The 72,089-nt window shown below is 37.3% G+C and overlaps 1 protein-coding gene, 1 non-coding gene and 1 pseudogene across 2 annotated transcripts; 2 read left to right on the top strand and 1 right to left on the bottom strand.

Moving 5' to 3' along the window:
- The first annotated feature begins 661 nt into the window (after positions 1-661).
- On the top strand, positions 662-769 carry LOC112730949 (small nucleolar RNA R71). Its single transcript, XR_003166748.1, has one exon. It is a non-coding gene; the product is annotated as a small nucleolar RNA R71 (small nucleolar RNA).
- Positions 770-35,196: 34,427 nt separating this feature from the next.
- On the bottom strand, positions 35,197-45,735 carry LOC112727381 (uncharacterized). The gene is made up of 14 exons (XM_025777110.3): positions 44,932-45,735; positions 44,718-44,807; positions 44,125-44,187; positions 43,203-43,289; positions 42,933-43,064; positions 42,650-42,807; positions 42,117-42,351; positions 41,840-41,950; positions 40,518-41,576; positions 40,123-40,383; positions 39,614-39,799; positions 37,951-39,105; positions 37,224-37,571; positions 35,197-35,961 (listed from the first exon to the last, which is right to left on the bottom strand). The coding sequence occupies exons 1-14, from the start codon at positions 45,334-45,336 to the stop codon at positions 35,536-35,538; spliced, it is 4,716 nt and encodes a 1,571-aa protein (XP_025632895.1). The 5' UTR covers positions 45,337-45,735; the 3' UTR covers positions 35,197-35,535.
- Positions 45,736-45,962: 227 nt separating this feature from the next.
- On the top strand, positions 45,963-46,721 carry LOC112730028 (uncharacterized; annotated as a pseudogene).
- Positions 46,722-72,089: the final 25,368 nt, after the last annotated feature.

Here is a 72,089-nt window from a genome sequence, read left to right as displayed (position 1 = left end):
GGCCCACTTGTGCTACCAAATTTCTAATGGAAGACCTTGTCTCATTCATGAAACTCACAGTGGCCTTAGATAGATCAGAGACTAAGTTTGCTAAATTAGAAGTATTTTGTTCAGAGTTCTCTGTCTGTTGCTGAGTGGATGATGGAAAAGGTTTATTATTGTTAAACATGTTTCTTCCACCATTATTAAAGCCTTGTTGAGGCTTTTGATCCTTCCATGAGAAATTTGGATGATTTCTCCATGATGAGTTATAGGTGTTTCCATAAGGTTCACCTAAGTAATTCACCTCTGCTATTGCAGGGTTCTCAGGATCATAAGCTTCTTCTTCATAAGAAGCCTCTTGAGTACTGTTGGATGCAGCTTGCATTCCATTCAGACTCTGAGAGATCATATTGACTTGCTGAGTCAATATTTTGTTCTGAGCCAATATGGCATTCAGAGTATCAGCTTCAAGAACTCCCTTCTTCATAGGCGTCCCATTATTCACAGGATTCCTTTCAGAAGTGTTCATGAACTGGTTATTAGCAACCATGTCAATGAGTTCTTGAGCTTCAGCAGGCGTTTTCTTTAGGTGAATGGATCCACCTGCAGAGGTGTCCAGTGACATCTTTGATAACTCAGATAAACCATCATAGAATATATCCAGGATGGTCCATTCTGAAAGCATGTCAGAAGGACACTTTTTGGTCAACTGTTTGTATCTTTCCCAAGCTTCATAGAGGGATTCACCTTCTTTCTGTCTGAAGGTTTGAACATCAGCTCTAAGCTTGCTCAGCTTTTGAGGAGGAAAGTACTTGGCTAAGAAAGCCGTGACCAGCTTATCCCAAGAATTCAGGCTGTCTTTGGGTTGAGAATCCAACCATAATCTAGCTCTGTCTCTTACAACAAAAGGGAAAAGCATGAGCCTATAGACTTCAGGATCTACTCCATTAGTCTTAACAGTATCACATATCTGCAAGAATTCAGTTAAGAACTGAAAAGGATCTTCATATGGAAGTCCATGAAACTTGCAGTTCTGCTGCATCAGAGAAACTAATTAAGGTTTCAGCTCAAAGTTGTTTGCTCCAATGGCAGGAATGGAGATGCTTCTTCCATGTAAATTGGAATTAGGTGCAGTAAAGTCACCAAGCATCTTCCTTACATTATTATTATTTTCGGCTGCCATCTCCTTTTCCTGTTCGAAAATTTCTGAAAGGTTATTTCTAGATTGTTGTAATTTAGCTTCTCTTAATTTTCTTTTCAGAGTCCTTTCAGGTTCCGGATCTGCTTCAACAAGAATATTCTTATCCTTGCTCCTGCTCATTTGACAAAGAAGAGGGCACAGAAAAAATAATAATAATAGAGATCCTTTATACCACAGTATAGGGATCCCTTTGTGAGTGGAAGAAAAGAGGGGGAGACAAAGAATGTAATGTAATGGAAGAAACACAACTGTGAGGAGGGTTGAGATGTGGGATGAGATGTTAGTAAATGAATAAATAAATAGAATAAGATGGGAGAGGGAGAATTTTTGAAAAATATTTTTGAAAAAGAGTTAGTGATTTTCGAAAATGGTTTTTGAAAAATGTTAGTATTTTTCGAAAAAAAATTTAAAATCAAAAATAAAAATAAGAATAATTAGTTAATTAAAAAAAATTTTGAAAAAGAGGGAAGATATTTTCAAAAATTAGAGAGAGAGAGTTAGTTAGGTAGTTTTGAAAAAGTTAAGAAACAAACAAATAGTTAGTTAGTTAGTTGAAACAAATTTTGAAAAGATAAGAAGTTAGGAGGTTAGAAAAGATATTTTGAAATCATATTTTGAAAAAGATAAGATAAGAAGATATTTTTGAAAAGATATGATAGAAATTAGTTTTTGAAAAAAGATTTGATTTTTAAAATCACAGTTAATGACTTGATTCATAAGAAATCACAAGATATGATTCTAGAACTTAAAGTTTGAATCTTTCTTAACAAGCAAGTAACAAACTTCAAATTTTTGAATCAAAACATTAATTGTTAATATTATTTTCGAAAATTTTGATAAAGATAAGAAAAAGATTTTTGAAAAATATTTTGAAAAAGATTTTTGAATTTTTCAAAAATAATGAAAAAGGTATGATTTTTGAAAAAGATTTTGAAAAAGATAAGATTTTCAAATTGAAAATTTGATTTGACTCATAAGAAACAATTAAATTTTAAAAATTTTGAAAAAGTCAATTCAAATTTTTGAATTTGATGAGGAGAAAAAGGGAAAGATAATTTTTTGATTTTTGAATTTTTAATGATGAGAGAGAGAAACAAGAAAAATGATGCAATGCATGAGAATTTTAGATCAAAACTATGAATGTATGCAAGAATGCTATGAATGTCAAGATGAACACCAAGAACACCGTGAAGATCATGATGAACACCAAGAACATATTTTTTAAAATTTTTTTTTAATGCAAAGAAAACATGCAAGACACCAAACTTAGAATTCTTCAATGCTTAGACACTAAGAATTCAAGAATGCATATGAAAAATAAGAAAAGACACAAAACATGCAAATGCAAAGATCAAACAAGAAGACTTACCAAGAACAACTTGAAGATCATAAAGAACACTATGAATGCATGAGAATTTTTGAAAAATGCAAGATGCACATGCAATTGATACCAAACTTATAACATGACTCAAGACTCAAACAAGAAACACAAAAAATATTTTTGATTTTTATGATTTTCTAATTTTTTTTGGATTTTTCGAAAATTAATTGAAAAAGGAAAATAAGGATTTCAAAATTTTTTTTAATATGAATTCCAGGAATCTTGCCATGTTAGTCTAAAGCTTCAGTCCAGGAATTAGACATGGCTCACTAGCCAGCCAAGCTTTCAATGAAAGCTCCAGTCCAAAACACTAGACATGGCCAATGGCCAGCCAAGCTTCAGCAGATATGGATACTTTTCAAGTATAGAGCAACTAAGTGTGTGAGAATCTCTTCTTTTGTGATGGTAAGTTGAAACCCCAGACCAAAAGATTAGACATGGCTTACAACCAGCCAGGATTCAACAAATCATCATGAAACACTAGAATTCATTCTTAAAAATTCTGAAGAAAAATATATTTTTGAAAACATTTTTTTTTTTAGAAAATTTTTTTTTTCGAAAACAAAGGAGAAAATTTTGAAAACTTTTTGAAAAATTTTTGAAAATAGAACAAAAAAAATTACCTAATCTGAGCAACAAGATGAACCGTCAGTTGTCCAAACTCGAACAATCCCCGGCAACGGTGCCAAAAACTTGGTGTTGTTGCCGGATCAAACTTGGCACTGATGTTACCGGACCAAAAGCTTGCCGAAAACTCAAACAATCCCCGGCAACGGCGCCAAAAACTTGGTACGCAGAATCGTGATTACACTTTAATTATGTAGAATTCATTGCTCTTTCTTTCCCTGGAAATGGCGCCAAAAACATGATGCCAAGAACATGGTTCACAACTCCGTGTAACTGACCAGCAAATGCACTGGGTCGTCCAAGTAATACCTTACGTGAGTAAGGGTCGAATCCCACGGAGATTGTTGGTATGGAGCAAGCTATGGTCACCTTGCAAATCTCAGTCAGGCGGATATAAAACAGTTATGTGGTTTTCGAATATTAATTAATAGAATAGGGATAGAGGTACTTATGTAAATCATTGGTAGGGATTTCAGATAAGTGAATGGAGATGCTTTCGTTCCTCTGAACCTCTACTTTCCTGCTATCTTCATCCAATCAGTCTTACTCCTTTCCATGGCTGGCTTTATGCAAGGGCATCACCGTTGTCAGTGGCTACATCCCCTCCTCTCAGTGAAAAATATGCTCACATGCTCTGTCACAGTACGGCTAATCATCTGTCGGTTCTCGATCATGCTGGAATAGGATTCACCCTCCTTTTGCGTCTGTCACTAACGCCCAACAATCGCGAGTTTGAAGCTCGTCACAGTCATTCAATCATTGAATCCTACTCGAAGTACCACAGACAAGGTTTAGACTTTCCGGATTCTCTTGAATGCCGCCATCATTCTAGCTTACGCCACGAAGATTCCGATTAAGAGATCTAAGAGATATTCATTCTAGCTTATTTCATGTAGAACGGAAGTGTTTGTCAGGCACGTGTTCATAGGGGAGAATGGTGATGAGCGTCACACATAATCATCACCTTCATCACGTTCTTGGGTGCGAATGGATATCTTAGAAGCGAAATAAGATGAATTGAATAGAAAACAGAAGTACTTTGCATTAATCTTTGAGGAACAGCAGAGCTCCACACCTTAATCTATGGAGTGTAGAAACTCTACCGTGAAAATACATAAGTGAAAGGTCTAGGCATGGCCGAGAGGCCAGCCTTCAAACGTGATCTAAGATAGCATACAACTGATCAAAGATGTCTAATACAATAGTAAAAGGTCCTATTTATAATAAACTAGCTACTAGGGTTTACATGAGTAAGTAATTGATGCATAAATCCACTTCCGGGGCCCACTTGGTGTGTGCTTGGGCTGAGCTTTGAGTGTTGCACATGTAGAGGTCCTTTCTGGAGTTGAACGCCAGCTTTTGTGCCAGTTTGGGCGTTCAACTCTGGTTTTGGCTCCTTTTCTGGCGCTGGACGCCAGATTTGGGCAGAAGGCTGGCGTTGAACGCCGGTTTACGTCGTCTATTCTTGGCCAAAGTATGGACTATTATATATTGCTGGAAAGCCCTGGATGTCTACTATCCAACGCAATTGGAAGCGCGCCATTTCGAGTTCTGTAGCTCCAGAAAATCCACTTTGAGTGCAGGGAGGTCAGAATCCAACAGCATCAGCAGTCCTTCTTCAACCTCTGAATCTGATTTCTGCTCAAGTCCCTCAATTTCAGCCAGAAAATACCTGAAATCATAGAAAAACACACAAACTCATAGTAAAGTCCAGAAATGTGAATTTAACATAAAAACTAATGAAAACATCCCTAAAAGTAACTAGATCCTACTAAAAACATACTAAAAACAATGCCAAAAAGCTATAAATTATCCGCTCATCAGTGATGCACGGAAAACTTGTCTCTCACAAAAGAGTGAGGTCGAATCCCACAGAGATTAACGGATTAAGCAATCAATGGTTAATTGATTATCCTAGTTAGACGAATCAGATTGGAGTGATAAGCAACAAGGAAATGTAAATGGCATAAAAGTAAAGAAAGCAATAAAGTGCAGAAAAATAAAATGGCAAGAAAAGTAAATGTAAGAAATAAAAATAAATTGAACATTGGGATCAAGAGATATTGCAATCCTCTGGATCAAGTTCATTCTCATCTCTTCCTCAATCAATGCGTTCATTGATCTCCTTGGCAATCTTAAGTGATCGAATTACAATTTCTTGTAATTCAATCTCTCAAATCTTGATCAATAGCCAATTCCTTGGACAATTGCTCATGAGAAGAGATGAAGTATGGTCACTGATTATACCACATGCTTTCCCAAATCAAGTGTTGGTAGGGTTATAGTCACATACCCATCCAACCCCAATTTGGTCCAACATGAGAAAGCATTTCTAGCATGATCTCTTCATTCCTCTTCCAAGGTTCAGAAGAGATCCAAGTATGAATAGCTTCTTTTCCAAGATAACTACCCAATTGGATGAAGATTGAAAGCTTTCTAGTAAAATCAAGAGAAAAGATAGAACAAGAATAATGAAAACTAATATTGATCCATCAAATTACAACAGATCTTCCTAACCCAATGAAAAGAGTTAGTTGATCATTGCTCTCCCAAAATAGAAAAGAAAGAATGTGCAGAAAAGTAAAGATGAAGATTGAAACTAAAATTGAAACTTCAAAATTCATAAATGAAAAGTACAAAGAAAACTAAACTACTCCTAAGGAAGAAAAGAAGAGAAAAGGAAGAAGAGTGTGGGAGGGGAGGGGTCCGAAGACCTACTCCCCTTGGAGTGTGCTAATTCACAGAAGTTCGAATTGGTCTTCACTCTCTCCCCCTTCCTTCAATTCTCCGTTCCAGTCTATCTTCAAAGTAAAAGCTAAGGCCTTTATATAGGCTCTCCTAAATTACAAAATGAAATTAAAAGTAAATTACAATGAAATGAAAATTTCTATTCTAGATGCTTCTTGTGGCCTTGATTGGTTGACACTTGTGGGCTTGCTTGCTTGAGCTTTGAAGTGGACTTGAGAGAGAAGTGAATCAAATTGAGGTCCAAGATGACTTGGCGTTGTTGCTGCCATTAGCCATACTAACGCTACAAGTGTGGCGTTAGTGCTAAAGTTAGTGTGGCTAACATCACACTTGCTACCCAGTTGGTATTTTGGGGCTTAAAAGATGCCTCTAGTTTGTGCTTCAATTTCATGCCCACTATAGAGTATTATATATCGTTGGAAAGCTCTAAATGTCAGCTTTCTAACGCAACTGCAATCACCTCAATTGGACCTCTGTAACTCAAGTTATGCTCCTTTGAAGGAGACATGGTTGCTGGCATAGTGGCTGGCGTTTTTGGCAAACGTGAGTGCCAATAACGTCCGCGATCAGGGGCTGAAAATTGCCAGTTTCTGAAGCTCAACTTAATGTCCACCACATACTATTATATATTGTTGGAAAGCCCTGGATATCTACTTTCCAACGCTTTTGGAAGCGCATCATTTGGAGCTCTACAACTTGAGTTATACTTCTTGGAAGGTGAAGAGGTCAGCTGGCCATGTTCATCTTTGCACTTTCGGGGCAGGTTTTCTCCCTCAAATTTAGTGTCCATGATGCACGGAAAACTTGTCTCATAACAAATTTCCTTCGGCAAGTGTACCGAATTTTTCGTCAAGTAAAAACTCACAATAGAGTGAGGTCGAATCCCACATGGATTGATTGATCAAGCAACTTTAATTAGAGGAATGTTCTAGTTGAGCGAATCAGAATTTGAGTTGAGAATTGCAGAAAATTAAATGGCGGAAAAGTAAATAACAGAAAAGTAAATGCTAGAAATAAAGAGCTGAATGTAGATGACGGAAAGTAAATTGCAGAATCTTAAATGGGAATGGGGTAATTGCTCATAACAGTAAATGACAGAAATTAAAGAGAATGGGTAAGATCAGAAATGGGGAGTTCATTGGGCTCAGGAGATGTTGCATTCTCCAGATCAATTTCATTTTCATCTCTTCCTCAATCAATGCACTCATTGATCTCCTTGGCAATCTTAAGTGATCGAATTACAATTCCTTGTAATTCAATCTCTCAAATCTTGATCAATAGCCAATTCCTTGATCAATTGCTCATGAGAAGAGATGAAGTATGGTTACTGATTATACCACATGCATTTCCCAAATCAAGTGTTGAGAGGATTATAGTCACATATCTATCCAAACCTAATTTGGTCCAGCGTGAGAAAGCATTTCTAGCATGATCTCTTCATTCCTCTTTCAAGGTTCAGAAGAGATCCAAGTTTGAATAGCTTCTTTTCCAAGATAACTACCCAATTGGATAAAGATCGAAAGCTTTCGAGTAAAATCAAGAGAAAAGATAGAAGAAGAATAATGAAAACTAGTATTGATCCATCAAATTACAACAGAGCTCCCTAACCCAATGAAAGGGGTTTAGTTGTTCATAGCTCTGGAAAATGAAAGAAAAGATGGAGAATACATGATGAAACTAAAAGTGTAGAGAAAGTAAAATACAGAGAGTAATTCTATACCAAGAGGCTCCCTATATTTTCCAACTCCCATTTTAATTCAAAGCTACTCCTATATATACTACTCTTCTGATCTTCTAGTTGGCTCTTTAAGTCTTGGGTATGGGCCTTTGGATCTTGAGTTTGAAGCCGTTATCTTCTTCATTGGGCTTAGTTTTACTTGCAGAGAGAAAGTGTGAAGTGAGAAGGGACTTTTTCACTAACATTCCTCACCAAAGTAAGAGCCACGTTAACTTCAACGTTAGTGGCACAAACGTTGCCACTAACGTTGCCTCTATGCCCTTCGCACACGTTACTGGGACTTACCTTTCCCAGTAACGTTGAGAAGTCTCCCCCTTCCTTACGTTAGAGTCCACGTTAGCTTAGTTAACGTGGCTCTTTTAACGTAGGCTTGCCAACCTTCAAGAACGTTAGTGACACTTACCTTTGTCACCAACATTCCAATGTGCCCCTATTTCTCACGTTAGAGTCCATGTTAACTAGGTTAATGTGGCTTCTAACGTGGCCATGCTTGCCATCTCCAACGTTAGTGACAAAGTTGAGTGTCACTAACGTTGCCTCATCATTCCCTTATCCACGTTAGCTTCCACGTTAACTAAGTTAACGTGGGAGTTAACGTGGCTCATAGTGGCTTGTGTGGGCTCCTTCCAACATTAGTGACAATGTTAGGTGTCACTAACGTTGGCCATCACCTTCCTTCTTCACGTTAGCTTCCACGTTAACTAGGTTAACATGGGAGTTAACGCGGCTTATTGGGGCTTGTGTGGGTTAATCCCAACGTTAGTGACAATGTTTGGTGTCACTAACGTTGTCGATCACCTACTTTCTTCACGTTAGCTTCCACGTTAACTAGGTTAACGTGGGAGTTAACGTGGCTCTTTGTGACTTGGCCAACGTTAGTGACAAAGTTGAATGTCACTAACGTTGGCTTCCCCTTTACTTCTTAACGTTAGAGCCCACGTTAACTAAGTTAACGTGGCTCTTAACGTGGCCACTCATGAGCTTGGTCCAACGTTAGTGACAAAGGTAAGTGTCACTAACGTTGGCTCCATTTCCTTTCCTCCACGTTAGAGTTCACGTTAATTTAGTTAACGTGACTCTTAACGTGGGCAATGATGGCTTCGAGAGCGTTATTGGTGATTACTTTTCTCATTAACTTTGCAAGTTACTCCCATTCTACGTTAGGAGTTACGTTAATTAGATTAACGTAACTGCTAACGTGGTTCTTCCTTGCTTCCTTTGTCCTGAAATCAAACAATAGAGTGCATCAAAGTTCTAGTCCAAGTCATGGGAAATACAACATCCAATTTGTCATTAAACTCATGCAAAATCCTCATGAAATCATGTAAAGTGCACAATGTATGCTTGAATCAAGATGTAAGTGAATATCTACCCAAAACTAGCTTATTTTCTAAGGAAATGCATGAAACTATCCTAAAAACAGTAAAGAAAAGGTCAGTGAAACTGGCCAAAATGCCCTGGCATCAGTCCACCATGTAGTGCCATATATGCTTGGAAAGCTCTGGAATCCTACTTTCCAATGCCACTGGAATCACCTCATTTGGAGCTTTGTGGCTCAAGTTATTTTTGTTTGAAGAAGGCATGGTCAGGCTGCTGGGTGAGACTTTTGCCCATGTTAACTACCACGTTAATGTAGTTAACGTGGAAGATAACGTGGGTCTTTTTGCTTCGCAAACGTTAGTGGAGATCACCTTTTCCACTAACTTTGGCATCTCCCTTTCCTTCCATGTTAGTTCCCACGTTAATGTAACTAACGTGGAAGCTAACGTGAGTCTTCTAGCCTTCGCAAACGTTAGTGGCACTCACCTTTACCACTAACACTGGCGTTTCCCTTTCCTTCTTTAAAGTTAATGCCATTAACTTTCTCACTAACGTTGGGGCTTCTCTTTTCTTCCACGTTAGTGCCCATGTTAGTGAAGCTAACGGGGTCGCTAACGTGGGTCTTCTTGCCCTTTGCTAACGTTAGTGGCGTTAACATTCTCACTAGCTTTCCAAGCTTTCCTTCCTTCCACTTTAATGGCCACGTTAGTGGCGCTAACGTAGCCACTAACGTGGCTCTTCTCTGCTTCTTTTGGTCTGAAATCAAGCAAACAAAGTGTATCAAAGTAACATACAAGATAAACTTTACTATACTAAGTGTGCTACTAATGCTAAAAATCATACTTTCACTTAGTGTGATCTATTTCATCATATTTACCATGTATATTAACTAAAATTCACCTATGCTTGGGATTTTGCTTCATGCAAAGATTTATCATGCTTTTGCTCCTTTATCAGCAGAAATTGTATGAAAACTGAATTAAAATCTACTGAAAAAGCATAGAAAAACAGGCCATGATGCCCTGACATCAACGAGCCTGCGCCATCTGCTAGCACCCTCACCGACGCGCCAGCGCACCTTGCGCGTGCGCGCCGGTTGCGCGCATCAGTTTAATACCTTCGCGCCTGCCCTGTTTCTCTTTCTTTAAATTCTCTTTTCTCTTCTTTAGTTTCTTTTTCTTCTCCATCCATCATTTCCCTTATCTTCTTCTTCTTCCACAATCCACCATCATTGTCTCCGGCCACTCACCGGTGACAACCACTCTTTTCCGGTAGCACTACACTTCTCTTATTTTCCCTCTCATCCTCACAAAAGAAGGTTCAACCTTGTTCCTTCATACTCATCAAGGTTTTGCTCCTTCCTTTCCTTTACTTCCACTTTCCCTTGCCCTATTTCTTCTAGTTAGATGCCTCTTATTGCTTTATTTCGTCTCTCTTTTACTTGCATGATGATGTTTCTTGCTTTTATTTGCTTCTTTTTTTTCTTTTTCCTTATTTCTCTATGGATGTTGAATTTGAGCTTAATTTGCATTAATAGATCTTTTGTCATTCTTTCTCTAACCTTTGCCATTGTGTGATGTTTATGTGATGATTGATGTTCTATTTTGGGCTTTAAATTGGTTTAGTATCTCATAATTGCTCATTGCTTGATTATTGCACGCCAAGTGTTTGAGGAAATGCACATAGGGCTTGTTTGGGTGAGCTTTTAAGAAAAGATCTTTTTTCGAGTTATCTTTTTTTAAAAGATCTTATAGAGAAGTAAAAGTAATTTTATATTTGGATATCTCATGTAAAAAGATCTTTTTATCTATTAATTATGTTTGGGTATAACAATATAAAAGTACTTTTTTGTTTATTTATTACATGAAAAACATCTTTTTTGTAAGGAAAAAAGATCTTTTAAAAAAAGATGTAAATTATAGCTTCTCAAAAAAGATCTTTTTTTTATTTTACTAGTGTTTTTACTTTTACTACTAGAAATTTGCCAAACATGTTAAAAAATAAAAAAGGATCTTTTTTCAATGAAAAAATATCTTTTTTTAACAAAATAATGGCGCCCAAACATGCACATATACCATTTCGGCTCAATTTAGCCATGTATTTCCAAATTGGTGCTCTCTCCTCATTCACTTGCTTTCCCTTAAATGCATTGAGTCCAATATGTGTGCTTTAAGTTTATTCTTGCCAATTAGATATTAATTAAACATGACTTGCTTTTTTATTTTGGATGCTTGAGACTACTCTTCTCATGCCATTGCATGCTTTACTTCCTCTTGCATCCCATGCCAAGTGTTATGACCCTTGCTTTTACATCTACCACGGGCATTACAATTCACTTGCATGTCTTTTGTCAAATTGATTCTTGGGTTTAATATTTTCCTTCATTCTCTCCCTTTTTAGGATGGCCACCAAGAAAGGCAAGGAGATAGCTTCAAGGAAACCAGTCGCAAAAAGGGCACCCCAAAAATCAAACTCTAAGGCGCGTTCTTTATTAGGAGCCAAACCCCTATCTAAGAAAGGGAAGACACCCGCTCCTATTGATGAGAATGACAAGAGATTCTTCAAGGTTCCCCAACCGCTTCTGTGAACTTATGTTTCCCTCCATAGCGGTAAGGAACTATCACCCCGAGCATCTACTCGCTCCGCCGGACAAGGTTGCTCCTTATATTTTTTCCCACATTGAACAGCGTCGATGGGAGTTTATCTTGAGGAAACCAAGGGAAATCAACCTCTCTTGGGTGGAAGAATTCTACACCAACTACCAGCTTCCCTCTCTTCAATCGGTATACATGCGCCGGAAGCAAGTTTCAATTTCAGAAGAGGCTATTCAACAAGTGCTTAATATCTTACCAGTGCCAAGTGACATGGATGGCTACCAAGAAGTCCTACGTCAGCGAGGAAAGTATGGGTTTAATTGGGACTCGATTCTCCGAGTCATTGCTGAGCCAGAGGCATTTTGGACCCAAGGTCGACTCTGGATGATGCCTAAGTCCATTGACGCTCGCTTCCTCACTGTGGAAGCTAGAGCTTTGGCCCAGATCCTATCTCATTATGTGCTACCTAGCACCCACAAGTTGTCCCTCACGGCGGACCTCGCCTTACTTGTTTGGTGTGTTCTCACAGAGAAGCCGGTGAACATCCCGCCTCTTGTCAAGCAAACGATGAGTCAAGTTCACGATCGGGGTAATTTTCCATTTTCAACATTGGTGTCTGACTTAGTTGCTGCTGTGGGTGTTTCTTGGGAAGCTAAGGATAAGAAGATTATGGTTCCGGCTAAGGGCGATGTGGTCCCAAGCAGGAAATACCTACACCTTCCCATGAACAAACCAAGCCTCGACATGGCCCCGCCGCTTCTTTTTCCTTCTAGCTCATCATCACCACCACTGAGATCCACACATCAAAGGATAGAAGATCTTCACCGGAAGCTTGATAGATATGAGCGGCGCAACCACCGCCGATATACGTACATCAAGAAGCTTCTGCGTTGTGTTACCCCTAGTATGGAGGAACCTGAAATGTTCACATCCACCTCAAACCCAAGTGATGGGAACTCTGATGAAGGGGATAGTGAAAGTTCCGGTCCCGACCGTCCCTTGCGTATTATTCGTAGTACGGAGGACCGTGCTAATTTCTAAAGTGTGGGGGGTCGTTCGACCGATCTCCATGGGTAACATTCTCTTCCCCTCAATTTCCATGGATTTATTTTTATTTTTATATTGCATGTGTAGTTGGTCTTGCTTGTAAATACCCTTTGCATGATAGTTAGTTTCTATAGAGTTACTTGGTCAAAACAATAACTTTCTTTCCAAGAAACTGTGTTCTAGGTGGCCTACCAAAAATTCTAAAATTTTTTTTTTTGCAGTAAACTTGCTTTAAGAATGTATTTTGGAACATAGTGATTGAGTTAAGAACACAAGCATGAAAGTTTTGAGCCTATTGCATGGTTACATCTTTTAACCATTATTTCCATTCTTGTATGCGTATCTCTCTCTCTATGATTGTGATCCTTGCTTTGTCTGATTCTATATGTCCATTGCTTTGTGCATGAATGCATTTACATGATTGAGGCCATCATTTCAATAGTCACTTCTCCCAAATAGCCTTAACCCTTGTATCTACCATTGCTAACCAATTTTGAGCCTTTGATAAACCCTTTTATTCTTAAATAGAGCACATCAACAACCCTAAGTGAAAACCATGAATGTCCCTGAATTTGAATCCTTGATTGGCTTAGGTAAGTTAGGATGTGTATCATTCAAATAAGAGAGTATACTTGGGAAATTCGGGTAGATATATAGGTATGTAATTGTAGTGTAATTGAAAATTCTAGGATTTTGGGAACATACTCATGTGTTGAATGATTAAACCGTATGCATTGACACTTTAGTTTCTTTAAGAAAAGGGGATGTATAAAAAAAAAGAGAGAGAGAGAAAAGAGAAAGAAAGCAATGAAAGGGGACAAAGACGCCCCAAGATAAGGTAATAAAAATAATGTATATGGGGCGTGAATTGAAAAGAATGCATGAGTATGCAAAAAGGGTAAAATTCAAGGGTAACTAGGAATGTATTGTAGTTTTATAGGTTGTTCTATGTGCCTAGTGGATCCTAGGTTGATCAAGGACTCAAATTTTAAACCCACTTGGCCATATACACCCTTACCTTCACCCTAGCCTCGTTACAACCCATGAATAAGACCTCATGATACCTGTAAGCATGCATTAAGTAATTGTTGATTGTTAGATGAAAGATAAATCTTGGAAAGCATGATTAGGAGAAGATTGAGTGACGAACCCTATACAGTTGAGCGAATAGAGCGGATACACTTCCGGTGAGGGTTCGATGCTCAATGCTTGTTCCCGGCTTTCACAAGCGTTCGTTTAGCAAGTCATATGCACTCTTTAGTGGTATTCAATTTGGTAGGATTCATTAAGCACAAACTCTTTTCGCCCTATATGTTCACACGCATTCTTGGAGGATAGATTTACTCTTGACCAAGTAGATAGATGATATTACATTAGTTGCATGCATCCACTTAGGTAGTTTGCATTTCATAAACCCTTTTTCACCATGATCTTTGGTCTTTTTATTTTTAAGCATGAGGACATGCTCGGTTTAAGTGTGGGGAGATTTGATAAACCCCGATTTTGTGGTTTATCTTATGCTTATTTTGGAGGATTTTATCAACATTTCTCGCACTTATTCACAAGAAATGCATGGTTTTGTGTTCACTTCCCAATATTGCTCCATGATGGAAAACATGCTTATTTTGCCTTAAAATTACCATATTTTAATCCTCTTCTATTGCCATTCGATGACGTGATGTATTTGTTGAGTAATTTCAGGAATTATAGGATAGGAATAACTTAGAAGAGAGGGAGAAAGCATGTACAAAAAGGGAGGAACATGAGACATTGAGATCTTGGGAAAAGCAGCATCAGCGCGCTCGCGCACGCGTGGATGGGATTGGCTGGAAGCGGCGCGCAAGAATGGACACCTCCGCGCAGATCAGGAAATTTCTATCTACGCGCACGCGCACGCACGCATGGCGCGCACGCGTGGAAAGCTGCACGTGACCTCATTAAAGGAAATCGTGCCTGGAAATTTCTGAGGCTCATTAGGCCCAATTTCAAGCTGTTTCTGCATGGAAAAAGACCCAAGGATGCTAGGGGAAAGGGAGAGATCACTCATTTTACACTAGGACATAATTTTTAGCTAGTTTTTGGTTCTTTTGTTGTTCTAGAGGGAGAAACCCTTGTTCCTCTCTAGATCTAGTTTTAATTTGATTGTCCTTTGTTGATTTGTGACTTGGATCTTGTTAATTACTAGTTTTAATTGTTCAATTTGAATTCCTTGTTACAATTTTGCTTATATCTTGTGATAGTTTATGAATTCTTGTCAATTATCATTTTATACCCATTTCATGAATGTTATGAATCTTGACTTGTTAATGTTATATTGATGATTTCTATGTTTAGCTTTGTTGTTTGGATGATCATATGTTGATAATTGTTAGTGGATATTTGTGGATTTCAATTTAATTGCCATTTTGAACATGTCTTTTGTTAATGCTTACCAAGTGTTTGATGAATTGTTTACTTTGATTACGGAGTAGTCTTTTTCACTCTTGGCCTAGGTCAAGGGAATTGGGTAAACTTGAGTCATTGGGTCTAATGGATTTGATGATTTGGGAGCCCTAGGTGGTTAATTTGATACTCATTGACGCCAACCCACTACTAATCTAATTAATAGGTAGGTTGGGACTTATGGGTTGATGTGATCAGGGCCATTTGACGTACTTCAAGTCTAGGGGTAGATATCACGTACTTAAGACTTTGAGAGTAGACTTAATGAGCTTGGTTCCTTATAATTGTCAAGATATAGTTGTTAGACAAGGATGGTGACCCCCAATTCCCAAGCCTAGCCAAGAGTTGCTTTTATTATTCATATTTGAAAATCAACTTTCTCAACCAATTGCTTTAGTTGTAATTCCTTGTTTGGGTTATAATAGAATTAAGTGGAATGTTGTTTATTCATTGAAGTTGTTCATGTTTAGCTTAGTCAATTGAACTAGTTGATGCATTTTAAGATTATTTGCTTGTTAAGATTCCCACTTATTTTCATGCTCATAACTCACAACCCCGGATTTCTAACTAATGTCGAAGCACATGTTTGCCCATTCCTTGTGAGACGACCCGAGGTTTGAATACTTCGGTTATTTCTATTGGGGTTGAACTTGTGACAACCAACTCCCTCTTCTAAATTTGACCCCCGAGGATTGTTGTTGGTAGAGCTATACTTGCAACGCAGTTTTATTAAAGAGAATCTTTACTAATACACCCTTGGGACCGTGTCAAGTATCCGGAGATCCGACTTGAGATCCAAAGAAGAGGTTGGAAAGTTCTTACCAACCCCATTCAACAAGTCGGGATCCTAATGGTTCAAGAGTTCTATGCAAATGCATGGATCACTAGGAACCATGATCAAAGTGTGAACCCGAATCCAAAGCATTGGCTTACCATGGTTCGGGGGAAATACTTAGATTTCAGTCCGAAAAATGTAAGGCTGGCGTTCAACTTGCCAATGGTGGAAGAGAACGCACGCCCCTACACAAGAAGGGTCAACTTTGATCAAAGGTTGGACCAAGTCTTCATAGACATATGTGAGGAAGAAGCTCAATGGAAAATTGACTCAAGAGGCAAGCCGGTTCAACTAAGAAGGCATGACCTCAAACTAGTGGCTAAGGGATGGCTAGAGTTCATTCAACGCTCAATCATTTCTACTAGTAACCAATCTGAAGTTACTATAGACCAGGCCATCATGATCCATAGTATCATGATTGGAGAGAAGGTGGAAGTTCATGAGATTATACCTCAAGAACTTTACAAGGTGGCTGACAAGTCCTCCACTTGGGTAAGGTTAGCCTTTCCTCACCTCATATGCCACCTCTGCAATTTGGCTGGAATTGACATAGAGGGAGACATCCTCATTGAAGAGGACAAGCCCATCACTAAGAAAAGGATGGAGCAAATAAGAGATCATGGACCTCAACATGAGCATGAGGAAATTCCTCACCATAAAATCCCTGAGATGCCCAGGAGATGCACTTTCCTCCACAAAACTATTGGGAGCAAATCAACACTTCCCTAGGAGAATTAAGCTCCAACATGGGACAACTAAGGATGGACCACCAAGAGCACTCCATCATCCTCCATGAAATTAGAGAAGATCAAAGACCTATGAGGGAGGAGCAACAAAGGCAAGGAAGAGACATAGAGGAGCTCAAAAGCACCATTGATTCTTGAAGAAGAGGAAGACGCCACCCTCACTAAGGTGGACTCATTCCTTAATCTCCTTGTCTATTTATTTTACTGTTTTTCAATTTTTTGAGCTTTATGTTTTATTTATGTTTGTGTCTTTACTATATCATCACTAGTGTCTAAGTATCTATGCCTTAAAGTTATGAATGTCCTATGAATCCATCACCTTTCTTAAATGAAAAATGCTTTAATTACAAAAGAACAAGAAGTACATGGTTTCGAATTCATCCTTGAAACTAGTTTAGTTATTTTGATGTGGTGACAATACTTTTTGTTTTCTGAATGAATGCTTGAACAGTGCATATGTCTTTTGAAATTGTTGTTTATGAATGTTAAATATGTTGGCTCTTGAAAGAATGAGGAAAAAGGAGAAATGTTATTTGATGATCTGAAAAATCATAAAAATGATTCTTGAAGCAAGAAAAAGCAGTGAATATACAAAAGCTTGCGAAAAAAAAAAGAGAAAAGAAAAATGGCAAAAAAAAGAAAAAAAAAGCAAGCAGAAAAAGTCAAAAGCTCTTAAAACCAAAAGGCAAGAGCAAAAAGCCAATAGCCCTTAAAACCAAAAGGCAAGGGTAAAAAAAAGGATCCAAGGCTTTGAGCATCAGTGGATAGGAGGGCTTAAAAGAATAAAATCCTGGCCTAAGCGGCTAAACCAAGCTGTCCCTAACCATGTGCTTGTGGCGTGAAGGTGTCAAGTGAAAACTTGAGACTGAGTGGTTAAAGTCAAGGTCCTAAGCAAAAAAAGAGTGTGCTTAAGAACCCTGGACACCTCTAATTGGGGACTTTAGCAAAGCTGAGTCACAATCTGAAAAGGTTCACCCAGTTATGTGTCTGTGGCATTTATGTATCCGGTGGTAATACTGGAAAACAAAGTGCTTAGGGCCACGGCCAAGACTCATAAAGTAGTTGTGTTCAAGAATCAACATACTGAACTAGGAGAATCAATAACACTATCTGAACTCTGAGTTCCTATAGATGCCAATCATTCTAAACGTCAATGGATAAAGTGAGATGCCAAAACTATTCAAGAGGCAAAAAGCTACAAGTCCCGCTCATATGATTGGAGCTAAGTTTCATTGATATTTTGGAATTCATAGTATATTCTCTTCTTTTTATCCTATTTGATTTTCAGTTGCTTGGAGACAAGCAACAATTTAAGTTTGGTGTTGTGATGAGCGGATAATTTATACGCTTTTTGGCATTGTTTTTACATAGTTTTTAGTATGATTTAGTTAGTTTTTAGTATATTTTTATTAGTTTTTCAATAAAAATCACATTTCTGGACTGTACTATGAGTTTGTGTGTTTTCTATGATTTCAGGTAATTTCTGGCTGAAATTGAGGGATTTAAGCAAAAATCAGATTCAGAGGTTGAAGAAGGACTGCAGATGCTGTTGGATTCTGACCTCCCTGCACTCAAAGTGGATTTTCTGGAGCTACAGAACTCCAAATGGCACGCTCTCAATTGCGTTGGAAAGTAGACATCCAGGGCTTTCCAGAAATATATAATATTCCATACTTTTCTCGAAATTAGATGACTCAAACTGGCGTTCAACGTCAGTTCCAAGCTGCATTTTGGAGTTAAATGCCAGAAACAGGTTGCAAAGTGGAGTTAAACGCCAGAAACAGGTTACAAACTGGCGTTCAACTCTAAGAGAAGCCTCTACATGTGTAAAGCTCAATGCTCAGCCCAAACACACACCAAGTGGGCCCCGGAAGTAGATTTCTGCATCAATTACTCATTTCTGTAAACCCTAGTAACTAGTTTAGTATAAATAGGACTTTTTACTATTGTATTTACATCTTTGGATATCTTTGGATTGTCTTTTGATCCTTTGATCATGTTCAGGGGGCTGGCCATTCGGCCATGCCTGGACCTTGTTCTTATGTATTTTCAACGGTAGAGTTTCTACACAAAGTACTATTCTTTTTCAACGTGTGGATCTCTGCTGTTCCTCACGAATTAATACAAAGTACTATTCTTTTTCTATTCAATTCAAGCTTATTCCGATTCTAAGATATTCATTCGCACCTCAATATGAATGTGATGATCGTGACAGTCATCATCATTCCCAACCTATGAACGCGTGCCTGACAACCACTTCCGTTCCACCTTAGATTGAATGAGTATCTCTGAGATTCCTTAATCAGAATCTTCATGGTATAAGTTAGAATCCATGGACGGCCATTCTTGAGATCCAAAAAGTATAAACCTTGTCTGTGGTATTCCGAGTAGGATCTGGGAAGGGATGGCTGCGACGAGCTTCAAACTCGCGAGTGCTGGGCGTAGTGACAGACGCAAAAGGATCAATGGATCCTATTCCAGTATGATCGAGAACCGACAGATGATTAGCCATGCAGTGACAGCGCATTGGACCATTTTCACTGAGAGGACAGGATGTAGCCATTGACAACGGTGATGCCTAACATACAGCTTGCCATAGAAAGGAGTATAAATGATTGGATGAAGACAATAGGAAAGCAGAGGTTCAGGAGGAACAAGCATCTTCATACGCTTATCTGAAATTCTCACCAATGAATTACATAAGTATCTCTATCTTTAATTTACGTTTTATTTATCTTTTAATTATTAAATCTCCATAATCAATTGAATCCGCCTGACTGAGATTTACAAGGTGACCATAGCTTGCTTCAAGCCGACAATCTCCGTGGGATCGACCTTTACTCACGTAAGGTTTATTACTTGGACGACCCAGTGCACTTGCTGGTTAGTTGTGCGTAAGATTACGAACGTGCGTATTGAGTTTTTAGCACCGTTACCAAGGAATAGAACCGTCATGATTTCTGCGCACCACAGAGCCATATGGAGTCTTCCATCTGAGTCACCCTTCAAGCCCCACTTTCTTCAAAGTCAATGGCCACTGCTTGAAGCTATATCATGGTGAGAAGATGAAGAACAACAAGGAGCTGAAGATCTTCCTCTTGGCGGATCTAGCAACAGAAGAAGACTGAGCTTGTAAACCGTCCAACTTAAGGACGTTAAAGAAAAGTGCTAGGTGGGAGGCAACCCACCATGGTATGATCTTCCCTTTTTATTAGTTCTATTTTATTTTTATCAGTGTTAAATTCTGCATAATTACTTCTATTAGTCATTATTTTAACAAAAAAAATGCTAACGACGCGCAAGCGTCTATGATGTGCACGCGTCATGTGTGAGTGCGCCCTTTATCAAAAATGAACAGAGAGTTGCGTTGGAGACACACGGGAGGGGTGCCTGGCACACAAGCCACCCCAGGCGTACGTGTGTCCCACACGTACGCGTCCCCTGCAGATTTTTCAATCCACGCGTAAGCGTCAACGACGTGTACGCGTGGACATGGAAATCGGCATAAAATAGTGTTTTGAATAGAGAGTTATGATGGAATCGCGCGGGTAATGTGCTAGATGCACAATTCAACCCATGCGTACACGTCCCTGATGTGTACGCATCGTTTTTACTTTATGGCTATCCATGCGTGGGCGTGACCGATGCGCACGCGTCGTACGTAATTGTGGCCCCAGTACAAATTGAACAGAGAGTTGTGAGGCCATGGGGATGGAACTGTGCGTTTAACATGGCCAATGGTCACACGTACGCGTGACTGACGCTTACGTGTCCCCTGAACTTTTACCCACCCACGCGTATGCGTGGGCAACGCGCACGCGTCAATAGCGCTACGTCACTTAACTCAGCACACCGCCTGTTTCAATTCTTTCCTTCTCCAATCCTAATTCTCATTCCTTCCTAATTCTTCTTCTCTCCTTCTTTCCACTTCTTCCTTCTTTCTTCCTACCTTCTCTCACCACCACCGGCGGACCACCACCGGAGACCACCAACTCTGGCAACTATAATTTTCTTTTATTTTTTTCCTCCCTTCTTACTCTTCTCTCATTCTTACTCCCATTCATCTCCCTATTTCCATCTTCTTCTTAAGGTTTCCTTTCTTTCCCTCTTCTACTCTTTCATTCTTCTTTTATTTATTGCATTTAATTATTTTTTTATTTTTAATTTTATATTAGCTTAGTTACTTATAATTTCTTTTTCATTCTTTTATCTTGCATTTTTATGTTGGTGTTGGAGCTCTTTTTGGGTAATTATTTTGCTATAATTTCTTTACTTCCTATTTTAAATTGCACACCAAGTGTTTATGAAAAATCTCTCATAGCATTTTGAATTCTTTTCTATTTTATTCTTACACTTTAATGCCTCTTTTTTACAACCTTTGCAATCCATGTGTATTAAGTATATTAGTCATTAATTATCAACATACAAGTGCTCATTATTTTGTTCCATGTGACTATTCATGTTGCTATTAATGCTTGAGCTATGCTTCTCATGCTTATTACTTACATGCTTTTAACCCTCTTGCATCTAGTTGTTATGATATGCCTTCATAATTTTTATTGATGTTTTCCATGCATGTTGTAGCCACCATGTATTTAAGACTTTCTCTTTTCCTTTGGCATTCATTATTACTTGGACCTTCTTCCTTCCAGTTTTTAGCTATCTATATTTGACCTTATTTCTCTTTCTTCCTTCTTTAGGATGGCCACCAAGGGAGGGAAAGAGAAGGCTTTTGATAAGACACCAGCAAGGAAAGGCACTAATAGAGCACCGGCTAAGGCGCAACCATCTACAAGCGTCAAGCCAGATATCAAGCGGGTGAAGAGGATAATCAAAGTTGATGAAGCGGAGAAGGCATTTCCCGCGTGGGTCTCTGCACGGTTCAATAACCGTTACTGTGAGTAGATGTTCCCCATCCTAGCAGAGAGAAACTATAATAATGAATATCTACTCATCCTTCCAACACATTTTGTTGACTTTATGGAGCCCCGCATTGAAAGGAGACAGTGGGGATTCTTAAGGAGGCAACCACGGGAGGCCAATCTATCTTGGGTAGTTGAATTCTACTCCAACTTTAACTCGCCTACCCTGCAGTCTGTCTATGTTCATCAAAAGCAAGTCCCTGTCTCCGAAGGTGCCATTCAGAGAGTACTGGATCTTCCACCTAGCCCAGAGGGGTTGGATGCCTATCAAGAGACACAACTCAAGCGCCAGATATATCAGATTGACTGGAACAGCGTCCTTGGAGTTATAGCCCAACTTAGTAGCAAACGGATCTATGGACAACACCGGGCAAAACCCAAGAGCATCTCTGTCCAAGCACTTACCTTGGAGGTTCGCGTGTGGGCACAGATTATGTCCCACTATATCTTTCCGAGCACTCATGAGTCCACATTCACTGCGGACATGGCTGTTCTCATCTGGTGCATTATTACAGAGCAACCTCTAAACCTGCCCCGACTCATCCGGCAGGCTATGGGACACGTGCAGATCGCGGGCAACCTGCCTTTTCCCGCATTGGTTACAGATATGGTATCTGCAGCGGGAGTCTCATATCGAGCTAGGGATACGAAGGCCATGATTCCAAGGGATGATTAGTATATCCCGAATGGGAAGTATATCAGATCCCCAGTACCTTCTGCGAGCCAGTATTCAGGCCCGTCTTTAGAGACTCCTTCATCTTCTGCTCCACCATCATCCACACCACAGGCACCATCCACCGATCAGTTGTTCCTTCAGATCCTTCAGAGGTTAGACCGGCAAGACCGGTGGATCGAGCAAATAGAGCACCACAACAAGCGCTGATATACCTATTTGAAGGAGCTCATTGTTAGTACTTGACGAGAGGTGATGGGTTGGAAACGAATTCCAACACCTAAAACTCACCGGCAAGTGTACCGGGTCGCATCAAGTAGTAAAACTCACTTAGAGTGAGGTCGATCCCACAGGGATTGATGGATCAAGCAACTTTAGTGGGTAATTAGTTTAGTCAAGCTAACATTGAAGTGAAATTGAGTGAAAATTGGAGAACAGAATGCAAAGTGCAAAGAATTTAAAGTTGCAGAAAGCAAATGTGCAGAAACTTAAAGAGCAAGAAATGTAAATTGCAAAAATCTTAAATGACAAGAAATGTAAATTGCATCAAATGTAAAAGGGGGTTGGGTGCTGGAAATTAAAGAAAGCAATAGATCAAAGCTTAGAACTCTTGCAGAAAGTTTAAATTGCAGGAAAGTAAATTGAGAGCAATGTAAACAGAGAAGCAAAATTGCAGTGAATCAAGATTTTAAAGCAATTGCAGAGGAATTTAAAATTGTGCAGGAAATGTAAATGAGATTTACAGCAAGCTTAATGTAAACTGAATTGAGGAACCAAATAAAAAGTAAAATGCAGCTCAATTGCAATAGCTAAAGGAAAGTTGAAGATCTCATGGGTTGGATGAGACTAGAGAACAAGTCTAGATTTCAATTCCTTCCTTGATCCAACAAAGAACAATTGCAAAAGAAGCAGAAGAACAAATTGCAGCAGAAATAAAAGATGAAAGCAATAGAGAAAACTTGGATCCAAACTATAATTCTTTGAAATTATGCAGAAAATAACAAGAGATATCTCAGATCAAGAATGAAACAGAATTCCTTCAATTCTCAATCCAAGATTTAAAACAAAGAGTAGAGAGTGCAAAAGTAAGAACAAGGAAGAAGAGAGATCAATTCTCCTCCCTAATTCCCCAATCCCAAATTCAAAGAAGAAAATTAAAAGAGAGCTCCTACTACCACTGCTCTCTAGTAGAGCTAGCCTCCTATGCTCTCTATTAGAGCCAACCTCCCTATGAAAATGAGAATGATGCCTTTATATAGGCTTTTTACAAAATAAAAATAAAATGAATTAAAATTCTAAACAAATTACAATTAAAATAAAATTCCTAAGCTAACTAATCCTTGTGCCTTTGAGTGATGATAATGGGCTTAGCTTGCTTTAGATTTGAGGAAGAGTGGATCTGGTTGGCCTTGGTTTAATTGGTTTGGAGCATGGGTCAAGCTTGGTTCAAGTTGGTTTGGTGTGGGACACCTCCTAGGGCAACGCTCGGCTCTCACCAAGAGCGCAGCATTGGTGCTTGTTTCCTTGGCCTTGCTTTGTTGCACGCAACTATGCTCCCTGGCTGTGTCAATGTAGCGCTCAGCTCTCCCCAAGAGCTCAGCATCCTTGCTTCCTTGGTGAGGTATCCGTGTTCAAGCCTTGGGGGTTGCACTCTTGCCCAATTTCCTAGCATTTTATTTGGGAGAGAGCACGACAATGCTCTCCAAGAGAGCACTGTGCTCTTCAAGTGAGCGCTACTTTGCTTTGGAGTGAGGTTCCAGCTTCGAACCTTGGTGGAAGCATTGGCTGATTTTTTTGCTTGTTTTTGGCCCTTAAAGATGCGTTTCACTCGTGCCTCAATTTCATGCCAAATATGAATTTCCATATATCATTGGAAAGCTCTGAATGTCAGCTTTCTAACGCAACTAGAAGCACATCAATCGAACATCTGTAGCTCAAGTTATAGCCCTTTGAAGGAGCCATGGGCATGCTGTGAGCGCCCAAGTTTTAACTTAGCGAAAATTTTGCTTCCAAGCTCATTTTTGCATCACGATAATGCTCTGCTCTTGGCAAGAGCGGAGCTTTGTGTGCTGATTGCCAATCTCCTTTAATTTGGTCATGGGCCACGCTTTTAAAAGTGTGGCCTAAGCCTTCAAAGTGTGCTCCAACTTCAAAGTGTGCCCCAAAGCTCTTTTTTCTCCTTTTTAACTTATTTTGTGCTTTTTGCTTCTTTTTCTTCTTATTTCCTACAAAATTTATAAAATCAAAAGATCAAGGAAATATACCATTTAAGTGCAAAAGCATTAAATATTTAAGCACAAATCATCAATTTTTTGTATGAAAGAGCATAGAAAAACATGACATGGTGACATGTCATCAAGAGGATTTCTGCTAGTAAAGAATTTTATAAAAATAATCGCGTTGTAAGTATAGCTTCTAAACCAATAGAAAATCCTTTCGTACAAAAGTTTTGGTTGTCACAAGTAACAAAACCCAATAAAATTTATAACCGAAGTATTTAAACCTCGGGTCGTCTTCTCAAGGAATTGCAGGGAAGTATGATTTATTATTGGTTATGGAAAATTGTATCTTTTTGGGTTTTTGAAATAGGGAATAGGAAAATAAATTGGGAGGAAATTCAAACAACAATTAAAGTAAATTAATAACTAGAAAAACTCTTGGCAAGGTATGAGAACTGAAAATCCCATCCTAGTTATCCTTATCAGGTGTGATGAGAATTATTTATTGCTCCCATTTAGTTAACCCTTACTAAATAAAGGAAAGTCAAGTGGACTAATTAACTTGATTTCTCAAGTCCTAGTCAACTCCTGTGGAAAGACTAGCTTTAGAGGGATCCAAATCAACCAGCGAGAATTCCAATTTTCAATCAACTGCTGAGTTTGATAACTCAAGTGTCACTAATTACTTAACCAAAACCAAAAAGGGGAGAAAATCTACTCGAATAAAAATGCCTTAAATTGGAAGCAGTAGTAACATAAATAAAAGAAAGAAATCTTAAATCTGAAATACCTCGAATTGTATTGAATCAAATTAAACATAGGAATTCATAAACCAATTTGGGAAAATAAACAAACTAAAGTAATAGAATAAATAAAAGTAGAAGAGAACATAAATTAAAGGAACATTGAACCTGGAATGAAGAAATAACCATAAACTGAGAGGAATCCTAACTCTAAAAATCTAAATCCTAAATCCTAAATCCTAAGAGAGAGGAGAGAACTTCTCTCTCTCTAAAAACTACATCTAAAACCAAATAATTGTGAATATGAATGTTCAATCAATGAATGGATGGATTCTCCCACTTTATAGCCTCTAATATGTGTTTTCTGGGCCGAGAACTGGGCCAAAAACAGCCCAAAAATCGCCCCCAGCGATTTCTGGTACGTACAGGTCGCTGCAAAGTCACGCGGGAGCGTCGTCCACGCGTTCGCCGGGATTAGATTTTTGCCAGGTCACGCGTCCACGTGATCTACGCGTGCGCGTCGCCTGGAACCGCGTCATTTGGACCTTTGTAACTCATGTTATGATCAATTTAGTACCAAGAGGTCAGGTTGGACAGCTTTAGCAGTTCCTTCCGTTTCTTGTATTCCTTCCATTTTTGCATGCTTCCTTTCCATCCTCTAAGCCATTCCTGCCCTATAAACTCTAAAATCACTTAACACACATATCATGGCATCAAATGGTAATAAGAGATGATTTAAACATAGGAAAATAAAAGCCAAAGAAGCATGTTTTCAATCATAGCACAAAATCAGGAAGGAAAAATGTAAACTCATGCAAATCATATGAATAAGTGAGTAAAGAATTGATATAAACCACTCAATTGAGCATAAAATAAACCATAAAATAGTGGTTTATCAGTACTCACCCACCTTGGAAGAGAAAGATACCCCGGACTCCACTTCAAATGCCAGCATGGAGAGCCATGACGAGACGGATAGTGGAAGTGATGCTCTCAGCCCCACCTTGCTCCTTACTGATGGCACGGAGGACCGTGCCAAGCCTTAAGTGTGGGGAGGTCAGTCACTGACTTTCGAAGGTAAAATCTCTCTCTCTTAACACCAATATATTATTTTTCTTTTGTTAGATAGGATAGATTGCATGGTAGTAGTTGCTTGCATGTATGTACTCCTTGGTTGAAGTAATGATTTTCTTTTCAAGACACTATTTTATAGCGTTTCACTAATTCAAATTAAAATTTTTTGTTAAACTTGTTTGAAGATTTTAATTTGGAACATGGTTTCAAGAGCTAAGAACACACAACCTATGAGATTTTGAGCTTAATTATATGGTTACATTATTTAACCATGATTTTTATTCTTGTGTGTTTTCTTCTCTATGATTGCAATCTTTAATTTGTTCCATTCTATATGTCCATTATTTAGTGTATATTCATGCATATATGTGATTGAGGCCATCATTTGCTATTAGCTCACTTATCCCAAATAGCCTACCATTTCATTTACCCTTGTTTACCACTTTGATCCTTTTTAACCCCCATTTGTTCTTTATATTACCACATCACTAGTCTTAAGCGGAAAAATAATTAATTATCCTATTTGAAACTTTGGTTAGCTTAAGATAGTATGTGTCAACTAAGTGTAGGGAAATGTGGGAACTATGGTTGATGAGAATTTGTATTGTTTTTATTGACAAATATTGAGAATTTGGGTGCTACTCATGTGAAATTAGAGAAACCATATGCATTGATATATTATGCTTTAAATTATACAAAAAAAATAAAAAATAGAAAAGGAAAGAAAAAAAAAGAAGAAATAAATGAATAGGGGACAAAATTACCCCAATGTTAAATTCAATAAAAAGATCAATGCATATGTGATGGAATTAAAACTGATACATGAGTGTGTGAAATTTTGCAAAAGTGAGACTTTGGGTGGCTAAGCATGATTTTAGAATTATATAGAGTGTGTATATGTGTTAGGTGAGAACTTAGGTTAGTCAAAAATTCAAATTATAGCTCACTTGGCCATACATATATCCTCACCCTTACCTTAGCCCCATTAAAACCTTGAAAAGCCCTTATGATGTTTGCATTTGTACACTAAATATTTGTTAATTGGTTAGATGAAGAACAAAGTTTTAGAAAGCATGACTATAGGAGATTAGAGTGGATTAACCCTAGACACTTAAGCGATTAGAGTGCATATACACTTTCAGTGAGGGTTCAATGCTTGATTCTGTGTTCCTGGTTTTCATGAGCTATCTTCTTACAAGTTTACTTGTCCCTTATTGTGTGATTTGAATTAGTGGAATCTGATTTATGTTTGTCTTGGAGAACTTGTTTACTTTTAACCAAGTGAGTAGAATCATCTGAGCATGTAGTTGCATTCATATACATAGGTTGCATTGCATGAGTCTTACTTTTCCCCCTTCTTTCTTTTGGTTTCCTTGAGCTTAGCATGAGGACATGCTAATGTTTAAGTGTGGGGAGATTGATAAACCACTATTTTATGGTTTATCTTGTGCTAAATTGAGTGGATTATATCAGTTCTTCGCACACTTATTCATACAAACTGCATGGTTTTACAAATCCTTCCTAATTTTGTTCCATGATTGAAAACTTCCTTCTTAAGCCTTTAAATTGTCAATTTTTAATTTTCCTTTATACCATTTGATGCCGTGATCTGTGTGTTAACTATTTTCAAGCAGTATAGGACATGAATGGCTTGGAGGATGGAAAGAAAGCATGGAAAAATGGAAGGAACACAAGAAACTAAGGAGTTGAGCAGCGAGGAACGACGTGCACGCATGCCTGACGTGTGAGCGTGCATTGGCGCATCGTACATCGACGCGTACGCGTGACAAGCGCAGAAGTCCAGTGACGCGTACGCGTGGCTAACGCGTACGTGTGACGTGCGTCACGTGATGCAATTACAGAAGACGCTGGGGGCGATTTTTGGGCTATTTTGGACCAAGTTTTCGGCCCAAAAACACAGACTAGAGCCAGGGGGCAAGCAGAGACTCAGCACACATTCACTTTCACTTAGTTTTAGTTTTAGTTTGAGTTTGGAATTTTAGAGAGAAAACACTACTTCCTCTAGGGTTCTTAGATTTCTTACTTTTGTGCTTTTGGATTGGATATTGAGAGAGCTACTACCTTCGATTGAAGTTTTCATCTTTATAGTTTGCTTTTCTATTACTCTACTCTTTTGTTTTCCATTTAACTTGTTCGTGGTCATATATGGATATTGTTAATTCTAAATTTATTAATGCAATGAACCATTTTTATATTTAATTCTATTACTTGTTTGATTTCTTTCAATTAATTATCAGCTTCAAAATTTACTTTTATTAATTTATTTTAATTACCATGTCTCTTATTTATTCTTATTCTATATTGTTGAAAAATGACATTCATGTTATGATTTAAAACTCTCAACTTGGCTTGGGAGTTGATTAGTTGGAATCCCTTGAGTTGGAAAACTCAAGTATTAATTTGTAATTGGGGATTGCTGGCTAACTCACTTTTCATTAACTCTTATCCTTTCCTAGGAAGGGATTAGGACTTGTGAATTAGAGTTAGTATTACCCACTTGACCTTCCTTCGCAACTGCAAGAGGATAACTGAATGGAAGCAACAACCTTTTACTATTATACTTGGGAAAGTCAACAAGGATAGAAACTCCAATTAATCTTCTCTCAGCTAAGGCCTTTTAATTCAAATACATAACACATCTTTCTATCATTCATTGCTTTGAGTTTTAGTTATTTATTTTTTCCGTTCTCAACCTTAAAAAAATTTCTCAGAAAATTTCTGACCAATAAATTGCACCTTGTGTCAACTCTTTGGGAAATGACCTGGAAATTCTACTCCCAGCATTTAATTCTTAATTGTGACATCTTTTAAATTGATAGTGGAAATTTCGTCGGTTAAGACTGTACTCACAACGCTACTTCTATTAAAAATTTCTTAACTGGTATTTTTCCACCCATCACACTCGCCGATAGTTAATTGGAATATTGAATTAAAAATTTTATATCAAGTTTTTGGTGCCGTTGTTGGGGATTAATCGTGATCAACAAATTACCGGTTGATTGATTACCTATATTAGACATTTTTTTCGTTCTTTGTTCTAGTCTTTTTTTTTCTTTTAATTATTTATTTTCTTTTTATCACTTAACTGTTTGTGATATTGCCTCACTAAGAATTCCTTATTTGTGACATAAGGGATTTCAATTTCTTTTGGTGATTGTGTCTGTTGCAGAATATTTGCAAAAAAGAATGGAGTATACATCATCCTTTGGTCAAGCAAATTATATAGGATACTTTCCACCACCACAAAATGATTTATATTACTATGCTAATGGTGGCTGGGAATATCATCAAGGAATGATGCATCTTGAGCAATCAAGTAAAATTGGATACTTTCTAGGGCCACAACATGATTCATACTCCTAGGAATGGAGAAACTACCCAAATGGTGGCTGGAAAAGTCAAAATCAAAGAGATTTTAATACTCCAAATTCTTCCCATCAAGAGCTATCATCACTTGATCATGCCTTGAATACATTCATGTAAGATTGTCCAACCTCACCTCATGATTTTTCATATCAAAAGCCTTCAGCACTTGATTTTGAGTTTTGGTTCGATCCGACTGGCCAATTTAACTGTTTGTAAATTTATTTTGAGTGTGGTGATTTTTGACATCAAACCAAACCATATAAGTATATAATTTGCAGTTGAACCGGTCTAACCAGCCGATCCAATTTTCAAAACCATATTCTTCTCACTCACTTTCTTTTCTAATTTCTTCCATATTCATTATTAGAATTTTCTTTCTACTCTCTCTTTCCTTCCATCCTTCCCTCTCCCCCTCCCTCTATCTTCTCTCTCTATCTCTCTCTCCCGGTTCTACCCATTTATTTTCTCCGTATCATTCTCTCTTTCTCTCTCCTATATCCATTATTACAATTTTCTTTTTTAATTTCTCTCTCATCTTTTTACTTCTCTCATCCGCTCTTTATTCCCTCTTTTTCTTTTTGCTCTTTCTCTCTCCTTTTTTTTTTTTGTCTCTCATCAAAATCATTCTTTCAATTTATACATAATTTTTTTACTTTAATAAAAATTTTAATTGCCTATAAAATTATAAAATTACTATTAAGACAACGTGTATAAATTTTATTACAAGAATATTGAATCATAAAAAATTAAACATAAATATTTAATAATTTATTATGTAATATTATTATACTTTTATTTAATTAATAAATATTAAATAATTGACATATATTTTACTAAAAAATAATAAATCAATAAATTATTTTGTAATATTATTATGAATATAATTACTAGTAGTTAATTAACTAAAAAAAAGTTATTCCATATATCATTTTCGCTAATTTTCTCTCATTCACTAGTACTGGTGCTATTATTTTTATTTTCAATCTCGGTTTTATGCTTTATGAATTATGACGTAAGGTTCATTGATAGAATCCAATTTATTGAGTAGAAAATGAATATCTTACTTGTGTTTCAATAAAGTTTTTTCATTGTTTTATGCAATTTTTATTGATTTTGAATTCTCTCATCCAATTGTGATCATTCATAAATTGTATGGATATTGGCTTTAATTTGAGTATAACTAATTTGATATCAAACTGTTATCTTTAACAAGTTTTGTTTAAAGTTTTGTGTTGAAATACAGTATATTAGTTAAACAAGATGTATCGCAAGGAGCTACAATGGTCAGATTGAGTAGAAAAATTGGATTCATTGGAAATAAGAATTTAACCTCTACAATTTTTGTGTTGAATACATTTTTCAGGTCTCAATAATTCTAGGTCAAATTCATAGCCAAATATTAATGCTAAGAATGTTTTTGATACTATCAAATTTCGACCTCTTTGCACTAATTGGATCATAACTTGAACAAAAAAAGGTCCAAATGAAGAAGTTCTAATGACATTGAAAAGTTAACATCAAAAATTTCAAAATGATATGCGTATGTCCATACGAAACAGTGACATTAATATTGCGTACACAAATATTTCACTTGTTTAGTTTAAATAAGCGTCTAATTTAGTGTTTCTTGGGCCTTTTGACCCATTCAACGCATGTGCCAAAGGATAAAAGAAGTGAAATCAAAGGAGGCAATTTAGAGAGCTTAAAGTTAATTTTAGTCATATTTTAGTGAGTGTTTTTATAGAAAAAATTATCTCTTCTCTCTAGAATTATGTTTAAGTTTATGTAGTTTAGGTTAATTTTTTCTTATTATGTGTTCATAAATTCAAGATATCAAATTCCAAATTGTTTATTTTTTTTCAAAGTCTTTATGGTTTGCACCTCATTTTCATGTTTTATTTCAGTTAATCTTATGAATGTTATTTTGTTGAATCTTTTATTTGTGTTTAATGAATGATTTTTCTTTTAGATATTGTGAATTTATGTTTCTTGATGTGAGTTTTATATTTGTTATAAAATTTTATGATCTTAGCTTTATATTTTCATTCACTGCAAGTTTATGTTATGATAGTCTCTATGTGTTTGATAAAATGTCTAATTTAAAATTAATGTAATTTAGTTACTTGGTTTGAGAATATGACCTAGGCTAGTCTTCAGTTACACAAATGGCCTTAGTTAACGCAAGTAAAGTTATTAAATTAGTTTAATTGAGATAACTATATCCCACTTTTTATTTTATTATGGTTGATTGTTAGGACTTTGTTGATTTGATCAAGAAATCCTAGTAAACTTTCCCTGTCAATGTAAGACCGTTTCACTTTAATTGTATGTATATTTAGTAAAATTCGGTGAATGGAATTTATTAGACTAGCATCACTCCAACGAATTTTTTATATTATTGTAAGATAATTGGTTGTTATTTTGTTAAATTAGTTAAAAACATCAATAATTGCTATCACCATATGATGATTGACTTGTTGAGACAATTCACCCTAATTCCATCAATATAAATATAAGTAAAGTAGTTATGATAGATGATCCTGAAAAATATCTCTATTTCAAGTTTAGATTAAATGTTAGTTTGGATTGTTTTTTGAGTAAAAAAGGTACATTTTAAAAAAAATAAAATACTTTTGTTCAATTTGAAATTTATTTGGTTAGATCTTTTGAAAAAGTATTTTTATTAAAAAAATAAATTATTTGTTTTTTCTAAAAGCTAATAATACATTACTTTTAAAAAAAAACATAAACAAAAGACGTTTTTAATATTTTAAAATTATTTTTAAAAAGTTTATCTAAATTGTAAAATAATTTTTATCTGTTAAAAAAATATTTTTTTAAAAAAGATAAAAAAATAAATACTTTTTTTAAAAGTCAATCCAAACTAACCCTAATAACCTTTAATCTGTTGTTTAATTACTTTAAGTTGTATCTTTAATTCCATTGTCAAGTTTTCCTTTTTTAGTTTACATATTTACTTTTTTAAAGTTTCTTTTGCTTTCACCGTCAATCTATGCATTCCGTTTTTGAGAGACAATTTGAACCCTAAACTTTTAGTTTATATCTTTTAGGATAAAGTATATATTTTGTCTTTAAAATTTGTTAAAAGTTTTAAAAATATTTCTAAGTTTTATTTTGTTTCAATTTTGTCTAAAAGAATTTTCGATTTGCATCAAATTTATTCCTGACGGCTAATTTCTTAAAAAGGGAGAGACAGGAGAGGGAAAATAGGGAAAGAAGAGAGACAGAGGAAGAGAGAAGGAAAGAAAGAGAGAGGAGGGCAAGAAAGAGGAGAAAGAGAGAGAGAGAGAGAGAAAAAGAGGAGAGAGGAGGGAGAGAGAGATAAGAGAGAAAGAGGAGAGAGAGGGGAGAGAGAAAGAGAGAGAGAGAAGAGAGGGAGTTAAAGAGAGAGAAAAGGGAAAGTGAGAGGGGAAGGAAAGAGAGAGTGGAGAGAGACAAAAAATATGGAAGAGAGAGAGAGAGTATGTAAAAAGTAAAAACTAAAAACTAATTTTGGAGTTTGAATAAAACCAGTTTTATTTGGTTTAAAACTAAAGTGAATCATAAAAATTGGTTTTCTAAAAACTGGATTTTATAAAAAGTTAAAAACTATAGTTTCAGTTCAGTTTTTTTTTTGAAAAAACTGGTTTATTTAAAACAGTTTCATTTCAGTTTAGTTAAACTAGTTTGTTTGAACACCCCTACTTCTACTTATAATAAAGAAGGGGATGAGGATTTTTGAGTTATACAAAATTTATCAAAAAAAACACTGAAATTTTTTTACCATGATATAAAAATTTGTTGAGTTACACCTATTGGATTGAATTCTTGCTATAAACAAAAATAGTACCGAAATTTCATAATTTTAACATCGAAATTTTGTTACAAAACACAAATCTCTTCTTGAATGCTGTAATTTTTTTTTTTTGCTTCTTATTCTTTTTTTCTTTCTTTCTTTTTGCTCTAACATCTTCTTTTAGAAGTATTGCTTCTCATATTAGATTTGAATGAACATGTATTACAATTTTATTTAGTTGACTGAATATAAATTTACATTTATTGGATTGAATTCTTGCTAGAAATAAGAATAACACCGAAATTTGTTTGAATTTCGGTGTCAAAACTAAGATATCTATATGTTATTGTTAAGAAATTTGGTATTATGTTTCTAATAAATTTTGCATAATTCAAAACTTTTCCTCTTCTTCCTCCTTATCTTTGGCTGTTGCTTCTTCTTTTTTTTCATTCTTTTTTTTTATCTTTTTATTTTATTTTATTTTCTCATATTTTTTTTGTTTCACTTTAAATTCAAATGAGAAAGAGGAGGAGGTAGTCATGGCGGTGGCAGCTACAGTAGTGATGACAACGACAATAACAGAAGAGAAAAGTAAAAACAAAAAGAGAGAGAGAGAAAGACGAAGAAGTAGCAGTGTATGAAAGAGGAAAAAAAAAAGTGTGCGTGAATATGAAAAACGATTATACAACTTGGTTGATCTCGATTAAATCAAAGCATTTTTATTTGAGAATGTTACTCCAATGCTGATTTTCCGCACATCACTCTCCTCCCCCCCATTCCTTTTATATTATCTTCCACCGCGAATGAAATTTATTTGTTTGAAAAATTCTACACAAATGATAATTTCATTTTTTAATTATATTTAGACATTAATTCCAATACACTTGTATTATCTTCCAAAAATAAATTTATACATATTGTAAGGGATAGTTTTGGAGGGCCACGTCTAGCATATCTACAACTATACACAATGAATGACAACTCTTATATCACAATTACAGGTTTGAGTTGCCCGACTTTTTGAAAATTTATCCAAAATAAAAAGAACACAATTATATAATAAGCAAAACTACATGTCAATATATAATTATTTTTTAACCTGTATTTAATCAGTAATAATTTACACAAACATTTTACATATAAAAAATATATAATATGTTTATTAAATTTTACACAAATCAATATAGTTTATGTCTATATTTTTTAAAATTTACATACATAAATTAATAAAATTTATTTATTAAAAATAATTTAATATTTGTATTAGTCAAATAATAACTAAAAATATTAAAAATTAGTAACTCCCAAAAATCTTATATACTTGATAAAATATTTTACACTATTAACGTATAAATATTAAACTCTTATAAATTTTACACGGCTGTCTAAAACAGTTAAACTTCTTTTTGCTTTCGAAATGCACTTCGCATGCCCCGGTCCCCATATAGCTCCATACGGGTCTCATGATTTCAACCCCGTGTGATTTCAGATACATAGATTGTGTGTAGCTACACCAGGAAATGGATTTGGATCTTCTAAAGTTTGAATTTTACTTTAGAGTAAAATATGATCTTCTACCCTTAAATAGTTTCTTTCATATTTATTCTTGGTCCCACCTATGAAATAAATAGTGAGAGATCACATTTTATTCTCTAAAGTGAAATTCAAACTCTAGAGGATTCAAATCCCCAGGAAATAATAATACATCTTACACTGATAAATGTAAAGAGGTTAATAATCTACATTGAAGATTCATCATTGTCTGTCAAAATTTGACGAAATAAATACTTCCTCGTCGTACGCAAACACCAAGAAACCATCCTATGAACAACAATACGACTAGCATGCTAATGCAAAATACCCCCCAGCTGACGTTTATCATTACAGAATCCAAAACCTCATTTGCTATTTAATAATCTAATACAGCTTATCAATGGTAATGGTTTATCTCGGCAAAGGAATTCCCCACAACCGAAGGATTTGCACTGATCAGAAAAAGATGCCAAGTCTAGTGCTCTTTCAAATACCTTGTGGCACCTCTAAAACCTGGATCCTGATCTTTATGGCTCCAATGGTGCTGAGCTCCCATTTTGAACACTAGCACTGCCATCAACCATTGTAATATCATCCGTGTTGCTTTTGGGTGACATGTTTTGGGCCGCATGACCATCAGCCATTGTAGCATCCTCAACGATACAAGATTCAGGGATGCTCATGTTGCTTTCAGGTGGCACTTCTTGGGCCAGATGGCCATCGAACATTGTTTCTTCCTCACTTTGGCATGGTTCAGGTGCATCCATATTGCTTTCAGGCTGCATATCTGCAGCCACATTCCCATCAACCATCGTGACCACCTCACTTTCATTCTGTTCATGCATATCAGTGTGAGATGTCTGCTGGCTGCTTTGCACTTGATTTGTGCCTACTGTTGGTTCTATGTGACCAAAGTAAGGCCTGTTTTGCTCAAACTGATGTCTCAACCGTTCCTGGAGATGAAGAAAATGTGAATTCAGCAATTTCAGAAATTGTCTTTTAGTTGAGGGAAAACAGCAGAGAGCAGAATCTGTTAATAAAACAAGAGATAGTATGGGAAGAACAATATGCACAGAGAACAAAAAGGAAAATGCGCTAGCTCAAATGAAACTTCCAAATAGAGCAAACACAAGGACAAATCCGCTACGGATAAAGCTCCATTTAAAGGTTTGCCGCTGGCCAATAGGTTGCCGCGTACACGAGGTGGGATTTGAATCCTGACACTTGCTTAGGCAGATGAATGAGCTAACTACTCGACCAACCCAAGTTGGTTGAACACAAGTCTTTAATGCAGGTTATTTAAACATCACTTCCATCAAATTTGGCAATAAATATAGAGGAAGGGTATATCACATTAATCGTGTCAGTCTGTAACACAACTACAAGAATGAACTTTAGACTTAGCATGCATGGTTTTATACTCCTTCAAGCCACAACTACAAGAATGGGACGGAAAAAAAAAATACAAACCCTGCATTGGGACAACACTTGATTACTAATAAATAAAAGAGTAAAGCTAGGTTGCTCTGGATAAATGAAAATCTCATAAACTACTGACATGGCAAATATAGATGGTAGAGCATTGAAAATGTAACAAGGACAACATACGGTAAGAAAATAGAGAGTATGTTTCACACGTAGGCAATGTCTAAAGCACCAGGACCAACAGAGGAACAGTCAATTTTTCAGTGGTAAGGAAGGGAGGAAGGTATTGAAATATAAAGCTTCCTCCATTTTACATTTCAAACCCTTCCCCTTCCCTTTCCTGCCTTTTCTGTCCAAAAATCAAAACACAATCATACACTAGCCATTTGTCTCTATCTAGTGTAAACCATGCCTTCAATGAGGTTTACCTAAATGTTGAGGGCATGGGTAGCTTTGTGTTCTGTTTTTATGTTAAAGAAGGAATATTTTAAATCCCTTATCTCTTGAACTTTCAATTTGGCTTGACAAATTTATTTTATCAGAAATAGATGACGGAATAAGGTCAGAGTAGCTTAAATAACCATATTGTGGTGTTCAGCAATCGGTCTTTTGATTTGAAGAGAATGGTTGTCTTGTTAGATGGCCCAATCTCTTGCAATCTTTTTTTATGAGATTACCTTATCCTCTCTCTTTCAAATCTTTTCTACCGAACTAAGAATTTTGTTTCCTATCTAATAATAATAATAATAATAAAATCACTGACATACATATAGTGAGATGTTGGACATACCTGATAAAGCCTTTCTATGATACTACCCATCTCCTCAATGCTATTTACAAGATGAATATGATGTTTAGGTCCGGGATCTTCAACATTTCGTTCGGTATATGATGTAATTTCACTCAAATTAAGGGCAAGGTGGTCTGGTCTCTTGAGAAGCAGCTGAAACGTAGGCTGCAGCTCATAACACTGCTCAAAAAGGGAACGACGGCAGAACACATATAACCCAAGACGAGCACGTGACATGGCAACCACCAATCTTCTTACATCACGAAGATGACCAACGAATCGAGTTCGCACAAGGGATAGCAATATAAAATCATTTTGCTGACCTTGAAATTTATCGACTGTGGTAACCTGAAAGTAGTCAAGAATAGAACAATGAAACCTGGTTGATGCCAAAACCTTCAAAAATTACAGTATCACAGACTCCTTGTTTACTCAAACGTTATAGAAAATTAAATTTGTCTACGTGACTTGTTAGAAAAGTCATCTTATTTTCTGTCCTCCAAACAATATATTTTTTTTAAACCTTTTTTTATAAAATTATTTGTAAACATTATATTTTGCAAGGAAGATTTCTTCTTCTTGTGAATCTTTGTGAGTGCATCTTTATAAAAAAAAAATTCAACCAAAGTGAAAAGGGAGAATCTTCACAAATCAGATCAAATAAATCACTGGGGAATTCTGTCCACTATATGATATGAAATTAATGAGCAACCACTGAGCAGCATACCTTGCTTGGTGGACCAATGAAGTCATATGGAATGCATCTTCTATTTATCACATCACGGATGAGAAGTTTCTGGCCATTATAAGTAGTCAAAATTGATATCTTATTTGCAGGGTACCCTAAGAGACGCATGTATATATAGACACTGACCACATATTCTGCTTCTCCCTCATTTTGGTAAAACCAAGGGGATGGAGTTGTCTCACCCTTACCAAGGTAATCTGGAACATCCACTAACTGATAATCATAAGCAAATCCTGCATTTGCCTTATGGAATATGTCTGCCTCCTTTACATAAGGAAGGTCTCCCAAATCTCTGTATCTCCAGTTGTAAAGTTGAGCTATACTTGGCCTGGCTCTTCCCTGGGCATTTAGCTCTATGTAAGGAATACCCAAACGAACAAACCTAGTAAATAGACTCTGATCCATGTGGCTGTACTTTTGGAAGGCCATATTCTTCACAACAGGAGGCAACTGGTGATGATCACCAATTAAGATGCAGCGTTTAAGCCGTGCATGACCATCTTCCTGCCTCTGAAGTAACATTGGAATGAAAGTCTCAATTTCCAAAATTTGGGCACTTTCTTCCATCAACAAGTTGTCATACTTAAAACCTAACTGAAGGAAATCCTTCCTCTTTAGTGCTGCATGAGTACAAGTCATGGCCACAATTTTAGCTTGTTTGGTCATTAAGTAATTAGCTCTATCAGCTGTTGACTTCAGTAATTCAAATGCTCGACACTCTTCAAGTTCTTGAAACATCGTCTTGAGATGACGAAAGCACCCCATAGCAGCCCTCATATCTTTCTCAAAAGATTCCCCAGTAAATACTGGATGTGGAGCATCAGAGAAGAACTCCTTGAAGGGAAAACGATCTCTAACAAAGCTTTGCTTATCTTTATTCTCAGCACAAGCAGCAAGAAATTGCTCCCAGCGTGAATAGACATGAAGCAACCAAAAGTATCCAGCAGTTTCACATGTGTAACCCACATCCTCCGGAAGTTGAAGAGACCTTGCTAGCCTCTCGACTTCACTCAGCAATTCTAACCGTCTAACAAGCATTGCATTAACACGTCCTTGACGGCTGAAATCAAGATCAGTTGCCAGCTCTTGTTCTCCTTGACCAAGTCGAAGGAGATACCGTGCAGGAACATCTCTCTAAATCAAAAATAAGTAAAATGGAATACATCAAACTTCTATATAGAAGGCAAGAATATATAGAAAACTTGATGGCATTAAGCTAGGGTAACCACAAAGACCATCGTAAACATCAATCAGCCTTGCTCCAGTGGGTAGGATGGACTACATGAATCAAACGTTTTAAAAATAAAAAAAATGTGTTCACTCTCCAAAATTTTTAAAATTGGTTGAAACATTATATTGCTTGTGATTTATGGAATTATGTCAGGTTTCTAATACCACATAATAATGCTATAACATGCATCATGACATGACAAGTGGAGCAAAACAAAATTCAAATATAAACCAAAAGTTATACCACACAAGTATGACCAAATGTTGTACAAAGACGATGTTCTTCAGAAAATTCTAGCAGTCTTTTTCAGCCAAAGACTAATAAATAGCAAATACCTATGGATTTTACTAAGACATATCGCACTAATAAAATATTTAACATAAATAAGGGAATAGAAATGTGACATCCTACCAGCATTATCTTCTCAAACAGATCATTTAGAGCCTGATTTGAATGAGTAATTATTAAGGTTCTCTGAGAAGGACAATTATGATATAAAACATTCAGAATTTGCACAGCTGTATCAGTTTTTCCTGTACCAGGCGGCCCTACAACCATAGTCAGGCCAGGTTGAATGCCAGAGATAATTGCTTCAACCTGTTAAAGAATATTCCATAGCATTATCATCAGTATCTACAAACAACAACAACAACAACAACAACAACAACAATTACATCTAAGGAATGGCCCAAGAGTACAACAAAGCTATCCTGTAGGAAACTCCTTACAATGATCAACAGATCATCAACAAGAAATTACAAGCATAATGTCATTCCATAATAAATTTAGTACAAAGGCCTAGTAAATATGTAAGAGCTATTCAGGGTGTAAATCTCTTATGCTATTTGCTTGCTTACTCCATTAACATGGACATTCCTCTAGAACCAACAACATCAAAATATTGTAAGAGCTGAGCGCACCTGTGTGGGTGTAAATCTAACTGAATTCTGTTTTGGCTGATCTTGAGGATAAGGACCAGGGTCCGGGGGTGTATAAGTCTCAACAATAAGTGTTTCTTTCAGATGATTATCATCATCCACATTGATACTGTTTGGTCCACCAACAGATGTTGCACTCCTGTGAAGAGAACTGGCAGTTGCTTTGAGTGTTCGGGGAATCATGATCTTAAAAGGAGGCCTTGGATTCGTGCATTCTGTCCCATTGGGATTAGTGAATGAAACCTGAAAGACCCAAGAAAAAGTTAAGACAAAAGTCACATCAACAACTTAATCCCATACTATCACTCCTAATGACAGATATCAGTCATATCCATACAAAATAATCTCTACAAATCTGAAAATGAAATAATACCAACCTCATAATCCGCAAAACATTCCTTCAAGTGATCAGCATCTAAAAAAGTATCTTTGAAATCTACTGTTTCCAGCAGATCAGGCATCTTAGTCCACTGTGCAGCCGAAGGATCACCGTAACCAAGAAATATATTCTCCAACCACTTAGGAACAATGCAGTATTCATTCATTAAATCCCTTATTGATTCTAAGATGGCTTTAAAATTGTTTTCTTTTGGCTTTCTTCTCATTAACACATTAAATGTACCATAAACATCTTCTGCCCCTTTCTCTGCAATATTACTGACATCCATGTGGTATTGAGCAGTATCCAAAGCCACAGTAACTGTTCTGAGATCCCCCTTTGGTGGCTTCCATTCATCCCTTTTAATCCTTCCAGAAAAATCATTCATAAGGGTTCCTTCTTCATCACGAATCTCGATAATTTCACATCCTCGAACATATTGTAGACCAAGTTTTTGTGGCACACTAGCTTTGGCTTCTTCTTCCGTACTAAGCGGTTCAAACGAGGGGCGAATACATAGTAAAAACAATACGTCATGTTCTTTCAATGAATCCCATTCTGATCTAACCTGTGCTCTGTAGCTTGAAATGCTATAAGTAACTTCCGCTGTCACAGATGAAGGCTTGACCTCACCTATGTTTGGTTGTTTCACTTCAATTATCTTGAATTCCTTAATTGGCACCCCCATTCTTGACCAACCACGAAAAGCAGTTTCTCCTTCACTGTTAATATATGCAAGAAGGTGTGGAATGGCTTCCTGAATATCCTCACGTATCTCATATGTTGATTCAAGTCGGAAGAGATTAAAATTTCGAAGAAGATAATCATGAAGTGTTAAGAACTGTAAGTTAAGTTTTGGCAATGCCAAACAACCTTCTCCAGAATAATTTATGCTTGGTACAACACTTTCATCCCACATAATCTGCTCATTTGGGTATAGAGGAAGAGCATTGATGGCTTCCTTTTGAGATTGTTGCTTCTCAAAAAAGGACACCATTACTTCTATAAGAAAATCAACCCGCTCTGACCAGGGATCTTCCTTAGAAACCAGTTTGAGCTGCATAAGGAAACAATGCCACAAGTTGAAGGTTGCGGTGTTAATCCATGGTTTGGTTCACAGTTACATGAATTATTACAGAAGATATTTCAGAAACTAATTAACAGAAGGAATAAGCCACTATTATAACGTATAAGACTTAAAAGCTACAGAGTAACACCTCATTAACAAAGTATCACTTCTCCCTCATATTATAGTGCAGAGAACAATTAAAATTCTAAGACTAGAGAAATGAGTAGAAAAATATTGTGTATTAATCATACCTTACAGCAAACCAAATCCCTTAATTCCTCAGGAAGAAGGACAGACAATTTCTTGGATAGATCTGCACGCTTGTGGATTGAACCGATGTTACTCAAAGCAAGCTCCCACAGCTACAACCACATAAGAGAAAGAAATTAGGTGTTAAGTCCGCTAATGCCAACAAACAAGTATTAGGTGGAGAGGAAGAATGAAGATTCATATCATATCACAAAAAATGCAACAAGGAAAATTTTAATTAGATTATGTTCATATAGACAAAGTTACATTTAAACATACCTTGTCAATCTTTTTAAATGCGAGTAACTGGAATGATTGCATACAACTATAATGAGATTCAAGAACTTCATGATCTGTTAACTGTGTGCCAGTGTGATCATTGATTTCAAACCCTTCATAGAATTGTAATAAATCGACTAACTGTGCAAAAAGTTTCCCCTTCTCATGCCTATAGAGTGCACTCAAATGGCATTTGGCAACTACGGCTACATCAGCCACAAGCGGCCTCAGGTACCTACAATTTAAATGAGAAGAGGGTAATTGATTTATTGGCCTATTGGGAAAGCAGAAGACGTTCTGCAAGGGTACATATGAAAATGACGCTGCTGTGAAGCATTTCCTCACTTCATGTCTATCAAAATCAAATCCTTTCAGAATTCAACCAAACTCGCCAGACAAAATTTAAGTTGTGCACGTAATATAATGACCCCGCTATAGCTAGTAAAACAAAAATCTAAGTTTGGAAAATGAAAAGTTGAAATAAATAACTGATGCTTGAATGAGAGAGCATCCAGATAATCATAGCCACACACCTCCGTGTAGGCAATTGACTCAAGAGGTCAATAAGAAATTCCATAAACCTCTCACAATACAGTACACAAGCATCATTACCAAGCCCCAAACCACCATCATCAATAAGCTCATCTTCACCAGATAAATGTCTCTGGGAAAAGACCTGTGAATCCAGTATCTGAAGAAAAAAAAAAGGGGGGGGGGGAGTTAGCTTAACAATTTTGACCAAAAAATTACTCTTTTTGCAAGGGAGAACATTATAAATGTAGTTGGGACTTGATGTGGCTCAAAAATTTTGCAAACCTCCAGAAATTCTTCTATTAGGTTTCTCAAGAACATCACTTCAACTGTAGTTGATGGATCTCCCTTCACAGGTTCCCTCCTTATCATCCTTTTCCATTTCTTGATCAAACCCGGATTAAGACAAAGCTCCATCTACATGGGTAAAGACCAAGGCCCAGCATGTAAAAAATATTATTTAACATTAACCAAAGGGAAGAAAAATTAATGAATATGAGTAACAAAAAGTAAGAGTAAATCAACAAATAAACTGATCAATAGTTTTGATCTTACCTGAAACCGACCATAAGACAAACTGTACCAGGATTTCAAACTTGCTAGTCTCAAGACTATCTTGCTAACAACCTCATCTTCTAAACTCTGCAATAAACAGTCATGAAGTCGACAACAATGTTTGTCCTCAGTATAGGGGAATCATTCATATACATAACAGCTACCTAAGGCCCTATTTGTATAAAATGAACATCCCTAAAGTCTTGTTGGCTACCTTCAATTCATTAATGGAATTTGAAGTACATTATATTCCTACGTTGTACTTGCCTAGTCAAATCTTTTTACAGTACCAACTGACAATCATAAAAAAGAGGCCAAATTCTAAATGCACTATAAGAATGATATAATACATGTTCTGGTGTAGGAATTGGTGACTTTATATTTACAAATTAGTTATTTGCTTTGGTGGTACATTTGGCGTATTTTCAACGGACCAAGAAAAAAAAACTGACATTCACTATTTGAAACAAGCACAGTAAAGCATCCTCTGTGATGATAGTTTTCACCATCACCACCACCACCATGGTAAAGCAAACCCACCTGCCACCTCCCACCAAAACACCCCCACAAAGTAAAACCCAAAGAAAAAGCTTTTAAAAGCTAAATTGCAAAAGGGGAACAAGACAATAATAGTTCAACAACAACAGGGAAGCCTTTGATGATAAAATAGATTTTGGTACCAACTATGTAAGCAAGGATATTATTTTTGAGACAGAAATACAGAGATAGGGATGGAGACGGGTACAGGGATATTCTGTCCTCACTTTCAAAAAGTACAGAAAATACATGAATTTTCTCAGAGACAATTTGTCACTGTCCCTTCAACCAAACAAGTTTCTATGCCTCCTATCTCAATATTTTTGTCTCAAATACAGTATCCAAACGTAGCCTATGTAAATGATGAAGTGCTCTGCCAATATACCTGAAAGGCATTTATCATGAAAACCAAGTAATTTGTCTTCTCTGCTATACAAAGATCTCTTCCCTGCAGTCAAATAGGGATATATGAGATTAAATAAAACGGCACAACATATATAGAAATAGGATTGTTTACTCAAATGCTACCCTCCCACTAATCTGTTTTAAAGAAAGGTAGCCCAGTGCACAAGCATCCCGCGTTAACACAAGGTCTGTGAAAGAGCCGCAGAGTATAATGTAGACAGTCTAACCTAATAATTAGATATCAATGACTGCCTCCACGACCTTGAAGTCACACAAGGACGACTCAGCCGGTGTCCAAGGCTCCCCTTCCCTCACACTAATTTGTTCCCTTGAATAAAATTTCCAACCCTATATTAAATGCCAAACAGAAAGTCTAACATATTTTGAACATCATGATAATGGCCAACCAAAACGATGTTCTCAGTTTATGTTGTAATAATATATCATCCATTCACAAGAGCAGAACTGAATCACTCCCTCCCTCTCAAACCCAAATAAATAGTAACAAGGGCATAAAATTAGAAGTAAAAAGGCCACTATAAGTCTATAAATAATGCACACAAGATATAGTACCTCCTTTAGGTGAAGAACCCTCTCAAGAAAGCCTTCGAAAACATCCTTCCTTTCATAGAAACAAACCCAAGCCGCCACGTTTTCTCGGAACTGTAAGCCACACATGTTCCAATGTTTAAGACTGACATGAAAATATACTGCTTCGGAGCATAATTGGATGCTGACTATTCTCATGAAGCAGCTTAGAACTAAAAATCAGGTGAGATAGTAATACCTTTTCGTTGACCATGAGGATGATGGACATGACGTGCTCAAAGGAGGTGTTTTGAGGGTCGAAATTAGGCCAGAGGTAGTTCTCGAGGTACTGGCTAACCTCGAGAATCATTACCCTCTGCAGAGGAACGGGCTTGTGCCCATCTCCCACCAACAGCTCCGTCTCGTATATATTGCGAACCAGCTCAGGATCGAAGGGCTTTTTCTTGGGTTCGCCCGTCTTCAACCAACTCGCCTCCGCAATCTTCGTGAGCCTGTCGCGCTGGATCTCTGACAGCGTAATTGTGCTTGGCACGCCACCGCCTCCGGGCTTCTGGTTCGAGTCCACTGCCTTCGATTCCACAGGGTACTCTGCCACCCTGTGCCGCCGGAAATCATATATGCCGGTTCCGTAGACCCTCGTCATCAGTACCACTAGGGTTATGTGTGTTTTGTTAATGGGATTTAAAGTAAATGGTAATGCTGTGGTAAAAAAGGTGCGAAAGGGAGCAAAGGGAAGCAGAAAAGAGCTACAAGGTGGGTTATTGTTGGCTCCCTCGAGTGAGAGTGAGAGAAGGCACACGGAGCAGCGAAGCTGCGATGAAGGCTGGAGCTGAGAAGGGTGGAAGGTTGAAGGGTGTCCCACTCTCTGTCACCGGCGAAGGGAGGCTGGGAAGAGGCCGAAGGCAGATTATGAGTTAGAGGGTTTAGGCTGAGCAAATCCGCAAAACCTATGAAGTATCAAGTATGAAGAAGGAAGCAATTAAGCAAACCCCAAATACCCGGGAATGATACTCTGTTAAAAAAAAATTTGAGAATAAAGTGTGATTATTAACTTTTTATTATTATTTTTTTATATTTATTTTTTATCTTATTTATAAAATTAGGAGCTTTTTTTGGTGAGAAAAGTATTTTTAAAATTTTTATGGTCTAAAATTCTCTATAAATCATGGTCATTAAATTTTTGAATTAATAGTTTAGATTTAAAACTTTTATTAATAATATAATAATTTTATATATGTTTAAATATTTTTATAAATACTTCTATTTTAAAATTATATTTTTGTCTTTTTTTTTTATCTTTTTTCCATCATTCCCTCTTGTCGATGATTCGCTAAAAGGAAGAGCACGACCGCCATGAGGAGCCGCCTCGAGGAGCCACCGTCGTCGTCGTCATCTTCTCAGATTGTTTCTGTGTGCGCCGTCCTCGCCGTCGTTCATCCGCGTCTTGTCGTCACCGAGCCGCTGTCATCATATCTAGATATTTTAATGGCTGCCGCAGATGTTGAGTTCCGGTGCTTCGTTGGTGGGCTTGCATGGGCCACCGATAACGAAGTTCTAGAGAAAGCCTTGTCTGCCTACGGAGAAATCGTTGAATCGAAGGTCCGTTTATTGCAAGCATTATCAATCGGGATATGAACACTGATTCGGATTTAGATTTGTTACTGCTATCCATTTGATCTGTAATATGTGATTTCTCTAATCTCTGATCTGTTCTCTGATCTCTGAGCAAGCCATGAGGAATGCGATTGATGGCATGAACGACTCCAACCTTGACGGCCGTAACATCACTGTCAACGAGGCTCAATTCTGTGGAGGTGGCGGAGGCGGTGGAGGTGGCTTCAGAAGTGGAGGCGGTGGTAGATATGGTGGTGGCAGATTTAGCCGCGGCGGCGGTGGTGGTGGATACGGAGGTGGGGCCGTCATGAAGGTGGATACAACAGAAACGGTGGTGGCGGCGGTGGCTACGGAAGAAAAAATGTAAGAAGAAGAAGATGGGAGAAGAGGAAGAAGATGAGGGCATTTATGTAATTTACTATTTTATTTTATAATTTTTTTTAAGACCACCAAAAACCTGAATATACTTTCTCCACCTAAGACAAAGCCATAAAACTAATAGTGACATATCACATTTTACTTTCTCAATTGTTAAAAAAATTGAGAAGATCTATTTTCCCAAATTCCCAAGTCAGAGACTCACACTGAACCGGGAGTTACTCGAACCAATCCTCTAGTCCTGCTTACTAATGGTCCGGCTAATAATAGCTTTTAATTTCGAGTCCGTCCTTCTCAAGGTTTTAAAAATTAAATCAATTATTAAATCCTTCTAATTACTAATTTATTAATTGTGCAATTCGACTAATTTAACTATATTCAATCGAAATAAATCAATTATAATAAATAAAATATCATTTTTGTTTTCAATATTTGAGATAAGATTTAAAATTATCCTAACATTTAAATTATTCTATTTAACTCTTTAATAATAGGACAACATTAAAACGATTTTAAAAAGGTTAAAATTTAAATAAGACAAAAACGATAAAAATAAAAACCATATATTACACTTAAAAGAATTACAAAATTAAAGTGAATTTCAACGGAATAAATTGTATTATGAATTTAAGATTTTTACTCATCGTTGAATGTTTGTATTATATATGATTAATAAATAAACTTTTAGAAGAAAAAAGAACATGATACGTAAATAATAAAGTATAAATTATATATTTTTATCTCTAATGTACCGATCTTTAAATTTTAATTAAATAAACTTTATTTTTAACTTTGAAATAAATTTTAGTTTTATCCTTCAATACTATAATTTTTTATGGTACATATTCAATTAGTTTTTTAATGACATATAAGTAAAATACTCTTAATTATATACTACAAAAAAAAATATTTGTAACAAAAAAATTATTACAAAAAATATTAATTCTGTTACGAAAAGATTTTGTAGCAAAAAAAATTATTATAGAGTTGTTGTTATATGTTTCGTTACAAAAAATTTTTGTAACAAAAAATAAAATTGGTACAATACAAAATAATACTTTACAACAATTTTTTTAATACAAAAATTTTAATATGTTACAAAAGCGGTAACAAATTTTGACTTGTGAAATCTTTTTCGTAACAATATAATTTTTCTTATCATAAAATTTTGTAACAAAATATAACTTGATTTTATAATATTTTTTATTTCCTTAGTTACAAAAAATGACATTCATTTTGTAACAATTTTTTAATATAAAGGGTAAAATATGCTTTTTGTCCCTAAAGTTTTCGAAATTTTTCAAAATTACCTCTAACGTTTAATTTGATTCAATTTTATTCTTAACATTTCAATAAGTTTAATTTCAATTTTATCCCTATTGTCAATTTTTTAAACAACTAATAATTAATCAATTATTTTTTTCTAATTTTATCCTTAAACAAAATCCTAATTTTAATCCCAATTCATTCAAAAATTTTAATTTAACCCCAAATCCGTTCAATATCATCCTCCATCATCTCATCCTTCTCTTCTCTCACCATCATCACCTCCCCTCTACCATCATTGGCAGCGCCACAACAACAGCTAGGTTACCACAACAACCATCGGCCTGCATCCTCACCATGGCGATGTTGCCCTCCCTCGATCTTGCCTGAGAGAGGAATGGTGGTGGCGCTGCTGGGAACAGGCAAGGGACGAACCACTTCTGCTTGAGGAGGTCATAGAGTATAGTCCTACATGAGTGGTAGACTAGAGTGTCTAACAGAGGACGGTGGTGAAAACACCAGAAAAGAGAGCAGTGATGAGGCCTTCTTGCTGGACAAGTTTAATGCCAACGATTACAAATCCGATGCGAAGAGGTTGGGTGATTTGCGGAGGTGGTGAGACGTGGATGGATTAGGATCCGGTTTAGAAGGTAAGTGCGGGTCGGAGGGAAGGTATAGAGGTTGGATTGGACTCACCTTGAAGTTGCATGCGGACCTTGATGAGGTCGAGTGGGTGGGTTGAACAACTTGTAACAATTGAAGCTATGCCTCCTTCTACAAAACCCTTAACACCCATGATGATGTAGTTGTTATTGTGGTTGTGGTGCAAAATTGATGAATTGGGATTAGTGTATGTTAGAATGAAAAAATTATATTAGAGAGTAATTGAGATTATTGGGACCAGTTAAAGATATCACTAGAGACCATAAGATGGAAATGGAGGCCACAGGCTATTGAACTGGTGGCCGCTTGGTCTGGAATTGGGAGTTAAGGTAGAGGGAATGGGAGAAGCACGATGAGGTTTGTGTCTAGTTGTGTAAGTGGTCAGGTGAGGTCCTTGCAACGTCGGGGTCCCTGTTGTTGTGGCACCGCCAATGATGGTAGAAGGGAGGTAATGATGGTGGGAGAAGAAAAGGATGAGTTGATGGAGGTGAGATTGAAGAAGTTTGGGGTTAAATTAAAATTTTTGAGTATATTGGGTTAAAATTAGGATTTTGATTAAGGGTAAAATTAGAAGAAAATAATTGACTAATTATTGAAGGTTTAAAAAATCGACGATAGGGATAAAATTGAAACTTATTGAAACGTTAAGGATAAAATTGAATCAAATTAAATCTTAGGGATAGTTTTGAAAAATTTTGAAAACGTTAGGGACAAAAATTATAATTTACCTTAATATAAAATTACACATTAATTGATATATTAACTATTTTACTGAACAAATCAACATTTATATAATATATAATAACATAGATAATTCAAACATCTTCCATTTTAACTAAGATTATTTTAAAGCAAAATAACATTAAAGTTAATTTTATAAGTTCAACCGCAAGTTAAAAGTTTTACATAGATTAGTATTATCTATATATCAAAATATTCTTGAATCTTATAGCTAGCATGTTGTCATTATTTTGGCACTTTTTGTAAATGTGAAAAACCAAAATAAAAATTAAAAACAATATATAACACTAATTACAAATTTTTTCAATCACCTTTATTCAAAATCTTTTGAAAAATTTTGATAGAAACTCCTCTAAAACTTGGATATTTCCACCGTCTACGGTTCCTGAAAAAGAAACCAATTTGTTATCCATTTCTAGTGCGGTGATTTTGAAACCACAACTGAATCAACAAGTGCATCGGGTCGTACCAAGTAATACTTTAGGTGAGTGAGGGTTGATCCCATGAGGATTGATGGACCAAGCAACGATAGTTGAGTGATTCACTTAGTCACACAAGTAGAAAAGAATGTTTTGGGTTCAAAAGTATTAAACAGTAATTCAGGACTTAAGAACACAAACAGTAAATTGATTGTGAAGATTATATGGGAAAATAGTTAATGTTTCAAAGATATTTATTCTTCCGGATTAACAATTCTTACCAACTACTTTAATCATGAAAGATCCAATTCATGGCAAACTTTAGTTGATTAAACCTTAATTCCTTAGTAATTTAATCTCCTCTAACTTAATCAAACGCTAATTTCTTGGTCACTTAATTTAGATTAAAGGTTTAGGTCCAATCCTAGTTTATTAGCCACACAAACCCTAAGTACCCAGAGATAAGATGATTATATGTCACGTATCATGTTAAATCCAAACAATTAGAGAATTATGAGGATTTACTTTCAAGCTGTTATTCAAGTGAGTTAACTTTTTCAAGATTCAACAAGAATTCAAGTAGAAAAAGAGTTATCTTCCAATATACTTTAATTCCTAGGATGAAGAACGAAAGTAATCCTTGAAATTAAATCAATACATTAATTAAAAGTAGAGTGACAATAGTGTTATTCCATCAAAATAAATAGAGCTCCTAACTTTAACAGATGAGGTTTAGTTGCTCATGACTCAGAGAAAAACTAGGATTCCAAAAGTCTGTAAAGTGTGGAATGAGGAAGAGAGGAGAGAAGAGAAGAGAGCCCAAAGGGCTAAATCTTTTCTCCTTTTATATCCAACCTAATTGATTTGAAACTAAAATAAATAATAATTACTAAAAACCAAAAGATTGTGTTTTATTTTAAAGATAATGAAAAGGAAATAAATTAAAATAAAATAACTATAATAACATAAACTAGACCACGAAGCCCTTTTCTTGAAAATCAATTTCGCGCTACTGGCGCTAAACGCTAGGATTGGCATTTAACTCCACTAGCGTGTGGCTCTGGCATGATTTACGAAGCACCTGGCACTAAACGCCAGGTCGTGGCGTTTGGCACCAACCCAACAGTAGGCTTGCACGCATTACAAGGCGCCAGGCGCCAAACACCCAGTAGCAGCGTTTGGCGCCAACTTGACAGTATCAAATTTCTTCCTTTTTCTTCTGCACGAACTCTACCAAACTCACCCAAATTTTTCTTGAAATAAATAAAGCCATAATGCACCTCAAAGTAGCATCCAAATAGGCTTCAAACACTAAAATCTAAATAAAACTCAATAAATTCATATCTAAAATAATAAGAAAATATAGAAAAGATTCTCACGCATCACAACACCAAACTTAAATTGTCGCTTGTCCTCAAGCAACTAAAAACAATATGAAACTGAGAAGTGGATTCGCCTGAGAATTGAATTTTCAATCAAGCTCCTGTCTATTCTCTGAGTGAGGTTAATACCACTGTGACCTGAATAGTTTCAGCATCTCACTATCCTTTGAAACTCAGGAATGTTAATCTCCTGTGGCACTAGAATCCGGATAATATTGTGAATTCTCTTCTCTTTTACCTTTCTGATTAATCCTTGAACACAGCTTTTCTTGTGCTCTTTTTTTGGTGCTTTGCACCTTGAGCTTAGCAGTGACTCTAAATGTTTTGTCTCAAACTTTACTTGACACAAAAACACCACAAGCACTTAATTAGGGAACTCTTTGAGCTCTGGTTTTTCTTTTAATTTTTCCCAGTCAGTGGTGCTCAGAGCCTTTGGCATACCCTTTATTAGCACTTGGTCTCGACTCTTAGTGCTCTGTCTCAGGAATCACACCACAAGAATATTGATAAACCCCATATTTAGGGTTTATCTTGTGCTTGATTTGGGAGATTTTATGACCTTTTACCCACATTTATTCAATGAAATAGCATGGTTTCATGATTATCTCCCAATTTGTGCTTAAGTGTGAAAACTTGCTTTCTAGGCCCTTAATTAGCTAAATTTAATTCACCTTTGATTCCACTAGATGCCTTTATTTGTTTGTTAAGTGATTTTAGGTTGAAAAGGCTAGGAATGAATCAAAGGAATGGAGAGGAAAGCATGCAAAGTGGAGAAATCATGGAAAAGCAAGGATTTGGGATGCTGAGACCCACGCGCACACGCAGCAGACGCGCACGCGTGGATTGTGACGTCGCATGGTGACGCGTACGCGTCGATGTCCGCACGTGACTCACTTAAAGGCAAAATGCTAGGGCGAATTCTGGGCTTCCCAAACCCAAATCCAACTCACTTCTGATGCTATTTAACCCAAGGGATGAAGAGGAGTCAACAGACATTACACACCTAGTCATTATTAGTTTAATTTAGATTAGTTTTAGAGGAAAAGTTAGTTTTAGAGAGAGAAGCTCTCACTTCTCTCTAGGATTAGGAGTAGGTTTTAAATCTAGATTAGAATTTCTTAGATCTAGGTTAATTTCATGCTTAGATTTACTTTTCCTTTATCAATTCTTCTTCCTCTACTTCTCCTCTCTCTAGTTTTGTATTTTAATTCTTGTAATTCTCTACTTTCATGTTGATGCACTCTTGTTCTTCCATTTTCCTTTAATGTAATTTATGATTCATGTTCCTTTATTGTTGATTTGATTTGTTGTTGTTTAATTCCTTGCAATTGAGTAGTGTAGATTTACTTTCTTTGCAATTTTACTATGCTTTCCTTTTATGCCTTCCAAGTGTTTGATGAAATGCTTGGAAGGATGTTAGAGTAGAATTTTATGCTCTTGGCTTGGGAAGGTAACTTAGAAACTCTTAAGTTACTAATGTCCAAGTGATTGATGATTGGGAGCCATTAACTCTAGGTCTCACTAATTGAATTGGTGGAGAGCTAGGACTTATGGACTTGGATTGATATAGCTCACTTGACTTTCCTTTACTACTAGTTAGAGGATGACTTAGTGGGATTGATCCTTGCCAATTCTCATGTTGTGGTTAGTAATAGGGATAGAGATCCTTGACCACCAAACTTTGCCAAGACCTTTCTAGTTGTTAGTTTATTTCCTTTGCCATTTATATTTCTTGTCTAAAATCTCAAAAACCCCAAACATACCTCATAACCAATAACAAGACACTTTATTGCAATTCCTAGGGAGAACGACCCGAGATTTAAATACTTCGGTTTATAATTTTAGGGGTTTGTTACTTGTGACAAACAAATTTTTGTATGAAAGGATTAATGTTGGTTTAGAAACTATACTTGCAACGAGAATTCATTTGTGAATTCTAAACCATCAAAAATTTCAATCATCAAAAATGGCGCCGTTGCTGGGAAATTGCAATGGTGTTGTGTTATTGGTTATTGTATATATGTGAATATTGTGAATATGTTTGCCTTTTGCTTCTTTATTAGTTCTTGCTAGTTTTAGGATTTAATTTTCTTGCTTCTTGTTTGATTTTGTTGTCATTTTCTCTTGCTATCATGAACTCTCACTTTGGCTATGAGTTTGGTTCTAACTATGTTGTAGGAAATGAAAGCTACAATGAAGATGTGTATCAAGGATGGGATAATCAAAGGAGGGAGGAGCCATATGCATATGATCAATCCTCTTGGCAACAACCTCCACCAATGCACTATGAACAAGAGCCATTCTATGATGCATATCAATCAGATGGCTATGGTGAATCTCCTTGTGATTTTCAAGAACCATCACTATACGCCTATGAACCATATCCTCAACATGAACCTCTACCATACTCACAAGCCTCTTTTCACCAAACACATCCACATGACCCTAACCCATATACACCATACCAACCACCTTTTGAACCATATGAGCCACATATGGAACCGCCATTTCAATATCAATACTCCCAAGAACTACCTCAATATACACCACCACATCCTTACCAAGAAGAACCACCTTTCTATTATGAACCCTTTCTCCAAGACATTGAACCCTCTTATCCACCCCAATCCTCAATGGATGAAATCTTTAGCCTTATACTTCAAGGGCAAGGAGAAATGCAAAGGGAGACACTAGAATTTATGGCTACCTTGACCAAGGTAGTAATCACTTTAGCCTCCCAATGCTTGAGCACTCAAAGCACTCCCATGGTCACATGTGGAGAACTAATTGAAAAGTATAGCATGAAGGAGAGATTGGAAACTCCGATGGGTGATGAGGGATGCCACTTTGTGTTAGAACAATTGGAGGAGCCTATGATCACTGAAGAAAAGGAAGAAGTGGTTGAAGACTTAGGAGATGCGAAACCTCCTAGGGAACCTAGAGTCGAAGAGAACCTCTCCAAGGCGATTGAATTGGATGTTGAAGAGGAGAGTGCACAACCTCCAAAACAAGTTTTGAATGAAGACTTGGAGGGAATGGAGCAAGAATTAAGTTTCCTTGGTGATGAAGATCATGCATCTGACCTTCTCGGTGGTGAATCCTTTAAGTTTGAGGAACCTTCTCCCAATGAGATAGAAAGCGGTGTGGGGGTAGATCTCTCTCGACCTCCCGTTTATGATTTGAGTGATGGAGAAGAGTTAGACGAAATTGATGAACAAAGGATTGAAATTGAAGAAGTGTGTCAAGAGGTGGAAGTGATCAAGGAAGAACATAAGGGAGTAGAGCTTGCAAGGACATTGGAAATACCTCTTCCCAAGCCATCACCATCCATTATTTCATTCAAGTGGGTAAATTTCTTATACTTAAGCTTTATTATTCTCCTTGAATATGATTTGCTAGAGACAGATGGTCAACTTAGACATATTTGTGGCTTTAAGAGTAAAAGGGAGATGGCTAGTGGTTGGAAACATTATTCTAGGCTCATTATGGTTGCATGTTCAAAGTTTAATTGCAAGGTTTGGTGTAGAGCTAGATTGTTTGGGTCTAGGAGAATGTTTGGTCACTTTATTGAGAATTCTAAGGTCATGCCACCCAATTGGACTTATGAGGAACAATTTAAGGACGGGTATCAAAATAAAGTGTGGGATCTCAGATCGCACAAGGAAAATCAAATTTGAGAGCTCATGGTTTGTGACGAACTCCATCAAAGTTTGAAGATATTAAAATTGAGGAATGGAGCTTATTGGAGACTCAAGCATTAGTGGATGTTCAAGGATAGCTTTAAGCACAAGCCACCTTGAGAGGAGCTCCCCATAAGTCCAACTTAAGGACAATAAACAAAAGTGCTAGGTGGGAGACACCCCACCAAGGTAACTTCTTTTCATTTTCTCTTTTTATACATATTAGTAATTAGTTTAATTTCATGTTTTGTTGAGTTTGTTGAGCTTATTTGATAGCTTAGTATGTTAAATAAGGTTTTAAGGTGTTTTGGTAGCTGTTTGGAGGTTTAGAATGCTTGGATTGGTGCAAAAACATAGAAAAATTTTTGAAAAACAGAGCACCATCCATGCGTACGCGCACTGCATATGTACGCGTGCATCAAGCATTTTTGTCCCTCCACGTGCACTCGCCATGTGCGCATACGCGTGGATCCCAAAATTCCATCTCCTAGCCATTTTCCTGAGAGTTGCGCCTACACTGCTGGTGCAAGAATTATGAATCACACTTTTCACAACTCGTACCACTAACCAGCCAGTGCACTGGGTCGTCCAAGTAATACCTCACGTGAGTAAGGGTCGAATCCTACGGAGATTGTTGGTTTGAAGCAATCTATGGTTATCTTGTAAATCTTAGTCAGAAAGTCAATTATGTTTATCAGTTGAATTACAAATAAACAATAGAGCATGGATTAAAGGTTACTTGTTATGCAGTAATGGAGAATATGTTGGAGTTTTGGAGATGCTTTGTCTTCTGAATCTCTGCTTTCCTCTGTCTTCTTGTTCACGCACGCACGTCCTCCTATGGCAAGCTGTGTGTTGGTGGATCACCGTTGTCAATGGCTACCTTCCATCCTTCCAGTGAAAACTACGCTCACGCGCTCTATCACAGCACGGCTAATCACCGGTTGGTTCTCGATCTGGTTGGAATAGGATTTACTATCCTTTTGCGTCTGTCACTAACGCCCAGCCTTCAGGAGTTTGAAGCTCGTCACAGTCATTCAATCCTTGAATCCTACTCGGAATACCACAGACAAGGTTTAGACTTTCTGGATTCTCATGAATGCCGCCATCAGTTCTAGCTTATACCACGGAGATTCTGATTAAGGAATCTAAGAGATACTCATTCAATCGTATATAGAACGGAGGTGGTTGTCAGGCACACGTTCATGATCTGAGGAAGGTGATGAGTGTCACAGATCATCACCTCCATCACAGTTAAGCGCGAATGAACATCTTAGATAGGAACAAGCGTGTTTGAATGGAAAACAGAAATACTTGCATTAATTCATCGAGACACAGCAGAGCTCCTCACCCTCAACAATGGGGTTTAGAGACTCATGCCGTCAGAGAATACAAAGTTTAGATCTAAAATGTCATGAGATGTCAAAATAAGTCTCTAAAAGTTGTTTAAATACTAAACTAGTAGCCTAGGTTTACAAAAAATGAGTAAACTATGATGGATGATGCAGAGATCCATTTCTGGGGCCCACTTGGTGTGTGCTGGGCTGAGATTTAAGCAATTCACGTGCAGAGGCCATTTGTGGAGTTGAACGCCAGTTTTTGTGCCAGTTTGGGCGTTCAACTCCAGCTTTTGATCCTTTTCTGGCGCTGGACGCCAGAATTGGACAGAGAACTAGCATTGAACGCCAGTTTACGTCGTCTATCCTTGTGCAAAGTATGAACTATTATGAATTGCTGGAAAGCCCTGGATGTCTACTTTCCAACGCAATTGGAAGCATGCCATTTCGAGTTCTGTAGCTCCAGAAAATCCATTTTGAGTGCAGGGAGGTCAGAATCCAACAGCATCAGCAGTCCTTTTTCAGCCTGAATCAGATTTTTGCTCAGCTCCTTCAATTTCAGCCAGAAAAATACCTGAAATTACAGAAAAACACACAACTCATAGTAAAGTCCAGAAATATGAATTTTTCCTAAAAACTAATGGGAATAACCTAAAAACTAACTAGAACATACTCAAAACTATATGAAATTAACCCCAAAAAGCATATAAAATATCCGCTCATCACAACACCAAACTTAAACTGTTGCTTGTCTTCAAGCAACTAGACAAATAAAATAAAAGACTAATAGGTTGAGAAGCAATAATATTTCAGAGTTTTTGATTGAAGCTCAGATTCTAATCAGATGAGTGGGACTAGTAGCTTTTTGCTTCTGAACAGTTTTGGCATCTCACTTTATCCATTGAAGCTCAGAGTGATTGGCATCTATAGAAACTTAGAACTCAGATAGTGTTATTGATTCTCCTATTTCAGTGTGATGATTCTTGAACACAACTATTTTATGAGTCTTGGCCGTGGCCCTAAGCACTTTGTTTTCCAGTATTACCACCGGATACATAAATGCCACAGACACATAACTGGGTGAACCTTTTCAGATTGTGACTCAGCTTTGCTAAAGTCCCCAATTAGAGGTGTCCAGAGTTCTTAAGCACACTGTTCTTTTTGCCTTGGACTTTGACTTTAATCGCTCAGTCTCAAGTTTTCACTTGACACCTTCACGCCACAAGCACATGGTTAGGGACAGCTTGGTTTAGCCGCTTAGACCAGGATTTTAGTCCTTTAGGCCCTCCTATCCACTGATGCTCAAAGCCTTGGGATCCTTTTCATTTGCCCTTGCCTTTTGGTTTTAAGGGTTATTGGCTTTTTCTGTTTGCTTTTTCTCTCTCTTTTTTTTTTCTGCAAGCTTTGTTCTTTGCTGCTTTTTCTTGCTTCAAGAATCATTTTTATGATTTTTCAGATTATCAATAACATGTCTCATGTTCATCATTCTTTCAAGAGCCAACATATTTAACAGTCTTAAACAACAAATTCAAAAGACATATGCACTGTTCAAGCATTCATTCAGAAGACAGAAAGCATTGCCACCACATTTAACTAATTAGAATTTCTCTTATTAAAACTCGAAATTTTATTGCCTCTTGTTCAAAAGATCTACTACTTTATTCATGTTTGCTGATGATGAGAAAAATAAACTATAGCTTAATTGGAGATAAAATCAAAATAAATACTAATTACTACTATATGACTCCTAAGGTAAACTTCTATAAGGACACTGTCACAGAGTTAAGACAGAAATTGGAAATTAACAACCTTTATTCTGGGGGAACGGGGTTTCCTCTGATCCTTGGGGTGCTCGGTCCTGCAAGAGAAGACTTTTGGCGCTTCAATTCCCTTAAGTCACGCCCTTGCTCCTCTTGTTCTTTAAACATATAGGTCAGCATTTGACTGTGTTCCTTCTGTTCTTTTATTATTTGCTCCATAGCTTCCCGTATCTTGGTAACAGACGTCTCAAGATACTCCCAGTATTCAGATTGAGGGATCTCTGGGAGGAATTCCTGTGCTCTCTTCTTAATGGGATCCTCCTGTGCTTGTTGTTTTTCCACTGATGCTTTGGTGATTGGCTTCTCAATTGGGATATACTCAGTTATTCCCATCCTTACTCCAGCGTCCTTGCAGAGCAGAGAAATCACGCTTGGATAAGCCAACCTGGCCTCTTTAGAATTTTTGTTAGCAATTTTGTAGAGTTCAGCTGAAATCAGCTGATGAACCTCCACTTCCTTTCCCATCATGATGCAATGGATCATCACTGCTCTTTTAACTGTGACTTCAGAACGGTTGCTAGTAGGCAACAGAGAACGCCCAGTGAAATCCAGCCATCCTCTGGCGACTGGTTTGAGATCCTCTCTCTTGAGTTGATTTGGGACACCCTTTGTGTTGGTAGTCCACCTGGCTCCAGGGATACATATGTCCTCTAGAATCTTATCCAGGTCAATGTCTGCTCTCATCATCCTCCTGTTGAAGGAGTCTGGATCATCCTTTAGCTGAGGTAGCTTTAAGATCTCTCTGATCTTGTCAGAGGTGGTATGAACAATCTTTCCTCTGACCATGGTCCGAAATTCATAGAAGGCAGTTCCAGATAGTTTTTGCTTGTCAGTCTGCCACATATTAGCATAGAACTCCTGGACCATGTTCCTTCCTACTTTTGTTTCAGGATTAGCTAGGACTTCCCAGTTCCTGATTCGAATTTGCTCCTGGATCTCCGGATATTCATCTTCTTTCAAATTGAATCTAACTTCCGGGATCACTGATCTCAGACCCATTATTTTAAGATAATGGTCTGAATGTTCTTTAGATAAGAATTTTCCTTGATTCCAAAGTGGTTTTGGAACGCTCTTTTTCTTGCCTCTTGGAGTGGGTTGTTTTCCTTTAGGAGCCATGATCTTAGTGATCTCGGATAAACACACCAAACTTAGAGGTTTGCTTGTCCTCAAGCAAAAGAAAAGAAAGGAGAGGGATAGAAGGAGAGCTAGGTGCAATTGTTGATGGAGGAGGAGGGAGGCCGAACCCAAATTTAAAGGGATGGGGGGTGGGTTTTCGAAAAATTGGAAAAGATAAGATAAAAAGATTGAGTTGAAAAAGATAAGATAGAAGATATAGTTTAATTTTGAAGAGATATGATAGATTTTTGAAAAAGATAAATCTGAATTTTGAGAAAGATAATATGGAGATTTGAAAAAGATATGGATTAGTTGAAAAGATTTTAGAGTGAAAAAGATAGATTTGTTTTCAAAAAAGATTTGAAAAGAGTTGGATTGAATTTGGAAAGAGGGATTTTTTTTTTGAAATTAAGGATTTTAGAAATCAGGGTTCTTAACATGTTCATGTAAAAATCATGCATTGAAACATAAAATTTGAAATTAGAATGGAAATACGTGTGGAAAAAATGAATTTGGCTCCTCCCTGCCTTCCTGGCGTTTGAACGCCCAAATGCTGCTCTCCTGGGCGTTCAACGCCCAGCTGTTGCCATTACTGGCGTTGAACGCCCAGATTGCTACCATTACTGGCGTTCAACGCCCAGTGGATGCCCATTTTGGGCGTTGAACGCCCAAAATATACTTTTACTGGCGTTTTCTTCCCAGTGAGCTCTTTTTCTCTGTTTTGTGTGCCGAGGTCTTCTGTAAATGATTATTTACCTTGTTATCAATGAACTCTATATAAACAAATAAAAATAAAAATAGAAATAGGGCAAAATGCTTAGAGGATTGTTGCCCCATGGCTGGGTTGCCTCCCAGCAAGCGCTTCTTTATTGTCTTTAGCTGGACCTTACTGAGCTTTTAATCTAGCTTCAGCCTTGAGCATTCTTGCTCAATGTTGCCTTCAAGATAATGCTTGATTCTCTGTCCATTGACAATGAACTTCTTATCAGAATCAATATCTTGAAGCTCCACATAACCATATGGTGATACACTTGTAATCACGTATGGTCCCCTCCACCGGGATTTCAGTTTCCTGGGGAATAGCCTGAGTCTAGAGTTAAACAACAGGACCTTCTGTCCTGGTTCAAAGATTCTAGATGACAGCTTTCTGTCATGCCATTTTTTTTATTTTTCTTTATAAAGCTTGGCATTTTCGAAAGCTGTGAATCTGAATTCCTCTAGCTCATTTAGCTGGAGCAATCGTTTTTCTCCTGCTAATTTGGCATCAAAGTTTAGGAATCTGGTTGCCCAGTAGGCCTTATGTTCCAGTTTCACGGGCAGGTGACATGCCTTACCATACACGAGTTGGTATGGAGATGTCCCTATGGGGGTCTTGAATGCTGTCCTGTAAGCCCACAGAGCATCATCCAAGCTCCGTGCCCAATCTTTTCTACGGGTATTTACTGTCCGTTCCAGGATTCTCTTTAATTCTCTGTTAGAGACTTCAGCTTGCCCATTGGTTTGTGGATGATATGGAGTGGCCACCTTGTGGCGAATTCCATACCGAACCATGGCAGAGTAAAGCTGTTTATTGCAGAAGTGAGTGCCCCCATCACTGATTAGTACTCTAGTGACACCAAACCTGCTAAAGATATGTTTCTGGAGGAACTTCAGCACTGTTTTAGTATCATTGGTGGGTGTGGCAATAGCCTCAACCCATTTTGATACATAGTCAACTGCCACCAGAATATAAGTGTTTGAGTATGATGGTGGGAAAGGTCCCATGAAGTCAATTTCCCATACGTCAAACAACTCAATTTCCAAGATTCCTTGTTGAGGCATGGCGTAACCATGAGGCAGATTACCAGCTCTTTGGCAACTGTCACAATTACGTACAAACTCTCGGGAATCTTTATAGAGTGTGGGCCAATAGAAGCCACATTGGAGGACCTTGGTGGCTGTTTGCTCACCTCCGAAATGGCCTCCATATTGAGATCCGTGGCAATGCCACAGGATCCTCTGTACTTCTTCTCTAGGCACGCACCTACGGATAATTCCGTCTGCACATCTCTTAAAGAGATAAGGTTCATCCCACAAGTAGTACTTTGCATCAGTAATTAATTTCTTCTTTTGTATCCTGTTGTACTCCTTGGGTATGAACCTTGCAGCTTTATAGTTTGCAATATCGGAAAACCATGGTGCTTCCTGAATGGCAAATAAATGCTCATCAGGAAACGTCTCAGAGATCTCAAGAAAGGGGAGGGACGTCCCTTCCACTGGCTTTATCCGGGACAGATGATCAGCCACTTGGTTCTCTGTCCCTTTTCTATCTCTTATTTCTATATCAAACTCTTGCAGAAGCAATACCCATCTGATGAGCCTGGGTTTTGAATCCTGCTTTGTGAGTAGATATTTAAGAGCAGCATGGTCAGTATACACAATCACTTTTGATCCTACTAAGTATGATCTGAACTTGTCAATGGCGTAAACCACTGCAAGTAGTTCTTTTTCTGTGGTTGTGTAATTTTTCTGGGCATCATTTAGAACGCGACTGGCATAATAAATGACATGCAGAAGCTTGTCATGCCTCTATCCCAATACTGCACCAATGGCATGATCACTGGCATCACACATTAGCTCAAATGGTAATGTCCAGTCTGGTGTAGAAATGACTGGTGTTGTGACCAGCTTAGCTTTCAGCGTTTCAAACGCCTGCAGGCACTCTGTGTCAAACACAAATGGCGTGTCAGCAGCTAGCAGATTGCTTAGAGGTTTTGCGATTTTTGAAAAATTCTTTATAAACCTCCTATAGAATCTTGCATGCCCCAGAAAGCTTCTGATTGCCTTAACATTGGCAGGTGGTGGTAATTTTTCAATTACCTCTATTTTTGCTTGATCCACCTCTATTCCCTTGTTTGAGATTTTATGCCCATGAACAATTCCTTCAGTCACCATGAAGTGACACTTTTCCCAGTTTAAAACTAGGTTGGTCTCTTGGCATCTTTTCAGAACAAGTTTCAGGTGATCAAGACAGGAGCCGAATGAGTCTCCATATACTAAGAAGTCATCCATAAAGACTTCTAGAAATTTTTCCACCATATCAGAGAAAATAGAGAGCATGCATCTTTGGAAGGTTGCAGGCGCATTACATAGCCCAAATGGCATCCTTCTATAAGCAAACACTCCAGAGGGACATGTGAATGCTGTTTTCTCTTGATCCTGGGGATCTACTGCAATCTGGTTATAGCCTGAGTAGCCATCCAAAAAGCAGTAATAATCATGACCTGCTAGTCTTTCTAGCATCTGGTCTATGAATGGTTAAGGAAAATGATCCTTTCTGGTGGCTGTATTGAGCCTTCTGTAGTCAATACACATGCGCCACCCTGTAACTGTTCTTGTAGGAACCAGTTCATTTTTTTCATTATGAATCACTGTCATGCCTCCCTTTTTTGGGACGACTTGAACAGAGCTCACCCAGGGGCTATCAGAAATAGGATAAATAATCCCAGCCTCCAGTAATTTGGTGACCTCTTTCTGCAGCACTTCTTTCATGGCTGGATTTAGCCGCCTCTGTGGTTGCACCACTGGTTTGGCATTATCCTCCAATAAGATTTTGTGCATGCATCTAGCTGGGCTTATGCCCTTAAGGTCACCTATGGACCACCCAAGAGCTGTCTTGTGTGTCCTTAGCACTTGAATAAGTGCCTCCTCTTCCTGTGAATTTAAAGCAGAGCTTATGATCACTGGAAAAGTGTCACCTTCTCCCAGAAACGCATATTTCAAGGATGGTGGTAATGGCTTGAGCTCGGGTTTAGGAGGTTTTTCCTCTTTTAGAAGAAAGTTCAGAGGCTCTTTCATGTCCTCTGAATCCTCCAAATCAGGCTGAACATCTTTAAAGATGTCTTCCAACTCTGATTCGAGACTCTCAGCCATGTTGATCTCTTCTACCAAAGAGTCAATAAGATCAACTTTCATGCAGTCTGTTGATGTGTCTGGATGCTGCATGGCTTTGACAGCGTTCAACTTAAACTCATCATCATTGACTCACAGGGTTATTTCCCCCTGTTGGACGTCAACGAGGGATCGTCCAGTTGCTAGGAAGGGTCTTCCTAGAATGAGAGTAGCACTCTTGTGCTCCTCCATTTCCAGCACAACAAAGTCAGTGGGAAAGGCGAATGGCCCAACTTTGACAATCATGTCTTCAATCACGCCTGATGGGTATTTAGTAGAACCATCAGCAAGTTGGAGACATATCCGGGTTGGTTTAACTTCTTCAGTTAAGCCAAGCTTTCTGATAGTGGATGCAGGTATTAGGTTGATGCTTGCCCCAAGATCGCATAAAGCTGTCTTGGTGCAATTACCTTCTAATATGCATGGTATCAGAAAACTCCCAAGGTCTTTAAGCTTTTCAGGAAAGCTTTTCAGAATGACTGCACTGCATTCTTCAGTGAGGAGAACTCTTTCTGTTTCTCTCCAATCCTTCTTATGACTCAAGATCTCTTTCATGAACTTGGCATAAGAAGGTATTTGCTCAAGTGCTTCTGCAAATGGAATATTTATTTCAAGAGTCCTGAGATAATCTGCAAAGCGAGCAAATTGCTTATCCTGCTCTTCTTTCCAGAGTTTTTGAGGATAAGGTATCTTGGCTTTATATTCTTCAACCTTAGTTGCTGCAGGTTTATTGCCTACAGAAGTGGTTGAAAAAGCCTTTTTAGAGGGGTTGTTATCAGCATTTGCGTGTGTCTGATCCCTCACTGGCAATTGAGTGCCAGAGTTAGAAGCTGGAGTGAAACTGGACGCCAGCTCCTTGTCTGCTCCTGGCGTCTGAACGCCAGAACTGTGCCCATTTTGGGCGTTCAGCGCCAGATCTTGCCCATTTTGGGCGTTCAACGCCAGATCCTTGCCCATTTCTGGCATTGAACGCCAGCCTTCCACCAATTTTCTGGCGTTTCAGTTCCAAAATTACTTTTCCCTGGGCTCTTACTGTCCTCAGGTGAATTTTGGGTGGTTTGCTCATTTCTTTGCTTTTTGCTACCTTGAGGTGGGGTATTTAATGTTTTCCCACTTCTTAGTTGAACTGCTTGGCATTCTTCTGCTATTTGCCTTGACAGCTGCTGCTTTGTTTGCTTAAACTGTTCGTCCATATGTATATTAGCCATCCTTGTCTCTTGTAACCTGTCTTTAAATTCGGCTAGCTGCTTTGTTAGAAAGTCCAATTGCTGATTGAATTCAGCAGCTTGTTTTACAGGACTGAGTTCAGCAGTTACTGTTTTAACCTCTTCATTCATGGAAGGGTTGCTGCTTAGGTACAGATGCTGATTCCTGGCAACTGTATCAATGAGCTCTTGAGCCTCTTCAATTGTCTTTCTCATGTGGATAGATCCACCAGCTGAGTAATCTAGAGACATCTGAACTCCTTCTGCAAGCCCATAGTAGAAGATGTCTAACTGAACCCACTCTGAAAACATTTCAGAGGGACATTTTCGTAGCATCTCTCTGTATCTCTCCCAGGCATCATAAAGAGATTCATTATCTCCTTGTTTAAAGCCTTGGATGTCCAGCCTTAGCTGTGTCATCCTTTTTGGAGGGAAATATTGATTCAGGAATTTTTCTGTCAGCTGTTTCCATGTCTTTATGCTGGCCTTAGGTTGGTTATTTAACCACCTCTTAGCTTGATCTTTTACAGCAAATGGAAACAGTAATAGTCTGTAGACATCCTAATCTATTTCTTTATCATGTACTGTGTCAGCAATTTGTAAAACTGTGCCAGAAACTCTGTAGGTTCTTCCTGTGGAAGACCGGAATACTGGCAACTTTGCTGCACCATGATAATGAGCTGAGGATTCAACTCAAAGCTACTGACTCCAATGGAGGGTATGCAGATACTACTCCCAAATGAAGCAGTAGAGGGGTTAGAATATGACCCCAGAGTCCTCCTGGACTGTTCATTTCCGCTTAAGTCCATGATGGAGAAAGGGAGATGATGTAAAATAAAAAAAATATTTTTATTTATTTATTTATATATTTATTTCGAAAATGAAATAAATTAAAATAGAATAAATAAAAATTGAGTGAAGATTTTCGAAAAACTGAGAGAGAAGGTGGTTAGGAAGTTTTGAAAAGGATATGATGATTTTGAAAAAAAAAGTTTTAAATTTTGAAATAAAATCTGAATTTTAGAAATATATTTCGAAAATTTGTTTTTAAAATAGAGAGAAAAGATATTTTTGATTTTTAAGAGGAAAGAGAAAAACAATAAGATAGCACAAGATTTAAAATTTTTAGATCTAATGCTCCTTATTTTCGAAAATTTTGGAGGGAAAACACCAAGGAACACCAAACTAAAAAAAATTTTAAGATCAATACACAAGAAAAACTCAAGAACACTAGAACATGAAGGAAGAACACCAAACTTAAAATTTTTGAAAACCAAAATAAATTTTTCGAAAATCAAGGGAAATCAACAGGAAAATACCAAACTTAAAGTTTGGCACAAAATTTAATAGAGAAAATATTATTTTTGAAAAAGATTTTAAAAAGAGTGTACCAAACTGCCACGGGCTTAGGCTAACGCTCTAGCCAATTGAGCAGTAAAATGTAACACTTGTTTTAAAGAAGGATATTTTTAACCAAGAGCAATATTAAGAGACTCTAAACCAAAAAAGAAAAATTTTCCTAATCTAAGCAACAAAATAAACCGTCAGTTGTTCAAACACGAACAATCCCCGGCAACGGCGCCAAAAACTTGGTGCAAGAATTATGAATCACACTTTTCACAACTCGTACCACTAACCAGCAAGTGCACTGGGTCGTCCAAGTAATACCTCACGTGAGTAAGGGTCGAATCCTACGGAGATTGTTGGTTTGAAGCAATCTATGGTTATCTTGTAAATCTTAGTCAGAAAGTCAATTATGTTTATCAGTTGAATTACAAATAAACAATAGAGCATGGATTAAAGGTTACTTGTTATGCAGTAATGGAGAATATGTTGGAGTTTTGGAGATGCTTTGTCTTCTGAATCTCTGCTTTCCTCTGTCTTCTTGTTCACGCACGCACGTCCTCCTATGGCAAGCTGTGTGTTGGTGGATGGTAGCACAAATTGCGAATCACACTTTTCACAACTCGTACCACTAACCAGCAAGTGCACTGGGTCGTCCAAGTAATACCTTACGTGAGTAAGGGTCGAATCCCACGGAGATTGTTGGTTTGAAGCAATCTATGGTTATCTTGTAAATCTTAGTCAGGAAGTCAATTATGTTTATCAGTTGAATTATGAATAACCAGTAGAGCATAAATTAAAAGTTACTTGTTGTGTAGTAATGGAGAATATGTTGGAGTTTTGGAGATGCTTTGTCTTCTGAATCTCTGCTTTCCTCTGTCTTCTGATTCACGCACGCACGTCCTCCTATGGCAAGCTGTGTGTTGGTGGATCACCGTTGTCAATGGCTACCTTCCATCCTTCCAGTGAAAACTACGCTCACGCGCTCTGTCACAACACGGCTAATCACCGGTTGGTTCTCGATCCGGTTGGAATAGGATTTACTATCCTTTTGCATCTGTCACTAACGCCCAGCCTTCAGGAGTTTGAAGCTCGTCACAGTCATTCAATCCTTGAATCCTACTCGGAATACCACAGACAAGGTTTAGACTTTCCGGATTCTCATGAATGCCGCCATCAGTTCTAGCATATACCACGGAGATTCTGATTAAGAGATCTCAGAGATATTCATTCAATCGGATATAGAACGGAGGTGGTTGTCAGGCACACGTTCATGGTTTGAGGAAGGTGATGAATGTCACTGATCATCACCTTCATCACAGTTAAGCGCGAATGAACATCTTAGATAGGAACAAGCGTGTTTGAATAGAAAACAGAAATACTTGCATTAATTCATCGAGACACAGCAGAGCTCCTCACCCCCAACAATGGGGTTTAGAGACTCATGCCGTCAGAGAATACAAAGTTTAGATCTGAAATGTCATGAGGTACAAAATAAGTCTCTAAAAGTTGTTTAAATACTAAACTAGTAGCCTAGGGTTACAAAATATGAGTGGACTATGATGGATGATGCAGAGACCCACTTCTGGGGCCCACTTGGTGTGCTGGGGCCCACTTGGTGTGTGCTGGGGCTGAGATTTCGTGCAGAGGCCATTTGTGGAGTTGAACGCCAGTTTTTGTGCCAGTTTGGGCGTTCAACTCCAGTTTTTTATCCTTTTCTGGCGCTGGACGCCAGAATTGGGCAGAAGGCTGGCATTGAACGCCAGTTTACGTCGTCAATTCTTGTGCAAAGTATGGACTATTATATATTGCTGGAAAGCCCTGGATGTCTACTTTCCAACGCAATTAGAAGCACGCCATTTCGAGTTCTGTAGCTCCAGAAAATCCATTTTGAGTGCAGGGAGGTTAGAATCCAACAGCATCAGCAGTCCTTTTTCAGCCTGAATCAGATTTTTGCTCAGCTCCTTCAATTTCAGCCAGAAAAATACCTGAAATTACAGAAAAATACACAACTCATAGTAAAGTCCAGAAATATGAATTTTTCCTAAAAACTACTAGAAATAGACTAAAAACTAACTAAAACACACTCTAAACTATATGAAATTATCCCCAAAAAGCGTATAAAATATCCGCTCATCAGTGGATCACCGTTGTCAATGGCTACCTTCCATCCTTCCAGTGGAAACTACACTCACGCGCTCTGTCACAGCACGGCTAATCACCGGTTGGTTCTCGATCCGGTTGGAATAGGATTTACTATCCTTTTGCGTCTGTCACTAACGCCCAGCCTTCAGGAGTTTGAAGCTCGTCACAGTCATTCAATCCTTGAATCCTACTCGGAATACCACAGACAAGGTTTAGACTTTCCGGATTCTCATGAATGCCGCCATCAGTTCTAGCTTATACCACGGAGATTCTGATTAAGGAATCTAAGAGATACTCATTCAATCGTATATAGAACGGAGGTAGTTGTCAGGCACACGTTCATGATCTGAGGAAGGTGATGAGTGTCACAGATCATCACCTCCATCACAGTTAAGCGCGAATGAACATCTTAGATAGGAACAAGCGTGTTTGAATGGAAAACAGAAATACTTGCATTAATTCATCGAGACACAGCAAAGCTCCTCACCCCTAACAATGGGGTTTAGAGACTCATGCCATCAGAGAATACAAAGTTTAGATCTAAAATGTCATGAGATGTCAAAATAAGTCTCTAAAAGTTGTTTAAATACTAAACTAGTAGCCTTGGTTTACAAAAAATGAGTAAACTATGATGGATGATGCAGAGATCCACTTCTGGGGCTCACTTGGTGTGTGCTGGGCTGAGATTTAAGTAATTCATGTGCAGAGACCATTTGTGGAGTTGAACGCCAGTTTTTGTGCCAGTTTGGGCGTTCAACTCCAGCTTTTGATCCTTTTCTGGCGCTGGACGCCAGAATTGGGCAGAGAACTGGCGTTGAATGCCAGTTTACGTCATCTATACTTGTGCAAAGTATAGACTATTATATATTGATGGAAAGCCCTGGATGTCTACTTTTTAACGCAATTGGAAGCATGCCATTTCGAGTTCTGTAGCTCCAGAAAATCCATTTTGAGTGCAGGGAGGTCAGAATCCAACAGCATCAGCAGTCCTTTTTCAGCCTGAATCAGATTTTTGCTCAGCTCCTTCAATTTCAGCCAGAAAAATACCTGAAATTACAGAAAAACACACAACTCATAGTAAAGTTCAGAAATATGAATTTTTCCTAAAAACTAATGGGAATAACCTAAAAACTAACTAGAACATACTCAAAACTATATGAAATTAACCCCAAAAAGCGTATAAAATATCCGCTCATCAACTACGCCAGCACCATGCTTGAGGCACAAACGAACTCACGCGTACGCGCACATGACGCGTACGCGTCACTCTCAAATGAAGCCATCGACGTGGACGCGCCATGCACGCGTATGTGCGGATGTCCTTCTTTCAACACATTTCTTTTCTTCTTTTCTCTCCATTTCTTTCCTTCTCTTTTCTTCTTCCCCTCTCCTGTCCTTCACCCAACACTTCCAAACACCATTGATAACCATTTATTTTAGTGAGTTAATTACTTATTTAGATAGTTGATTAGTTAGTTTTAGTTTAGTTTTCATTTCATCTTTCTATTTTTCGTTATAAGTGTTGGATTATTAACCTTGTTTACTATCTCTTGCTGCTGATAATTGGCAGGATGTTAGTTTAACATCCATTTTTGTTGATTTCAATTGTTGGATTCCTTGATTGAGGTTATATTTACTACTTGGCTTTGAGTTCTTCATGCTTACCTTTTAAGAATACTAAGTGATGAGAATCGCCTTCGAGCTTGTAACTCTTCGTGAATTGCATGTTGTAGCTAGCCACCATGTGATTTGAATCCTTTTCCTCGATTAGGCAATTTCTTGATGGATGTTGTGCATTTATCTTAATGCAGTGTGTTTCATGATTCTATGCATCCATATGTTTATATCTTGAATGCTCTCATGCTTTTTTAATGCTTGTTTTACCTTACAAGTTTACTTAAAGCATCTCACGCACACTAGGATAAGTGAAGTGCATGCTTCTTTTGTGACATCGTTTTTTATGCTAATGTGTGTTCTAAACCGCGCGCAATTTAGAATTCACACACCTATTTGTCATTAATATCACACTAATTCACTCACTCAATTCTAGTGATTTACCTCATTCCAACAATGTATGCTTCCTTGCTTTTGTGTTTTCTTATCTTATGGTGTTATTTTCTACTTTTCATGATTAATTCACCACAAGCAACAACGGAAGCGAGAGAAAGAACACGCAGCACCGGTTGACCTACCAGCTGAAGGTAGCAATCCGGAGAGTCGCCGTACCCCCTTGCTCATCTTTAAGTGCATCGAGGACGGTGCAAACTGTTAAGTGTGGGGAGGTCGTCCGACCGTTCGGTGATTTTGGGTGACAAATTTCTAATCCCAACACTTCTGCATTTCATTTTTTACTTGTAATTTTCTTATTTTTGCATATATATATATACACAATAAGCTTAGTCAAATAATGAAATTTTTAGAGAAAATTATCTATAGGGCACCAATTAATTCGAGTGAAACTTTTCATAGAACTTGCTTGAATTATATATACATTGTGGAACATGTTTTGAGCTAAGAACATAAGCATGTGAGTTTTGAGCCTAATTGCGTGGTTACATCTTATAACCACTTATTTTCCATTCTTGTGAGTAATTGTTCTCTTTCTATGATTGTCATCTTTGATTTATTTGATTCTTTATGTCCATTATTTTATGTATTCATGCACTTATATGATTGAGGTCATCATTTCATTTAGCTCACTTACCCAAATAGTCTTACCTTATATCATCCATTATTAGCCAATTTGAGCCTACGATTAACCCACTTATTCTTAATTTAGCATATTACAAGCCTTAAAGCGGAAAACAATAAATGTCCTTATTTGGATTTTTGATTAGCTTAGGCTAGTGTGTGTGTATCATTCAATTGTGGGAAAACTTGGGACATTGAGGGAATAAAAGGGTAGTTTTGTATTTTGTTGTAAATATTGGAATTGGGTACATGCTCATGTATTGATTAAATGTATAGACCTTATGCATTGATGTTCTTGTATATAGAAAGAAAAAAAATGAGAAAGACAAAAAGAAAAAGAAAAAAAAAAAAGAAAAAAATATGGAAAAGAAAAAAAAATAGAAAAAGAAAGAAAAAAAAAGAAAAACAAAGAGGGGACAAAATGCCCCAAAGCAAGGTGAAGCTCAATAAAATCAATGCATATGTGTTATGAAATGGAAAGAAAATGCATGAGTATGTTAAAAGGTGAAAATGGTAGTTAGGTCAGTTTGGCATTGTATAGGATGTCATAGGTTAGATAGGAAGTTTAAGCTTATTAAAGATTCAAATTCTAGCTCACTTGACCAAATATGCATCTTACCTTGACCCTAGCCCCATTACAACCTAAAGAAAAGACCTCATGATAATTGTATGCATGCATGAAATAAATGTTGATTGTTAGATGAAAAATAAATCTTGAAAAGCATGATTATGAGAGAATTGAGAGAATCAACCCTAAACACTTGAGCGAATAGAGTGCAAACACTACTGGTGAGGGTTCGATTGCTCATTACATGTCTCCACCTATGATCATCACTCTTCATGCAAGTTTGTAAAAATATTTCAATTGTGGTTTGGCATGGTTATTAATACCTTTAGCCCTTGTGCATATAAGTTTTCTTGGGAATTGATTTATTTTGACCAAGCAATTGCATTCATGTAGATAGTTGCATATAGGTAGATTGCATTTAGATTAGTTTAAATTGAATAAATGTTGATACTCTTTACTGTCCCTTGGTTTAAGCATGAGGACATGCTTGGTTTAAGTGTAGGGAGGTTGATAAACCCCATATTTAGGGTTCATCTTGTGTTTGATTTAAGGGGATTTTATGACCTTTTACCCACATTTATTCAATGAAATAGTATGGTTTCATGATTGTTGATAAACCCCTATTTTATGGTTTATCTTGTGCTCAATTGAGTGGTTTTTATCAACTCTTTACCCACTTATTCATACTATTTGCATGGTTTTACATTTGCCTTCCTAATTATGTACTTTGATTGAAAACATGCTTCTTGATCTTGTAATTGCTAATATTAATCCTCTCTTATTACATTAGATGCCTTGATATGTGTGTTAAGTGATTTCAGAGATTACAGGGCAGGAATGGCTTAGAGGATAGAAAGGAAGCGTGCAAAGTGGAAGGAATATAAGAGTTGAAGAAGTTGCTAAGTTGTCCACCTTACCTCTTCGCACTCAACGGCTATAACTTTAGCTACAGAGGTCCAAATGATGCGGTTCCAGTTGTGTTCGAAAGCTAACGTCCGGGGCTTCGATTTGATATATATATGTTATAGTTGCCTGGTGCACGAAATTGGAAATCACATTCTTCACAAATTTGCACAACTAACCAGCAAGTGCACTGG

The sequence above is a fragment of the Arachis hypogaea genome, chromosome 12, assembly GCF_003086295.3.
Source record: "Arachis hypogaea cultivar Tifrunner chromosome 12, arahy.Tifrunner.gnm2.J5K5, whole genome shotgun sequence".
Classification (NCBI taxonomy): Eukaryota; Viridiplantae; Streptophyta; class Magnoliopsida; order Fabales; family Fabaceae; genus Arachis; species Arachis hypogaea.
Note: the sequence above shows the minus strand (reverse complement) of the source record. Positions and strands in the feature narration are given on the sequence as shown.

What these genes read in the sequence shown, in the direction of transcription:
- LOC112727381 (XM_025777110.3), bottom strand. Translation starts at nt 45,336, where the DNA reads ATGACGAGGGTCTACGGAACCGGCATATATGATTTCCGGCGGCACAGG. An exon ending in TCATGATAAATGCCTTTCAG is followed by an intron (nt 43,290 to 44,124) that starts GTATATTGGCAG and finishes TGTTTATTGCAG; the next exon opens with AGTTTAGAAGATGAGGTTGT. An exon ending in CATTTAAAAAGATTGACAAG is followed by an intron (nt 41,951 to 42,116) that starts GTATGTTTAAAT and finishes ATGTGGTTGTAG; the next exon opens with CTGTGGGAGCTTGCTTTGAG.